Source organism: Sebastes fasciatus, chromosome 5, assembly GCF_043250625.1.
Source record: "Sebastes fasciatus isolate fSebFas1 chromosome 5, fSebFas1.pri, whole genome shotgun sequence".
Lineage (NCBI taxonomy): Eukaryota > Metazoa > Chordata > Actinopteri > Perciformes > Sebastidae > Sebastes > Sebastes fasciatus.
The window spans coordinates 13318761-13390849 of record NC_133799.1 but is presented as its reverse complement, the minus strand read 5'-3'; the positions used below and the strand labels follow the sequence as shown (position 1 = coordinate 13390849).

At 40.8% G+C, this 72089-nt stretch overlaps 2 protein-coding genes across 2 annotated transcripts; both read right to left on the bottom strand.

Annotated features, from left to right (window-relative positions):
• Window positions 1-20945: 20945 nt before the first annotated feature.
• LOC141767638 (regulator of G-protein signaling 8-like) lies at window positions 20946-45612 on the bottom strand. Its single transcript, XM_074635133.1, has 5 exons — window positions 45302-45612; window positions 31838-31948; window positions 29961-30022; window positions 24815-24981; window positions 20946-23110 (listed from the first exon to the last, which is right to left on the bottom strand). The coding sequence occupies exons 2-5, from the start codon at window positions 31936-31938 to the stop codon at window positions 22916-22918; spliced, it is 525 nt and encodes a 174-aa protein (XP_074491234.1). The 5' UTR covers window positions 31939-31948; window positions 45302-45612; the 3' UTR covers window positions 20946-22915.
• Window positions 45613-54605: 8993 nt separating this feature from the next.
• On the bottom strand, window positions 54606-67741 carry LOC141767637 (thiamine transporter 1-like). Its single transcript, XM_074635132.1, has 5 exons — window positions 67546-67741; window positions 62776-63517; window positions 57140-57332; window positions 56368-56509; window positions 54606-56055 (listed from the first exon to the last, which is right to left on the bottom strand). The coding sequence occupies exons 1-5, from the start codon at window positions 67732-67734 to the stop codon at window positions 55921-55923; spliced, it is 1401 nt and encodes a 466-aa protein (XP_074491233.1). The 5' UTR covers window positions 67735-67741; the 3' UTR covers window positions 54606-55920.
• Between the last annotated feature and the right edge of the window lie 4348 nt (window positions 67742-72089).

Here is a 72089-nt window from a genome sequence, read left to right as displayed (position 1 = left end):
GTAAAAGGCTACAGGGAAAGCTAACAACTGGGCCTCAAACTCAAACTCTGATTGTGGGTGATGCTGCTGTTAAAGATGTGAAAAGCATGTGGAGTAAAGACATCAAAGTACTCTGTTTTCCCAAAGATATGGTCTCTGATCTGGCAGAAAGAATCCTGGATATTGTGACTGCACACCCAAATGTGAAAAATGTGGTATTGCACATTGGGTCGAATGATGTTGTGAAGCAACAGTCTGAAGTGCTGAAACGGGACTTTACTGGTCTGCTAAACACGGTCAGCTCTGTGAATGCTCAGGTGTTTATCAGTGGACCCCTGCCGCCAATCAGAAGAGGAGTCGAGAGATTCAGCAGGTTGCTGGGACTGAACACATGGCTTTCAACAGCATGCAAATCCCACTCAGTGCATTTTATTGACAATTTTAACTTTTTTTGGGACCGCAGACATCTCTTCAGGGCAGATGGACTCTGCCTAAACAAGTCAGGAGTAAAATTGTTCAACTCCAACCTATTCTACTTCCTGCGTCATTCATCTGTTCCCTCTGCCAAGGACGCGAGACAAGAGGAATCACCACTGGAGGAAGACACAACACAATGTGCCAGGGGACCTCAAGGAGAATCATTTCACCCCACACCACAAGCCAGCCCTGGGATACAGCAGAGACAAGAGGAGGCGTCCTCATCCTCGCTTATCACCCTTTCTCCCTCCTCCCCCCTCTTGGAGTTCACTGACCACATGAAGGAGCTGGTCAATGCTGGAACTAAACTTACTCCCCGCCCTACACCCATTTTCTCTCCCATGATCCCCCCACGAGGTCGACCTCGAACAACTTTGGCACTATCTCCACAAGCACGACACCCACCACCTCCATCCCCTCCACAATGGAATCAGCCTCTGTCTCCGCAGTCTGATAAGGATGTTCCTTTACAAAATGTTGCAAGCACAGATTGATATGTGCTGGGTCCAGGCTTCAAGGCTAATGATACACGTGACTGTTTCCAGGATAAGCTGGGGCCCTGTGTGATGAGAGCTTCTTCTATCTCAGTTCTAATAAGTAGTAGAAAAAGAATGGTGAATCTGCAAAGAAACAGGAAGATTTTTACTGATTGTGCTAATTTATCAAATTTAGCATTGATTCCTTGCCAGCCAAACCATGTCCCAAAAAATAATAATAATGCTTCTAGCACATTAAAGCTAGCCCTGTTAAACGTCAGGTCTTTGGCAGGAAAAAGTTTTTTAATCAATGATTTTATTATTGAGCACAAGCTTGATTTTATGTTTTTAACTGAAACTTGGTTAGACCAAAATAACAGTGCAGCTGTTCTTATCGAGTCAACTCCTCCCAACTTTAGTTTTATGAGCGAAGCTAGAATGCATAAGAAAGGAGGTGGAGTTGCCTTATTGTTTAATGATTCTCTCCAATGCAAACAGATATCTTATGGACATTTTGCTTCTTTTGAATATGTCGCTCTTCAGCTGAACTCCTCTTCTCGAGCTTTGTTTCTCAATATCTACAGGCCACCTAAATACTGTGCAAACTTTTTTGATGATTTTACTGAACTGCTGTCTGTAATTTGTGTTGACTTTGACTGTGTAGTCATTGTTGGTGATTTTAACATCCATGTTGACAACCAACAGGACAGAGGGGCCAAAGAACTGTGTCAGGTTCTTGATAACTATGGAATGAGTCAGCATGTGACAGAGCCCACACACAATAGGGGACACACTTTGGACTTAATCATATCAAAGGGCCTGAACATTTCCAAGGTTGTAGTGATGGATGTTGCTCTGTCTGATCATTCATGTGTATTCTTTGAGAGTACTCTTCCTGTGCACAGAAATGATAAGACAGGTAATCACAAAAAGGTATATCACTGAAAATACCTCTGTCTGACCTCTGTCAATGAGCTTGTAGATAATTTCAATTCTAAAATGACAAATGTTATTGATACCATTGCACCCAAAACGGTGAAGATTGTCTCTAGTAAGAAAAAATCTCCATGGAGAAATACCATGTTGGTAAGAAATGGAAAAAGAGAGTGTCGAAAAGCTGAACGCCAGTGGTGGAAAACAAATCTACAAGTTCATTATGACATATATAAAGAGAGACTTTGCATTTATAACTCAGAACTGAAAAATGCAAGGCGGTCCTTCTTCTCTGACATCATCACCAAAAACAATAACAATGCACGTGCCCTGTTTGCTACTGTCGACAGGCTAACAAACCCTCCTGTGTCAGTAGCCTCTGAACTTTTATCCACCAGGGCCTGCAATGAATTTGCTTCCTTTTTCACAGAAAAAATTCACAAAATCAGACAAGCAGTCACTTCCTCCATAGCAGGTACAGGATGTTTGTTTCCCCTGCGTCCACTTAAACCTGGCGCAAATACCATGACACAGTTTTATCCAATAAATCAGACATACCTGGAGGAAATCATACAACATCTAAAATCCTCCTCATGCTGCCTTGACATTCTGCCAACAGGCCTTTTCAAAAAAGTATCAGATTGTATGGTCTCAGAGCTTTTACAGATTGTTAATGCATCTCTTGTTTCAGGAGTCTTCCCACAGGCCCTGAAAACTGCTGTCATCAAACCACTCCTCAAAAAGAACAATCTGGACTCATCAGTAGTAAATAATTACAGACCGATATCAAATCTTCCATTCTTGTCTAAAATAATTGAAAAAACAGTTTTTCAAAAATTAAATAGCTTTCTGGCACTAAACAACTCTTTTGATGTCTTCCAGTCAGGTTTTCGACGAAACCACAGCACTGAGACTGCTCTTGTTAAGGTCTTCAATGACATCCGATTGAACACAGACAGTGGTAGAACTACGGTTTTAGTTTTACTGGATCTCAGTGCTGCATTCGACACGGTTGACCATAATATATTACTAGACCGACTGGAAAACTGGGTGGGTATTTCTGGCATAGCACTCAGCTGGTTTAAATCCTACCTAAAAGACAGGGACTTCTTTGTGTCTATAGGTAATTGCAAATCTGAGCTGAACAAAATCACATGCAGAGTTCCCCAAGGCTCCATCTTGGGGCCTCTTTTGTTTAACATCTACATGCTCCCATCTACATGCTCAGATTTTTGAGAACAACAAAATAAATTACCATAACTATGCAGACGACACACAGATTTACATAACTCTATCACCAGGAGACTACAGTCCAATACAAGCACTGAGTGAGTGCATTGAACAAGTCAATAATTGGATGTGCCAGAATTTTCTTCAGCTGAACAAAGACAAACCTAAGGTCGTAGTTTTTGGAGCCAAAAAAGAAAGATTAAAGGTTAGTGCTCACCTACAATCTGTGATGTTAAAAAGCTCGGACCAAGCCAGAAACCTTGGTATAGTCATGGACTCAGACCTGAGCTTTAACAGCCATATTAAGACAATTACAAAGACAGCCTTCTATCACCTGAAGAATATAAGAAGAATTAGAGGACTGATGTCTCAGCAGGATTTGGAAAAACTAGTCCATGCATTTATCTTCAGCCGACTTGACTACTGTAACGGCGTCTTTACCGGTCTTCCTAAAAAATCGATCAGACAGCTGCAGCTGATTCAGAACGCTGCTGCTAGAGTCCTCACTAAGACCAAGAAAGTGGATCACATCAGTCCAGTTCTGAGGTCTCTACACTGGCTGCCTGTCTCTCAGAGAATTGATTTCAAAATACTGCTGCTGGTTTACAAAGCACTAAATGGTATAGGGCCAAAATACATTTCTGATTTCTCCTTCTGAGTTACGTGACAAATAAATCAACATTGAATTCTGGTTTCATACAAGACACGAACAGCGGCCTCCTGGGCGGAAGTCCGGTGTTTTTGGACCCAGTTATTCACCCCGACCTCCTACATACACAGTGTTTATTTCTCTTTATACTCCCTCGTTCACAATAATGTGGATTACATATGAATTGATTTTGTGGGATATATACAAATTACAGTGCATTTACTTTTCCGAGGTATAGCTACAAACTGTGTATGAGAACAGCCTGAACAAACACAGGACTGTCAACCAGGAAACTGGTGATTGTACCCCAAAGTGTTGTCGAGTCATTTTGAAATGACTTTAGTGAAGATTGTGACGTGTTTTCCGTACTTATGTTACATTGTTTACATATGTATTTTACTTAGCTTACACACTTATTTTCAGTCCAACCATGATGTTTTTCCTAAACATAACTAAGTGGTTTTGTTTGCATAAACCTAACTGCATTTGTTACCATAATTTTGTTGCATAAACATAACCACGACCCTTCTGGCGGTCCCATGAGACATATGTGATCAGGTGAGATAAAGCTGTGAGAGAGGGCTTTAACAATTCTATTTCTCAGAAAAACTCTTCTGGTGAAATCTCTATCAAAGATCTAAGCAACAGAGAGTTTCATTGTTTGATCAATCATCGTCTAGTGATGCTGGTTGTTGCCCTTCGGCTGTCATGCATCCCTTTACACTGACGTTCCACAAATGACGTGGTATTCCTTGATAGGGTTTAATTTATCTATTGATTAATCGGTCATCGCGAGCAGACTGTCTGATGAACTCTGATGCTCTCAGTATTGAGGTTGTTTTGAGGCTTTTCTTTGAATGCTATGGAGCGTCTTTACCTAGTTTTCAGTCCTAGAAAGAGTACTCTACCACCAAATTTAGCTAATTTAACTTGACATCTTGTGATGCGCAAGCTCAACTCAATTGTTTCACATATGCAAACTGAGACTGACCCATTTGAACATTTATTGACACGTCACTTTGAGTTTCAATCTTATTATTTGAATCCTTCATGTCTTTGTCACTGCTCCCAACGTGGATGCCTCCTTTTTCTCTTTGTCTGTGCAGTCACTGGTTACCTGTTTGCTTTTCGGTTGAATGACTGGTCTCTGTCCAGGTATCCAGAAAGACGGTTACAGATGATGGGAAGATCTGGCCTGACTAAATCTTCATTCACAAACAGCTACTCAATGGGCGACAGCGATGATGGCAGCGTCTTGTTTTTTCATATTTCGAACACGAGATGCTGGTCATGTTGTGAGGAGGCTCCTGGCATGTTTTCCCTCGTAACAACAACACACTCTGGATCAACAGATAAAGAGGCCTCATATATTAGAAGCAAGTCTTGAATGACGACTTTGTTGCCAGAGATGTGACTCTCTTTCTTGTAGTAATGGTGGAGGTAAAGAAAAGAAGAAAAAATATTTTTTTGTGTAAAAAAAAATCTTTGATTATTGATTTTCTATTCTTTTACAGTTATTTGCTGTACAGTATATGAGTTGAGAACGCGTTTATCTTGAATGTGTCACATTAGAATATTGAATAACACCGAGGAAATGCATCACCAGGCAATCCTGATAAACCAGAAGTGACATTTACCTGTATGAGTGAGTTTCAAATGAAAGGTCACGGCTCACTTTGAGCTCGCTCCATCACAACTGGGACAGAATCAAGGCTGAGGCCACTTCAGGACACTTACGTCTCAGGGCCCTACTTTACCTCGACCAACCTCTATTCATATTATTTACACAAAGACTTTTTACCTCACGCTACCTGAAATTGGAAGTCCTTTTTCATCTCAGTTCGATTTCAACCTTTCAGTTTCATCTGGGCTCCGCTGTGATGGAGGGAAAGCTCATCTTCAGCTCAGCGTGTTCCTTTTGCAGTTCACCTCCATCTGGGTTCAGTTGCTGAGATGAGAAAGCAGGTTCAGGATCATCCTCTCTTTGTGGGATGCTGTTATGCCACCCTCCGAGATGTAAAGAGAAAATTACAAATGAATCAGATGAGGTCCCTGATACCTTACTTTCACTTCCTTGTTGGCAACTGAGCAGCCAGAAATAAAGAACATGGAATAATAATTATTTGATTGTAAATTACACCCTGATTGCAACACGTATTGTGTGCAAAAACTGCAATTGCTGCTCAAAACTAGCTTGCATGCATCTGGCTAACACCATCTGTTTGTTGCTAACTAGCCCAGTCAGCTGTTTACATTTGTCTTCTGTCACCAGCAGCTACAAACTAGTGATTTAGGAAGTTTCTAGCATGGATGTTTTAATACTTTTTTTCGCAGTGACATTGGGTCATGGTTGAAAGCCATTATAGTACACAAACTCATAGCCACCATTCAAACCTTCAGGTTAAAGTAGTAATTTGTATTCTGATGGTACATAGACTGTATATGTAGATGGATGACGTGTTTCCCCTTCCTCCCACTGTACAAAAGGAAGCCAAAATGTCACGGATACGGTAGCTGCCATTTTCAGATTTTGATCTCATTTGGAGCCCGAGTCTGTGCAGTAAGTGATCGGGGAACTGGAGCCACGGTATCGAGGTCCCACCCGAGCCAATCACAAGCCAAGCATGGCCGCAGCTTGCCTCCTATCAAATTGACTCTATTACACAGACTGATAACGGTTATGAAAAGTTAAAGTTACATCTCCTCTCTCGTACAATTCCCAAGCCAGCGGCTCCACGACTCCTTCACTCAGAGCAGCTGTCGATTCACAGCTGTCAATCATGACGTCTCACCCCCTTTTTATAGAATCAAATAACTAATTAAAACCAAATGAACACTTGAACATACAGGTACATCAGTGTGATAAGAACTACCTAAAATGACAGAAACCATCTTTAGGAAAAATGTATTTGACGTGAACTTTGAGTTTTTAGTTTGGCCTATGTCCCATCCGCTAACATGGAGGGGGCAGGGTTTATGACCTATACTGCAGCCAGCCACCAGGGGGCGATCAAGATGTTTTGGCTTCACTTTTGGGAAGCTGTCATGTCGTCCATCTTTATATACAGTCTACACTCAGTTGTCAGTTTATTAAGTACACTTCACTAAAATTATGGCCAGACCATCTGTATCAATAAGACAACATATTAGAAACACCTCCCAATGCAACACAATTCAAATGTACCACAAAATACAGCCTCCAAAATGACCATTAAATTGAATCAGCATATCTGTAAAACATTTCCAAAACAAGCTGGCAACTGGGTGAATTTTTAACTGTGAAGCAATCAGTCACATCTTCCATTAACAGATATAAAAAGAATACTGAATGGGTCAAAATTAGGTTTGCTGTTGAACAGAACAGAACATCTTGTGCTCCTTGTGTTTCTATTGATGATGACTACACAGCTAAAAAAAACTATTGTGCTCTGGAGAACAATTCAACTCTCCACATGAAGGAGGCTACACTCCTTTTGTTTCCACATCAAGCATTAAACAGGTGCTAAATTAGCTTTGCTTTGTGATGCCGATCGCAAATCACTTCCACAATACAGAATGTACACATTAAGGCTGCAGAACAAACACACGGAGCAGATGCTCTGATGACACACTCCAAGTAAACTGAACAAGTTGTCTCCACGTGTGAACTTCCAGTTGACTGCCAGACTACTGATGCACCACGTACATGTGCCAGCAACAAAACTTAATGGAGACAAACTTCCCAGCAGACATGGTGTGACTTTATGCCCGAGGAAGTGTTGAAGGCACAGCAGAAGCAATCATATTAGAATAAAAGCCCTGTGTTTGTGTTCATTGCCTGTATGTGTTGGAGAAGAGGAGGTGAAATGGGAAAAACCCAGCATCCTAGCCTCAGGTCAATGCCACAGGATGTGCCTGTAATGTTTCCCGGCATTACACAGGCTTCTTTGTTTGTTTGTTTTTCTCTGAAGGTCTCTCACAGCGGTGACTCAGTAAAGAGCGGAGGGGGGAAACGGCTGAAAGCACTTTTTAAATGAATAAGTGAATGGAAACATTCAAAGATGAATTGCTGGGAAATACCTGTCAATAGAACTGCACAGTGTTAGAAATGTTCCACTCAAACAGGATGGATGATTTTGGTGCTGATGTTTTGTTGATTTTGTTGTTGAGTATTATGAGTGAAGCATTTATCACATCAGTATATCAATCTGGAAATATAACATTTCAAACTTATCAAAAGATGAGTTCCATGTTTACGACCTTGAACATTACAAGGATAGCGTCATTGTCACATTGATATCCAAAATCAATCTTATTGATAATTCTAGATTCTAACATTCTTTAAATGTTTCATGGTAATTTAGTACTTGATATAAAGCGCGTGCTTAGAAACTTGAAGGCTTTCAAAGCCATCCCACAATGTTTGCACTTTGCTCAATGTTTTCATGCATGGATGAATTGGTTTAAGACGGATATTCCTTGAATCTACAAACAGTTTGTCACCAAATGATTTAAAGGAATAGTTAGATTTTTTGAGAAATATGCAAATTCGGGGAAAACACATACTATGGCTCTATTCAAAAGGTAACAAAACCCCAAACTTCTTGTTTATACACCTACTGTATTTTTCAACAGATTGAACAAACAAGATAATATATTAATTATAAGGCTGCCAAAGTTAACGCGATAGTAACGCAGGAAAAACTGACACGGCCATTTTCAAAGGGGTCCATTGACCTCTGACCTCAAGATATGTGAATGAAAATGGGTTCTATGGGTACCCACGAGTCTCCCCTTTACAGACATGCCCACTTTATGATAATCACATGCAGTTTTGGGCAAGTCATATTAGGTCAGCACACTGACAGCTGTTGTTGCCTTTTGGGCTTGAGTTTGCCATGTTATGTTTTGAGCATATTTTTTTATGCTAAATGCAGTAACTGTGAGGGTTTCTGAACAATATGTGTCATTGTTTTGTGCTGTTCATTGATTTTCCAGTAATAAAAACTGTGTATATATACATTTGCATAAAGCAAGCATATTTGCCAACCCCCATGTTGATAAGAGTATTAAATACTTGACAAATATCCTTTTAAGGTAAATTTGGAACAGATAAACTTTGTGAATAATTTGGGATTATTTGTGATTAACTATTGACAATCATGCGATTAAATATTTGAATTGATTGACAGCCTTAATTAATAAGTGAGCTGTAGAGTTGCTGTAAGGAGGGTTTTGTTACTATTGGACAGAGCCAGGCTAACCATTTTCAATCTTTTTGCTAAGATTGGTATACATTTTTTTCCGTGCATGCATAGTCCTTTAAATGAAAAATAGGTCATGCAGTTCCATAAGCATGCCATTTTAGTGAACACAGATGACAGATCACGTTACTTAACTGCCGCCAATGCTGGGAACGTGACATGTCCTTACACAGCAACACCTTTAAATGAGGCCAAGTCCATGTTTGCCAGGACTGTTAATGGAGCTCAAATTTAACGTGTTTTCAACACACACATGTGCACGTTGTTGGCAAACCGATCGCGGGGGTCTGTTTTATGAAACATGTGTATGTGAGGGGAGGAGGCTTCATGACTGGACTGGAATTTATAATCTTTTTCAAGAAATAAAATGTTTTTGGGTCTCAACCACTTGGCATTCCTCTGAAATAAAGTTTAACAAAATATTATATGGGGTTCAAATATTTTTAAAAGATATAAAAATACATGGTTTGGGATACTAAATATTTGATTATTTTTGAACTGTGATCCACCTAGATAGAACCTTATATACACAATTTGATCAAAAAGTGTTAGGATTTTTGCTTGGACAGTTGTCTTTTCCCCAAGCCTCTCAATATTTGTGAAGTGGTCCTGTTTGGTCTCTGTGGGAGTGCATCGTCTGGCAGCGTGCACGCAAGAGCCTCAGGTTGCTCATCTGTCTGATCATCCTCTGGGGAGGAGAGGAGCATGCCTGCCGCAGGCCCGGCCAGATGCTCACTGTGGCTGTTAAACAATAACCACTGGAGTGTGCTCCATGATCCGCAACTACTCTCAGGGGACAATTTAGACAGAGGTCAACCGAGCCTACAATATGCAAACTGTCCTGAGATTTAAAGTGATAATCTGTGATATAATGTATGTGTTTTTCCATTACCACGCTGTTTTTGCACTACTTAATATCAGAAATCACTTTGTGTTCAAACATCGTGTCTTGAGCATTGTGTCTATCAGCTTTTCACTTTTGGTGTTCTTTTTCGAGTTTGCACTCCATTCTTTGTCTGTTTAGTTATGCAAGATGTGTGTGTTCACACCACCTACTTTACTTCTCAAGTTTCAACAATTGAAACTGTGAATGGAAGCAGTGCAGTGTGCACCATCAGTGCAGACTGCAGTTATACCTCAGGCAGTACAGAGGAAGTCACACAAGCATAAGTCGGCTGGATGCTTCCCATTCAGTACCAGGTGGCAGCTGTGATGTCTGTTGACATAACTGCTTTCAACTAAATACTCACATTAGCATGCTATCATGCTCACGTTGACAAACTTGGCCTTAGATGTGAGCTAGGGCTGGGCAATAATTCAAATGTAAGGGATAATGTACAGCGAGCCGGTCATTGTTGTGAAACAAACTCCGACAGGTCGATGCGTCCCGCTTATTACACGGCTACTTAAGAAATCAATAATTTGACACAAAAATGGTCGGCCAGAAACCGACATCAAAACTGCGCCCATAGCAACGGTCTGTTATACATAGCAATGCTGTGATTGACCAATCAGAATCGAGTATTCAACAAAGCCGTGTAATAAGATAATTTATCGTCTCTCAATGGAATCATATTGTGATTAAATCATACATGGAGATAACATGATACACAATTACGTTGATGATAACAACCACGTACTAACTCAAATTTCTCAGAAAATCTGATTAAACTCAGTTAAAGCAAACTATTGTCTTAATCTGATTACTCAGTATTTGTGTGCATGCATGTAAACAGTGCATAGCTGTAAATAATTTTTTCTATATATTTTCACTTTAAATTGTTATGTTTATGTCGCACTAAAGTTTTTAATAAAATAAAACAAACTTTTCATTTGTCAACTATTTAATTCACACAGAAGTATACAAAATAGTCTTTACCATGTGGTTATTTCATATAGACTATGTATTTATTGAATTATCGGAAAACAGGCTGAATCGTGATATATATTGTTATTGAGATATGAAATGACCTATATAGTGATAGAATATTTTGGCAATATCGCCCAATCCTAGTGTAAGCATGCTAACATTTGCTAATTAGCACTACACAGTTGACACTGATTTTGCAGGTATTTGGTCACAAACAAAAGTATGGGCAAATTGAATATGGATGATGGCACTTAATGAAAAGTTAGGACATCACCAAAGTGATTATGATTCATTATCTCAGAACAATGTTTGTTTTTAGCAGTTGTTCTTCCATAAAGAAGATGATATTTCTCTACAAAAGTGCTATTTTGACCTGCTGGTGGTTTTTGATTAAAGTCATGTGAGGAACATGAATGGCTGTACCAAATGTCATCGCAGTCCATCTAATATTTGAGATATTTTATTCAAAACCAAAAATGGTGGTGCTGTTCAGAGGATGAGCGAATACATTAGGAATTCATCCTCAGGGGATCGAATCTGTGTCCTAAACCCATATGTACCAATGTATTGTCAACAGGATGCACACACACAAGGTCTGATGTCCGAGTCTGACGATGACCCAAAAAACTGGACCTTTACTATAAATCATTAATCAACTCTCTGATATCATCTCTGAATAACAATGTGACTCTTCAAGGAAGGGAGGCACTACTTACAGCTGCAATATCTTGGAAAACAAAACAAAAATGTGTATAGACATTTTCCTCTCTCTTTGTGGATTTTTTTACACAGTTTGATTGACATTGAACAGCACACAAATTGTATAATTTCCTGTTAGTACAAAACAGTGAAGTATGTTGATGTATACTAACTGTATTAAAAAATATAGGTCACACACGTAGACTGTATATGAGAAGAGGATATAGTCAATGTGACGTCATGCACTGGTTTGTGGACTGCCTTTTTGAAGCTTCGAGTTCAGCATTTTGGCCGTCACCATCTTGTTTTTTTGCAACCAGAAGTGACAGGAGAGGGTGGAGCTAAGTACAACCAAACACTGATTAAGACATTTTTAGGCGACCAAAATTATATAATTTACTTTCATGAACTAAATCTAGTGAGAAGTAGGGCCATTTCCTCATAGACTTCTATACAATCTGACTTATTTTCGCAACCAGAGGAGTCGCCCCCTGCTGGCTGTTAGAAAGAATCCAAGTTTAAGGCACTTCCACATTGGCTTCACTTTTCAGATCCCAGAGTCAACCACTGGTCACATGATAAAAGGATTAGTATGTAGTGTATACGATTAGTATGCACTTGGGTCACAACACTCAAATGTACAAATATATATCATATTTGTTGAGTCATTATACAGTACAACCGGCAACACTGTGCTGCCACAGTGCTTTTGTGTTAATCCGATAGATTGTCTGTTTTAGCAGATTTAGCATCACGTGTGGCAATCCATTGTCATCATACAAATCCCAGAGTTCCTTTCAAATTGAACTACAGTAAAACCATGAAAGTGGCCTTGCGATATTTATCTTGACTGACATGCAAAACCATATTCTCCACTGCCAAAAACAAAAATGTTTTATGAATGATCAAGTGTTATCTTTGAATGATAACCCAGTGATAGAAAACGTGTTAGTTCCTTGTTTCCTCTAGACAGATGAGACAGTAGCATATTGCTATGACTATATATTGCTGCGTACGTGGAGAGGAGGTGGAGAGGGTGGACTGCTTCACGTACCTCGGAGTCCACATTTCGTCAGACCTCACCTGGTCCAAAAACATCTCATCAGGTGGGGAAGGCCCAGCAGAGACTCTACTTCCTCCGGAAGCTGAAACAGGCTCACCTTCCTCAACACCTGCTGATCAATTTCTATCGGGCAACCATTGAGAGCCTCCTGACCTACTGCTGCACTGTGTGGTTTGCTAGCTGCACAGTGGAGAACAGGAGGGACCTGCAGCGGGTGGTGAGGATGGCGGAAAAAGTGATTGGGACCACATTACCCCCCCTCAGTGACCTATACACTGGTCGGCTCTGTAAGAAAGCCAGCTGTATCTCCAAAGACCCCACCCACCCTGGACATGTACTGTTTGCTCCCCTTCCCTCCGGAAGGAGATACAGGACAATTAAAACACACACCAACAGACTACGAAACAGCTTTTACCCACAGGCTGTCAAGTGTGTAGAACCACCCCCCCCAAAGGCTGAGGACACTAGCTGCTGAACCATAATTTGCACTTTATGATGATGATCCACTTATTTATTGTTCTGTGACTGAATGTTTTAATGTTTGTTTTTCACTGCAAAGAGCTGCTAAACTGTTTTTCGTTGTTTTCAATGACAATGACAATAAAGTATCTATCTATCTATCTATCTATCTATGAGCTGACTTCCTGGTTATCGTCACCTCATCTTTTTAACATTATGACGTTTGTGCATTCATCATCTCCTGTGTATATATTTACATACAGTATTTGGTGGAGCCTGCCAACAAGGCTGGTAACTACGAACGCTTTACTTTTTTTTTATTTCTTTTTTTTACAAATACTATTGGGAAAAAGCATCAAACATTGTACTTTTTTAAATGATAATTTAATTAACAGGTGCCGTCTTCAAAGTCAGTCCACAGCAAGCACATGTGCCACAGCACGTGTCCCCGTCTGTGAATGTTGAACGCTCTCCAAGAGTTTCAGTTATGACATCAGAGGAGGGCCATTTCTAATTTAACAAGGGCACTTTTTTTTCAGTGATGCGCCACGTGCTATAAAGAATATTGTTTTTGGGAACAAATCCTGGCAAACTGCCTCGGAAATCATTTGTGTTGTGTGAGTCTGTGCTGTAACATCATTTTGTCCTCAAAGACCATTGGACCCATCATAGCAGTGTGTGTGTGTGTGTTGTGAGGTGTTTATTGGAGAGAGGTGGAGTGTAATGAGAGAGGAGCTGGGTTATATGGCGGAGCTGAAACAGATTTCGCAGTCATGAATAAAATATGACCGTGATGTTCCCTCCAACAAAGCCACCTCCAGCCGTTAAACGACTCAGATTTGTAGGTGGTCCTTTTACCAGTATAGAGCTTGCGCTGGAGAAATCACAGATAATGATTAACTGGACGCTGAATGGCTCTTGTTTTTTTCTGCTGTGTCCCAGTGGTGGGGTTTTTGCGAAACATCAGTCTCAGACAACAACAGGACTGATATTTGACTCTTGTCAACATCACATACACACAGTATGAATGTACCTGCTGCCTTGGAGATCATAACAAACAATCAGCAATGTCAATACCAGGGAGGCAGCAGGTACTGTTATTCCCAGAGAGACTGTTGTTTGTGACTAAAAATAAGAGGTGACACACAAGTGGATGATCCAGTCCTATGGGAATTTAGTTTAATAAGGCCCTGAGGGTACAGTATAAAGAGAGATATTTGGAGATATTATGTTAAAAATGGTGCATGTTGAAACAGCCTGAAATAATACTGAATTGCAATGAAAATATTTTTTTCTTGCATTGTATTTGGAGTTGACCAAGTCCTCATTTTTTGTATTTTGAGTGCCAGATTACCACCTCCACCTAAACAATTATAAAGAGTAGGATAAAACACATCCAGGAATGTGAACTATGGAATTTTTTGGTTATTTAATATCATATTTTTGCAAAGCTACGCAACGCTTTATTACAATACAGTAGTGATGCATTGCTTTTTTGCTTGAATTTGCACATATACTTCATAATAAATCATGTCTGCCAAAAAAAAAGGTTTTTTTTTTAATTCCAAGCAGTCTGTATTACAATGAACAGTTACTATATTAGTTGTTTTTCATATGATATATTTAGCTAATCGCAAAAAGCTAGGACAGAAAGGACAGACCAAACACTGGCTCTAGATAGGGCCATACGCATTTTCACGTTTTTGTTTTGTGTTGGCCACCGTAGTTCTCTTAAGGACACAGGAGTTTCAGTTTGTTACAATCTGCAACCTCACCGCTAGATGCCGTCAAATCATACACATTGCGCCTTTAACAAAAAGGCTATTGTGTGATGTTTTTATTTCGTGGAACTTTAGCTAATAAGCATTGATGAATGTTTAGACTTAAGCTATTCTGCAAATTCCTGACCTATGGTGCAGTGATTTCTATAGCAATTATGGATACACAGAAATGTAAAAGCTGATTGATTTGGCCTTTGGGGGCAAAATAACTCAACAATGAGCTGATAGATGCAGAGGCCACATTTAGGCGACATTTAGTACCTTATTCGTCTCAGATAACTTGTGTTGGTAATCCGTTGCTTATTTGCACATCCAGCAAACACAGAGAAACAATAGCTTTACTTTCAAGTTTTGCCTCTGGCCATCATTTGGTCTCCACCAACTCCTATGAAAAACAATTTTAATCTTCAGCTTCTAGATTTTCCGCTGTGATAGTCAGTGTTAGCTAATTGCTAACTCTTGTCTGCCATTTGTTGCTGGGCAGGGAGTGTACAGTGAAGTAGGTTATCGGAGGTTGTTTGCTGCAGTTAGAGACAGTTTTGATGAGAGTGCTGAGACTACAGTAAATGTGCTGTAAAACCAAAACAATAAACACGGCTAAAATGCTCCATAGAGCTACAGAATTGGTTGATGATTCTCTGTGGGTGTATCACTGCATGCAATCCCTTATCCATCACAGTCATTTAATTCAGCGTTGAAAACATATTGATCTTATGTCATCGCAGTCACGTGAGACTGGTGTAGCCTCTGATGAAATACACAAATAAACAATTGTTTTTACATGGAAAATCAAATTAGTTTTGTTGTTTTTCCCGCACTGCGTCTGTTGTTTGTCTCAGAGCCGAACAGGACGAGTAATCAACTGTCCTGCACATCCTCCCCGTGATCTATAGTCATGGCAGCACTGCAACATGGGTATTGTGTTTACTATTGATTAAGAGACCAGAGAGATACAGAGTTACAGAGAGAAGAGAGATACTGTAGAGCAGTAAGAGAGGGAGATAAACAAAAGGTAGAATGATGAAGAGATTGAGCGATATACTGATCTCATTACCACTGTTTTCCCATTAGTTGCTGTCAATTGAATAACACATGCAATCTTTGTGTATTTGAAGTCAGTTGAAGGAAGAAGGTTGAGTTTGTGAAACGGCTGTGGTTAAAGTTTCAGTAGACATAATGTTTCTGGCATCATTGGGCAAAAATTCCATAAAAACCTTCCAGCATATTGTAATTCAAGTGTTCAGAGAGATAACTAGACTTCTGCACCTCCTCATGGCTCTGTTGTCAGGCTTTAAAAAAATTTAGCCCGTGACGGGAGACGTTGGCCAATCACAGGTCATTTCAGAGAGAGAGCATTCTTATTGGCTGTGCTCCGGCTGGTGGGCAGTGCTTGGTATTTCCTCAACAGATCTCAACATGGCTGCCGGGTCACAAACTTTCTCATTTTACAGCTAAACAGTACACTACAAGATGTTTCTGAAAACATTTGAGGCGAGAAATAGGCATTACAGTAACAGAATATCGATTCATATTTGATCAGCGCTGCCTAGTTTGACCGTTTGATCGTAGTTTGCGAGTGATTGACAGCCGGCTCTCGTAGACGTCAGCTGGACGGCAGTTTCCAGCTTGGCTCTGATTGGTTGTTTTCCTCCAGTCTGTGAAATCTCGCAGATGCCATTAGGAGCATCGGAGGACACAGAGGCACAGGATTTTTTTTTCAGATTACCTGTCTCATGCACTAGTGTTTTATAAAAATACCTTTTTTTAAATCATATTTGCTCCATTTCTACCCACTGCAGCTTTAAACTCAACAACGGCATTGTGGTCAAGAGGAAAATAAGCCACCCTTACGTTTTAATATTATTATGGAAATACTGAGTTTGCACAGGAAGGCATGTTGTTTTGCCTTCCAGCTGCATATACCATCCATCTTCAACCGCTTATCCGGGATCGGGTCGCGGGGGCAACAGCTCCAGCAGGGGACCCCAAACTTCCCTTTCCCGGGCCACATTAACCAGCTCTGACTGGGGGATCCCGAGGCGTTCCCAGGCCAGAGTAGAGATATAATCTCTCCATCTAGTCCTGGGTCTTCCCCGTGGTCTCCTCCCAGCTGGTCGTGCCTGGAACACCTCCCAAGGGAGGCGCCCAGGAGGCATCCGTGCTAGATGCCCGAACCACCTCAACTGGCTCCTTTCGACGCAAAGGAGCAAGGACTCTACTCCGAGTCCCTCACGGATGACTGAGCTTCTTACCCTATCTCTAAGGGAGACGCCAGCCACCCTCCTGAGGAAACCCATTTCGGCCGCTTGCACCCGCGACCTCGTTCTTTCGGTCATGACCCAACCCTCATGACCATAGGTGAGAGTAGGAACGAAGATTGAACGGTAGATCGAGAGCTTTGCCTTCCGGCTCAGCTCTCTTTTCGTCACAACGGTGCGGTAAAGCAAATGCAATACCGCCCCTGCTGCTCCGATTCTCCGACCAATCTCACGTTCCATCGTCCCCTCACTCGCGAACAAGACCCCGAGATACTTAAACTCCTTCACTTGGGGTAAGGACTCATTCCCTACCCGGAGTAGGCAAACCACCGGTTTCCTGCTGAGAACCATGGCCTCAGATTTAGAGGTGCTGATTCTCATCCCGACTGCGTCACACTCGGCTGCGAACCGATCCAGTGAGTGCTGGAGGTCGCAGACCGATGATGCCAACAGGACCACATCATCTGCAAAAAGCAGCGATGAGATCCTCAGCACACCGATCTGCAAACCCTCCTCCACCCGACTACGCCTCGATATCCTGTCCATGAATATCACGAACAGGATTGGTGACAAAGCGCAGCCCTGGCGGAGGCCAACCCCCACCGGAAACGAGTCCGACTTATTGCCGAGGATCCGAACACAGCTCTCGCTTTGGGCGTACAGGGATTGGATGGCCCTGAGAAGTGCCCCCCTCACCCCATACTCCCGCAGCACCCCCCACAGTATCTCCCGGGGGACCCGGTCATATGCCTTCTCCAAGTCCACAAAACACATGTAGACTGGATGGGCATACTCCCAGGCCCCCTCCAGGATCCTTGCGAGAGTGAAAAGCTGGTCCGTTGTTCCACGGCCAGGACGGAATCCGCATTGTTCCTCTTCGATCTGAGGTTCGACTATCGGCCGAACCCTCCTTTCCAGCACCTTGGAGTAGACTTTACCAGGGAGGCTGAGCAGTGTGATACCCCTGTAATTGGCACACACTCTCTGGTCCCCCTTTTTGAAAAGGGGAACCACCACCCCGGTCTGCCACTCCTTAGGCACTGTCACCGACTTCCACGCGGTGTTGAAGAGACGTGTCATCCAAGACAGCCCCTCCCCACCCAGAGCCTTCAGCATTTCTGGGCGGATCTCATCAACCCCCGGGGCTTTGCCACTGTGGAGTTGTTTGACTACCTCAGTGACTTCCACCAGGGTAATTGATGATGGTCCCCCATCAGCTTCCAGCTCTGCCTCTACCATAGAGGGCGTATTGGTCGGATTCAGAAGTTCCTCAAAGTGCTCCTTCCACCGCCCGATTACCTCCTCAGTTGAGGTCAACAGTGTCCCATCCTTACTGTACACAGCTTGGATGGTTCCCCGTTTCCCCCTCCTAAGGTGCCGGATGGTTTTCCAGAAGCACTTTGGTGCCGACCGAAAGTCCTTCTCCATGGCTGCTCCGAACTCCTCCCACACCCGCTGCTTTGCCTCCGTCACGGCAGTGGCTGCTGCTCTTCGGGCCCGTCGGTACCCTGCAACTGCCTCCGGAGACCTCCGAGATAACATATCCCGGAAGGCCTCCTTCTTCAGTCGGACGGCTTCCCTGACCACCGGTGTCCACCACGGTGTTCGAGGGTTGCCGCCCCTTGAGGCACCTAAGACCTTAAAACCACAGCTCACCGCCGCAGCTTCAGCAATGGAAGCTTTGAACATCGTCCACTCGGGTTCAATGCCCCCAACCTCCACAGGGATGCCAGAAAAGCTCCGCCGGAGGTGTGAGTTGAAGATCTCTCGGACAGGGGCCTCCTCCAGACGTTCCCAGTTCACCCTCACTACGCGTTTGGGCTTACCAGGTCTGTCCAGAGTCTTCCCCCACCCTCTGACCCAACTCACCACCAGATGGTGATCAGTTGACAGCTCCGCCCCTCTCTTCACCCGAGTGTCCAAAACATGCGGCCTCAGATCAGATGATACGATTACAAAATCGATCATCGACCTTCGGCCTAGGGTGCTCTGGTACCACGTACACTTATGAGCATCCTTATGTTCGAACATGGTGTTCGTTATGGACAATCCATGACTAGCACAGAAGTCCAACAACAAACGACCACTCGGGTTTAGATCAGGGAGGCCGTTCCTCCCAATCACGCCACTCCAGGTGTCTCCATCGTTGCCCACGTGCGCGTTGAAGTCTCCCAGGAGAACTATGGAGTCCCCTACTGGAGCCCCATACAGGACTCCATTCAGGGTCTCCAAGAAGGCCGAATACTCCGAACTGCTGTTTGGTGCATACGCACAAACAACAGTCAGAGTTTTCCCCCCCATAACCCGAAGGCGTAGGGAGGCGACCCTCTCGTCCACCGGGGTAAACTCCAACGTAGCGGCACTCAGCCGGGGATTTGTGAGTATCCCCACACCCGCCCGGCGCCTCACACCATGGGCAACTCCAGAGAAGAATAGAGTCCAACCCCTATCCAAGAGTACGGTTCCAGAACCGAGGCTGTGCGTAGAGGTAAGCCCTACCAGATCCAACTGGTAGCGCTCCACCTCCCGCACAAGCTCCGGCTCCTTCCCCCACAGAGAGGTGACGTTCCACGTCCCCAGAGCCAGCCTCTGCCGCCCGGGTCCAGTCCGTCGAGGTCCCTGGCCTTCACTGCCACCCGTGTGGCAGCGCACCCGACCCAAGCGGTTCTTCCCGCAGGTGGTGAGCCCACAGGATGGAGAGGAGGGGGGTGCCACGTTCCTTTTTCGGGGTATCCCCGGCCGGGCTCCGTGGCAAGCCCGGCCACCAGACGCTCGTTGACGGGCCCTCCGTCTGGGCCTGGCTCCAGACGTGGGCCCCGGGCTTCCTCCGGGCCGGGTAACTCCTCCTCTGCCTCGTGTCGTCATTGGGTTTTTTGTGAACCATTCTTAGTCCGGCCCCTCACCTAAGACCAATTTGCCATGGGAGACCCTACCAGGAGCACGAGGCTCCAGACAACACAGCCCTCAGGGTCATAGGGACACACAAACCTCTCCACCACGTTAAGGTGATGGTTCCCGGAGAGGAGCTGCATATACCCATTATGTTAAAGACCACCAAGACAGCATCAGCATTGAGAACTGATTCCATCAAAAAAGGCAACAGCACCTATACACAAGGCTTTCTCCCTCACTGATCTCTAATGACATTACAGTAATTTTTACACTCTTGTATCCACGAATAAGTTGGACCGCTCATCATTTCGTGCCGAGTTGATGCTCGGCCTGTAATCACTTCCACAGTCGAGACGTTTGTCGGCAGCGGTCTACTGGCCCAGATATGCTCGTGTAGTGTCAAGCATGGTGCTGTCCCACATTTTACCCTGCTCTTCATTCCCTGAGTGACTAACACACATTACCAACAACAGTGAATTTAATGGACGTGTATGTCAGAGTGGGCGACTCCATCCTACCAGCGGTAGAATAATGAGCGGTGCAATAGACAGAAATAGCCATGAATGTTTGATTATTGACTCATCGCAGCTACAACATCTGACACAGAATGTGACGAAACAAAGTTTTAAATGTTAAGCGAATTCCATTTCCATAGCAATTAACTGACTTTGTTACTCAGCCAGATATTTTATTTACATTACATTTCTTGCCTGCTAATTATTCTGATAGAATAGACATCCTAAATCTCTTCTCCAACAATGAAATAGAGTGATGAATCACCCCAGATTGAGTTTTTCTTCTTCTCTGGTTTCATTGCCGTTATAAAATGGCATGGGAATCAAGGTCAATCCGTCTGTCTGATCAGTGGATGAATGCTTTTTCATAGCTCTAATACCTTTTTGGCATTATGAGAATGAGGTCACGCAGTGCACAAAATATAGATGCAGATTCATTTTTAATCACAAAATATAAGGGAGGAGGTTACATTCATGTGGAACACAGTAACATACCATATAGAGCGATATGTTGTTTAGCCAGTTTTGTTGTATTTCCAACAGTTGGGCCTTTACGGTGCACATGCAATAAAGAAAAATATTTGTCTCCCCTGAAATATTTTCAAATCATCTTATTTAATTAAAAAAGGAGTGCAAATGCTGAGGGAGCACATTTCAAACACATTGTCATTGCTTACATTTTTTTGCAGTCATGTTCATAACATACTGTACAAGTTAAAGAATATCTAAGTAGTTATTCTGAGTATTGCATCATGCTGAAAATTACACATTTTTCATCTCCTAACAGATTATTCTATGGGGGTCGGGGCTGTCGCTTTCAATTCACCACTAGCAGGAGCATAGTGTTCAATTTTCAGTTTAATAAAACACTGTAAACAGATTATTAGCAAATTAGTTATGTAATAAACTTCAATTTCCATTTTAATAAGGTATAATTACTTTTTAGTCAGCACTTCCTAATTTTGTGTAAATATTAAGTTAGTTTTACATTGATCAGTAGTCCAAAGATATTTTAGTCCAATAACATGGCTTAAATCAAATCAAAAATATATGAATGATAATAAACTACGACAGAATCAAAATGATTGGTCCAATGGGATGCACTGTATACCATAAAGAGCAAGTTCAACAAAACTGATAGCACATTTCTACTTCCTGGACAGGAGTGAATTGAGAGCAAAAGATTAACCCAACCCTTCATTATACTCCACATTTAGTGTCACATAGAATACCTGCAAGAGTTTACAATACACAGGATTAAGTAGCTATATCAATATTTAAGTGCAATATCTAGTTTGGCACAGTTTCAGCTATTAAGTGCTCTCTCACTTCATTGTTCGTCGTAAACACACAAACTACCACAACAGGTCTATAGTTACCTGCGTATGACGGTGTCTATTTCACAAAGAACTGAAGATAAGTTGGGTTAGTGCTGGGCAATAAAACAATAGTGATATCTCAATATATATTTCTTTCTTGATGTTGGAATAAAACCAACTCGATACATTTGGTCAAGGTGTCGAACCCCAACAAGTCAATCTGAATGCTTGTACTTGTGTGGTATGGTAAATTATGGAGAGGTGCGAATAAACTGCACGTCAGACAATGGCGTTATTTCATTTATTTTATGTCTGACCAAAAGGAATGGATATCTGTGGTAAAAGGTCTAAACATTTTGGTCATGCCGAAGCAAAGACCTTTCTTTGACAAACAGGGCAATAAAGTGCTCCAAAATAAATACTAAGGACCCGCTGTAGTTATTGAAGTCAAGGTATTGAATTTATTATCCATTGTGTTTCATATATCTTGGGATTAAGATTAAACTGAAACAATCCTCAAAGTTTATACTCAAGCTTATAGTTAGATCTTTCAGATGCATCTCATGGTCTTCATTTTTTAACAGCTGTAACTAAAAAATGTATATTTTGAGTTACAGAAAATTATTTTACATTAATCAAGAATTGGTTGTAGCATTTCAATCGCTGCTTGCTCTATTTAGTAGTTGTGGTTAGTATAATTTCAAATGTTTTTTTGTTCTACCAGTATACTTTTTAGGACATATTATATGTCTGATATCTTCTAAAATAGCGTATATTGTGATAAATATTGTTATCGTATGATATGGTTATTTTTTTGCCCAGCACTAAGTGGAGGTAAAACGATAAGCTCATTCACATCAAATCCCCTCCTCCGTACTGTACAGCAGTCCACCAAGATATGTCTTTTCTAGAGGGATTGCATGCATGGAGCTGGTGTAGACAAAGGAAACAGTCAAGCATGTCGCCCCATCCTTGCAGATTCACAGTATTCAGAGATGATGTCAAAAGGGTTTACGAGTGATTTACAGTGTAGGTCCAGTTTTATGTCGTCTGTGGTCTCCATCAGATTCGGTCAAACAGACCTCCGCTGGGCTTGTGCATGCGCCCTGTTTGCTATTTCCTGGTACATCTTGGACCTGAGGAATCGTGGGTAGGAGTCTTTCTCCATGAGGCTGTAGACTTTAGCTTGGACTTCATTGAGGCTGGTTGGGGACGGATCCTCCAGGCTCCGCTTGGTCTTTTCTCTGGTGCGGAAGTCAATGTTTACCTGCCAGGATAAGGAGGGCAAAGGCAGAGGTCACTCATGTGAAGTCATATCATCATTGTCACATACGCCAACGTTTGTTCTGCGCGCCCTACACTACTTGACCATGATCGTCCCTTAACCAACTAGTTTTGGCTGCCTAAACCTAACCAAACCTTAACCATAACGTTAACAGTGGCAGATCAGAAAACACTCATTTGGGAAGGCAATGACAAAAGACCTATTTTGGGGTTTAGTTCAGGGGAGTTGTTGCTGAGAGCTGGTCAGTAAACGAAAACAGGAAATAGGCTAACGAACAAGCTGGAGGTGGGTTCATCACGTTAGCCAATCAGTGTGCTATGATCAAGCAGTTCTGACCAATAGGGGTCCACCGTTTCCGGGACTGCCAATTGTTCTGACAGCCCATTGTTCCGAAAGCTCATTGCTCCGACTCTCCGTGCAACAAACAGATGCCCATGACTACTTATTATGCAGAACGACATCATCGCACCTTCCTGTCTCTTTGCCTTGAATGCCTTCGTTGGTTGGTACAGCACATAGACTGCATACAGTATAAGAAGTGGACGTCGTCACCATGACGTCATGCATTGGTTTCTGGACTGCCTTTTTGAAGCCTCGAGTTTGGCATTATGGCCATCGCCATCTTGGTTTTTGGCCATCGCCATCTTGTTTTTTTGCAACCAGAAGTGACACGAGAGAGTAAAGCTAAGTACCACAGAATGCTGAATAAGACATTTGTAGGCGACTAAACGTTACAATTAACTTTCATGAACTGAAAACACACTGTGAAATGGTTAAAGGTGTAACATGAAAACACAGACAATTCTCAGACTTCGGTAGCGACATGTCAATCACAAGGTAGCCACGCCCTAAAGCATACCCTGCTTCATTGCCTATTTGACTCTAAATGTGACCAAAATGTCCTAAATGAACATCATGCTGTATAAGAAGACTTGAAACTAGCAATTGAGACTATAAACTCACGTTTACAATGTTTACTGAGGTAATAAATCAAGTGAGAAGTAGGGTCCTTTTCTCATATACTTCTATATAATCGGACTTCTTTATGCACCCAGATTAGTCGCCCCCTGCTGGCTATTAGAAAGAACGCAAGTTTAAGGCACTTCTGCATTGGCTTCACTTTTCAGACCAAGAGGTTACCCACTGGGCATGAGGAGTGAGATTAGTTAGGTTTAGGGTAAGAATATCAGGGTAAGCCAACCAGAGGCAGAGTAGGACAGGTCATGCCTTAGTCATAGTAGAAAAAAAATAATATTGCGACTGGTTAGGTCCGATGACGTCATTTTGCATAATAATAAGCTCTGTGCTTCTGTTCGGGATAACGGGCTGTCGGGACATTTTTCCGATTATTGGGGTTTTGGAATAATGGGCCGTCGGAACAATGGCATGGCGGCACGGTTTCACAACAATCAATGCTAGAAGTAACTGAAAGAACTTCATAAAAAGGTCACATTTGATTTTAATAGAGCAAAAAATACCTAAACCCTGTTACTCTTTTAAAGAAAAAAAACCAATCATATGAGTCCTTTGTAAACAAATGGAGTCTTAAACCTTGATCCAACCTTGGTCTCTGTCATGGTCAGTATATGATTATATCAATATATCACAATTATATTGATGTTGAAAAAAGGCTTTTCTCAAGCATCATTAAGTAAAAAGAAGGACACATTAACACCGGTCACACACCTCTCTGGGTGCCTGAATATCAATGAACTCATGAAAGATCTTGTTTGCTTTTGACACAAGCTTGGTTGAGCTTTTGATCTTTTTGTACTCCTCGCAGGCCATCCAAAACTCGATATTCTCGTCACTGAACTCGGTCTTGAGAAATGTCCGGAAGGCAGCCAGGCCATCTGGAAAGGACAAAATGAATCAGACTGGTAAGGGGAGGAGGTAAAAACAACTAAAAGCACGTCAAAAACATGATTGATATTGCAGTGTACCACCTATTCCTGTACAGCAGGATGTTTTTTTTTTTCTTCTTCAACGTAGAGTAGCTTGATCATGTGATAATACCCTTCACCCTGTGTTGACATTTTTCCAGTGCGTACACACTCTTGTTCCCTGGAGCGGGAAACAGCTCTCATGATTAGAACACAAACAAATCGGAACAAAATACTCCCACAAAGAGGGTTTTTTTGTGCTGTCTTCATTAGTCAAGATAAGTGATCAATTAATGTGCTCCCCACTGATGATAACACAGAGGAAGGGCATGTTTTTCTTTGGGCCCAATGTCACATTGACATGTTATTTCCACCCTTCTCATTTCTGCTGTTTACCTAATAAAACTGGGGATGGTCCATCTGTGCATATTCAACAACATTACTCACACAGAAACACACATAATCTCATGAGTGTACACAACAACAACAGGCAGGTTTACATGGGCACGGGGCTACACACAAACACACACACTGTTGTTTGAAGAAGTCCCCAAATAACCGTGGTAACAAGTGGGAAGCAGACGTCACAGGCAACAGGGAGTCTTCAAGCTTTTATAGTGTTCCCTGCTATAAAGCTCCATAAAGCTGAGGGGAGCTGCTGATTAAGGTGATAATTCTCTCCAGGTTCATCACTACAAGCCACCTCTTTCACATAGTTTCACATTGTTAGCAAAAAAAATATTGGTCATTGGACACTTTAAAGTCTAACAAGTGTGATTACATTTCCATCCTCATAAAACATTCGCAAAGCCTGTTTTGTAAATATTTTCAATTGTGCAATGTCCACATGCAAGAATGCATGCATACCATGGATGTATAAAGAGAACTGGATACAGCGTTGGAGGCAGGCTCCTGTTCATTCATATGAGAGTTGCTCAGTGGCGCATGAAGCCAAAATGGCTCGACTGACGAGTGATAAAGTACCCGGATCATCCGGTGATCTTCCTCATCCATTGGAACCCATAGAGCAGGCGCAGCAGCGTTTTCTTTAACTCCGCTTCCCAGCCGCTCGGCCCAGCCTCGGACCCGGGCTCATTCATATTAACGGAGGAAGGAAAACGACTGTGGATTCGAGTATTAGAGCATTTTACAACTTTATTTACAAGTTTTAGGACCTAATGATTTAAATAAGGGCTATTCAAGTGTTCTTTCTGGGAAGTTAATTTACCCCCAAAAAAAAAAAAAAAATCATCCTCTGATTTACTGACATCTCTTTCCCAATGTAAGTCTATGGGATAAAGTATTTTTGGACATGGAAGTTGTAGTACCGCCGTTTGGCCACTACGAAAATTTGCTTCAAAGCCTGGCTCGCTTCCTGAGGGCATACATGTTTTCATGCTCGTAGTCTTCTTCACTGCCTTTGTTGGTGCATTGCTATTTTTTTCGGCACATTACCACCAACAACTGTTAATGAGCAGAATAGCACAACACCAACAGCAAGATGTGAATTATGCCATCCATGTGCTCACACCACAAACTATAAACAAAACAGAGACCTATACTCATAAAAACAATGCCCAATAGTGGTAAAAACAAAAAAAAGCAGGGTAGACCCAAAAGTAGACACAAGACAAAGGCTGGTGAAGTATTTAAGGTAGCTTTCATTTGGAAAGAAGAGGGGCTAAAGGTCTGTTACTTGGTAGGTGGTTGAGGAGGTTAGACTGAGGCAGTGTTTTGCTGAGAGCAAGGCTGACTGAGGGAGAAGGAAGAGGGCATACAAAGTGAAGGTTAAGACTGAGTTGAGGCAAAAATCTATTGCAGGTTATAGGCAAATTAACATGAACTTAAGCATGAACTCTAGCTGAGATGTCAGTGCAGCAAGTGCACTTGATGAAATGACAAGAGGCGGTCCAGAAACTCAGCTTAAATGCACCAGAGCAATTAGAAGCAGCTGGGAGTCATTAGGACAATGCACTGCAGCTGGGACTGAGACAATCGCAGGAGACTCATGTGGCACACTGGGACCAGCCAAGTCAAAAAATACATTGTTGCTCAGTTTAAAACACTCCTGCTATTCTCAGTACTTGAAATGCTGACCTTTTTTTTTTTTTTTGAAAAGCTGTCATTTTGTTGTCACCCTGGATAATAACCTTGCCTAAAATGCAAACTGTAACCCTGACACAATAAGCTTGAAAGGCTATGCTGCATGTCAACCTCGCACAATGTTCTTGTACTAACAAGACATATAATAGCAGACAGTGTGCACAGGTCAGGCCCCCAGCCAACACATAATCAGCTTTACACTCTGGAGAATGACACAATATGCAGTCAGGTCCAATTGTAGTACACTATCCCTTCTTTTAAATTAAATTAATGCCTAGGTGAATGTAATAACCTGTCGAGGGAACATTCTGTACTGTGTTCCTATTGCTTTGACATTACTCATGTAATGAACATGTTTGTGTGTGTTCAATCTGCACGTTGTAGTTCATCTCACTAAAGCTTGGTCAAATTGAAACAGGATACGCAGGTGTATCACGCTCCCTCCGCCATGGAGACGGCTCTATTCTTGGCTGTGTGACAAGTTTTATGTTTTCCGCGGGTAATATTAGCGCTCCATTAGTTATGTGTCAAACAAAGGTGTTATGTCACAACCTCGATCAGGACAAAACAGACAATGTTCATGTGATTGCAGGCTGTTTACAGCTCCCTCTCAGTCTAGGCCGGCTGTCTCTGATCCCTTTGTTAGCACAGTGGTGCATCCTAGTTTTGCAAACTCAGACCAAAGCTTTGAAACGTAACTACGATTGCAACCCTGTCTCCTACAAAATTACGTTCCCGTACAACTACAACTGCATCCTCAATTTCGTTTCAAATTTTTCAATTACAGTTTATTTTCTCCCGGATTACGGTCGTGTTTTAAACGGTTTAAACGTGTGGTTAATTTGTAAATCAAAACAAAACGAAACAACGCAACAATACTGTTTCATTACTAGGCTTAAGCAGTAAAACTACTTGGTTAGGTTTAGTAAAACAAACATAATGTTTTGGTTTAAATTGTAGGATGGCGTGTTAGTTCCATTGTACGTTAAAAAACATAATAATTACGGAGCCAGGGGGAGGGGTGTAATATTTAGAGAAAACACTTCCGAAATTAAAGTTGTAAATTCACGAGAAAAAAACTCACAAATTTGCAAGATTATAAAGTCATAAATTTAAGAGAAAAAAGTGGTGCAAACCCGTGGTCACGCCAGCCACCGTCTGAATTTCGTTTTGCCTAAAGTAGTATTATTATGATAAGGATGGCCTGTGAGCAAGGCGAAGGTCCTGAAAGATACATATACACGTTTTCTTTCATTTATTCTTTCTTTCGCTGTTCTTTTATGAACATAAGTAAATACTAATATTGTAGAAGCTACAGGAAAGTAGAGACAAACAACTCCTATCTTTGAACTACACGACAGGTGTGTCTTTTATTTCAGCACAGCGAACACTAAAAACCAACCGTTTAGTAGTAGACGTTACTATGAACACACTGTGTTACCATAGTTACACACTGACAGTTTTTTTTTTTTCGAGTAGGGTTGTTTGAGATACTTATCCACATCTACCTACAATAGATGATTGTCGGTGCGCCCCCAGCTTGGGGAAACAGACAGGAGTAACCACCAAAGCGAAAGCGATGTACTGCTGTGGACGGTTCCGGCAGCAAAATGTATTTTAGCCACAATCAATATCCGTTGATGTGTCAGTAGACAATTGATTAAAATCCTGAAAAAAACCCTGTGGAGCTTCCTTTTTGATTAGTCAATTAAAAAATATATATAACTGACTAAAACTAGGGCATTCATGAAGCAAAGATGCCAAATATCCACTGGTTCCAGCTACTCTAATGTGAACATTTGCTGCTTTTCTCTGGTTTATATCATTGTAAATTTTATATATTTGAATTGTAGACTGTTGGTTAGACAAAGCAAGACACCTAAAGTTGTAACATTGGGCTTTAGGAATGTATTCGGGGCATTTTTCACTATTTTACAGCCAAAATAATTACGTCAATTAATTGAGAAAATAATAGGCAGATTGTGAATGTGTTTCTTCTTCATAAAACATTTGCTGGTGGTCATTTTCTGCCCTGCCTTTGCTAGCGCACTACTACACGTAGGGGCACATTACCACCATCAACACTTTGTGTTTGCATTAACGCCCTTTACATTCACCAAGAATGTGTGTAGTGTCAACTACTGTATATGCTTGATGCACGTAAATGTGCACATAGCCTACTAATACAGCAAAAGCAGACTGGTCTCCTAAAAATGACATCTCATTTTACGAAACTGCATTGTCCAGTACGTTTTGAGGGAAGATATTTTCTAATGGATTACATTTCTTTTGGACAAATCACATATCCGTTTCTAATCAAAGTCCACGTAAGTCTGTTTAGGGAGGAGGACGGCGTGGATGGGTGGGTTAACGCAGGACAGGAGACCGAGAAAGACTAGTTATATCAGTCAAAGAGGAGCAAGAGTGTGTGCTGAGTGTTTCCGGTGATGAAGAAATCTCACAAAGTGGACAAGCTCTGAATCCACTTTTCTGTCAGCTGGATGAACTCGATGCCACCGATGCTACGTCACAAAGCTTGTTAGCAGTTCGAAAATAAACACAAGACCTGTTTGTGCAGATGGATGTGTGTGACCGAGTCTGTGCCCGTGTGTGTTTCGTCCATTGGGAAGGTCACAGACAAGTATGTGACTCATTATGCGGGAAAGGAGTCCACACAACACAGAGATGAGACCCTTACATAAGATGTGCTTGGAGGGGGGAAATGGACTTGCACTGAGTGAAAAATAGAAACTATTAAAGCAACAGGAAAGGACTATTTTATCGCTATATTAAAGTGGCTTTAATGCAGTGTGCAGAGTGTTGAAAAATAGAACACGTGCACTTACATTTGTGAGACAGGAGATGATCAAACGATTCTGACCATCGGACAACCTCATCCGTTGATACTCTGATGGAGAGAAAGACAAAGGAGACTGCCTGAGTGAGATGCTAACCAACCAAGGTACTTTCATGCATTTTTAACACAAGATGGTGCTGTATGTATTATTTAAAGGGCAGTCGAGTTTGATGTCTGATTTGTCCCCTGCTCACAGCGCTGCTTCTGCTCAAGGCCGTAAAGTAATTGTAATATCTGGTTCCATTTACAGAATGATGACAGGAAGGACGAGAGGAGACCTTTTTTGCAAATTTTAATGGAACATTAGACTATTTATGAAACACATTGTCGTGAACATAAAAGTTCAATAACAACATAACTTAAACATTTTAAACCTGCTACCGTTTTCTCTATGAAGTTTATGATAGGATATTTTGTTCGAGCATCGATTAATTTGCATAGAAATGGATGCAAACATTTTCTTGGAAGTATTTTAAACTTCATGAGGCTTTAATATACCATCCATGTTATGAAATATTTGCAATTTAAAGGTGCTGAATGCAAGATTGGGAGCCTTTCTATTGCCTCTGCATGGCTGTCAACATGGTGACGGCTGAGCCGGTGGCTCTCAGCTCATGGTGCTAAGAGTGGAAACAACGGCAACACTGCTGACAGAGCTAACCAGAGAGTGGGTGCTACGCTTCCGCGACGGCGCCATCAGTCGGGATGGCATTATCAGCTGTAACCACCTATATGAGGGCAGTGCAGAGCGGTGGCAGTGAGCTAGCCAATGGGGCACGCTCACATGCACGGCTATGTCAACAAAGCAAAAAGCTTGGATTACAACATACCATCCCATTCTCACAGGAAGGCGAATAAATAGCACGACATTACAAAGACATTATGTGTGCCATGCGAACGCTTTTTAAGTTCTTCGCAGGTCATTTGTACGCCACGCATCAAAACTATTCTAACGACCGCAATTAGGTTTAACCAACACTTAGTTAGGTTTAGGAAAATCGCTCTGGTTGAGCTTAAACTAAACTAAACCTAAGTAAAATACGTACGGTAACAACGTAACATGAGTACGGAGAACACGTCACAAAGGTCACTAAAAAACGGCACTAACCTAACTTGCAAAACAAAACACCAGTCTTGAACACCGGTTTCCTGGTTGAAAGTCCTGTGTTTGTTGGACCCATCCACCGGCACATCTGCCAACCATAAGCCGTCATTCTTGCTTTTTATTCCACATCACTAGCTCTAAGTGTAGTATATTTACGCAGAGTATATTGCACGCTAAATGCCTGGTGAGCAACTTCATTCTCTGCTAATGTAGACATTACTCTACTATATCTCTCATAGCAAATAGCGGTTTGATGGTATATTAATGCTCTCGATATCATAAAGAGCCCCTTTAAGGCATTATGAAGCCTAATGACTGACCTCATTTCCACTAATGGTTGTGCTTAATATATCATATTGATTATGGCAGGGTAGCTTAAGTTTAAACCAATCTAATCACACAGAGAATTTTTCTCTATTGGCATTCATTTGCAATGGCCTTTGCAATAGGCTAAAATTGTATCATGCAACTATTTGGTATATTGAACAACAGAGAGTTAAACTGCCAATCTATGTTGCCGGCATGTTCGCTGACAGGAGTACAATATATTACATTAAAAATCCCACTAAAATACTAAAAACTAATAAATGTCTTAAAGAAGACAGCTTTTACTTCAAGAGTTTTAAATATGTTTCATAACATGTCCAAGGCCAAGTGTGGCATCTAGAGAGTTATTTAACACAACAGACGCTTGGGTTTTAATTTGTTCAAAGTTTGGTAGTCCCACAGAAGTAGGCAGAGGATTTTTTTGGCATACTCACTTCAGACATCTGGCAGTGGTTTCGTGGAGAGGAGGCAGGAACTCGGAGAAGTCGCTGTAGGAGTCCGATTTGTTGGACAGGCAGCCTAATCTGGTCTTCATGGTGCTGATCCTGCTGAACAAAACACACAATGTTTAATGTTTTCTCCTCACTGTATATCTCCGCTAAAATCAAAAAGAAAACATACCTTCCATGTGTGCAGTGTATGCAGATTAAAATGTCCGTGCATGGGTATGTTTGTCGCTACAAATAAATCTTTTATTCCATTCCACTGAGAAGTTGTGACCTTAGCCTACCTAGGCCTTAGTTGTAGGTTAAAACAACAACCAGCTCCAAAAATATTGATGTGGAAAGTGCAACCAAAACAAGCACATAAAATCACAAATAACTTTATAATGCATTTTAACTATAAGCTCAGCACCATCAAGAACACTGCCGTCCCATTTGAACTGTTGCTAAGGTGGCTAATCGTATGTTTTAGCTTCATGTAGTTGGTCTGTCCCTTTAGATATTTAGCCTATGTATGTGTTTAAATGTTGTTGGGAGTCCTGATGAATAAACTGATTGTAAGAAATAAGATGCAGAGAGATAAGGCCAACTGACTGGACTGGATGTAGACGACAGGTGCGACTCCATATGCAAAAAGCTGATTCAGTATGGCTGTGCCTCATTCAGCAGGGAGCTATCAGTACCCCTGATACCAAATTTCACATCCTCATAAGGTTTCTTGTTTGAGTGTAGATTGCAGAGTTTAAGAAAACCTCCTATGCAACAATTTAGCTATTCATCAAAGTTATCATTGTAAGAGGACAGTGCCCGCCAACAGCTAGAATTATCAAACAGAATAAATAATAAAAACAATTTGAGACTTGGGTTTATTTATTTGTTGGCTATGGAAAATAGACAATTAAATTTTTAGTGGTTGCAGGAAAAGGCGTAGGAATGACACGATAATGTGCAAGGCATTTTGCGTGCAATATAATATATATAATGGCTTTCTTGTTTTTCGCATGTCATTTATATGCCATGTAGTCTGCACTGACTGCAATGGAACCGCGCCGTGTAAATACGCTACGCTAAGAGCTAGTGACGTAGAATAAAAAGCGAAAAAGACCGGTCCAACAAACACAGGACTTTAAACCAAGAGACTGGTGTTCGAGACTGGTGTTTTGTTTTGCCAGTTACTTTAATGACGTTTGTCTCGTCTTTTTTAGTGACGTTTGTGACATGTTTTCCAAGCTTATGTTACCATACATTTTTAACTTTGTTTACTTACTTATTTTAAGCCCAACCATGATGTTTTTTCTAAACCTAACTGAGTGGTTTTGTTGCCTAAACCTAACTGTGGACGTTACCGTAGTTTTGTTGCGTGGCGTACAAAAAAGCCTAAAATGCATCCTCATCACACGTGGAATATCGTTGTAATGTTGTTTTTATACACCTTCCCATGAGTTTGGGTTGCAGTGATAGTCTGAACCATATTCCCATCTCTCATCACAATTTGTCCCATCTTATTTGCACACTGCTGCTGTCATGTACTATTTGTCAATGTTCTCCCTCCGGGACACTTAGGTCGCTCCAGATGGGGCACGATTGAAAAGATGCTCCACTAAAGGCCCTAAAATTTGGGTAAAAGTAGGTCTATTTCACAGGAAACATTGATGAAAACCATCAGGTGGACAGACAGATCAGTCTTAATCCATTCAGGTGAAATTCTCCAAGCTTCACTCTTGAAAGTTAAGGGTCAAACAATAACAAATAAACAATAAATTCACCATTCAAAGGGAGTTCTGTGCCGGGCTATATTCTTGCCTTTTTTTTATTAAAGTTAAACAAACAAGATATAAAGAGTTAAACAGCAATACATTTATGAACCACTCAGTCTTCTCATTTAACCCTCCTCCAAATAGCCAATAATGATAAGAAAGCGGTTTCCTGTTATTCCTGTGATAGAGTTTATTTATTCTGTCAAACCTCAAAGAAGGTACCTCAAGAGGAGGCTTTATTTGTGTTTTACCTTGATAAGAGAACCCTACAACCTGGAAATCTCTGCTTACTTTGTAGCAATGCTACATTTACATGATGGTTGGCTTTTGCATATACAGTATATATTGAGATCAAGATCTCTTTTGAGAGACCTGAGTACAGCAGAGAGAGAGAAAAACAAGCATAGCTAGACAAAACAAAAAGACAAATGCATACAACAAAAGAACATAACATACAAAGAACACAAGCAGACATAACAAAAAAGCATTTACAGCGTCAGCAACAATCCACCTAAATAGATTTGAAATTAAACGTTTAAAATCAGCCAGTGGGATGAGACATTTAAGTTTTATTTTAAATTGTTTTTATTCCATTTATATGATGCAAAGTAGTGGAAGGCAGTCTTCCCATGATCAGTATTTACCTGAGGGGTAACTCGAGTCTGACAGTCCTGAGATCTGTTCTGGTGAGCAACAGTTTTAAATGTGAAAAGAGAAGTAATAAACTGAGGACCTGCATTGATAAAAACGATAGAATGTAGTTCTCGTCGCTACTTTTTCATATAGTACGGCGTGATGAGGCAACACGTTCTCATCCCAACTTGTCACATATTCTTGGCGTCACGTACCTTTGGCGCAACTACTATGTTTTTAAAGTGAAAATGACACTGATTGTTGTGAAAACGGGACATGAACGAACAGCTAATTGAAACGTGAAAGGGAAACTTGGTTTCTTAGGTGAAAGCCTTGTGTTTGTTGGTAGTAAAACAGCATGTATCTGTTTTCATTCATCCATCCTTCCATTGAGTATTTGTCCATTCACCTTAAAAAAGACCCTATTTCATAAGTATTCCTCTTTCGTATTCCCGTCTCGTCGTATTGTTTTGATGCTTGGACCTTGAATTGGGAACATTGCATGAAATGTGCTGTTCATTAGCCACCTGAAAGCCATTTTCTGGAATTAATAGACTTGATCCCCGACATGAATGCCAAGGCTCTTTAAAATTTCACTTTGTGTCCTCCATCTACCTCTGACAGGTTGTTTTCAGGTATTGTGTGTATTTGTGTGAGAGACAGCATGTGCATTTGTGTGTTGGTTGGACTAATATATCACTTTTCTGATATGATATATAGTGTGAACACCAGAGGGGTAACTATATGAGTTGTTGCATAGAGTACACAAGAAAAAATACAAGCATAATCTCAATGAAACCTGCTTCACTCTCCAGTGAGGAGCATTTGTTTGGGTTTTAGTGGCGAGTTAATGGCGTACATGCTCTTTCAGAAGCTTTTCTTACCAACCAAGAATAAATCAAAACACTGAAGAGCTTATTTTCGAAGGCACTGTAGATATGATGCCGTCTGCCCCAGAAACGCCATGTTATGTATCAGATGTTATATATAAAACAGATGCACTGGACTGGAAAGGTATTGCGTGTCATCTCTGTGAGTCATAATCTCAAGGTGCACTTCATTTATTAATGTGGAGTTATTTTCAGAGAGGGTTGAAAATATAATGGAGCACACTAAGTATAGACCATGAATATAAGTTGTTTTCTCCATAGACTTGTGGAAGGTTATAAAAGAGTGTTGGTGGGTTGACTTTTTCACACAATGACGGACGGCAGTAATGCCAACACATTGAACACTTTTTCCACACTAATTCAGGATACGTCGCTGTTATTAAAACCTCTACAGCCAGGGAGGTTAAAAAAATGTAAAGTTAATGATAAAATGCACACAAAAGCTAATAGAGCCGCACAATTCTAATGGGTTATTCTTCTGAAGAGCATGAATATGCTCATAAAATGGACCTGGCACCCATAACAAAACATACTGTGTAAAGGTCCCATTTTTGTTGGAGAAAAGATAAGCGGATCACTAAAATGAAAAGAATACATCCTCTGAGGAACGTGATTTTCCTCATCAAATTTCATGGCATTCCGGTCATTATTCAGTTTATGTACAAAGTTAATAGATTGTCTTTAGGGGGGAGCAAAATACATAGTAGTCAAAATTGGATTTGTTTTATCAAAAATCAGCATTTTACTCTTTTTAAACTTGTGTTTTTCATCTTCTCTTAATGCCTTTTCATATCTTACGTAAACCACTTTCAATTGCCTTGTTGCTGAAAAAGTGCAGTACAAATAAACTTGGCCTGCCTTGCCCTTGCTGATGGCTTCATCTCAGTCAAATTCCACCACCGAGTTACGCTTTCCAAGCTGCTCTTCCTTCAAACTGTGCCATTGTGTGGGCGCCCCCATTCATGGATTGGATAATTAGACAGAGCGATAATAAGTGAAAATTAGAGGTTATTTCACACAGATTGTATATGCATCAACACGCTGTCAGACTGCAATTAGTGCTTTGAATTTCATGTAAAACACATCTGGCTCTGAATTTTTTATGTGGCACGAACACAAGGGAATTCAATGAATAAATATTGGAACATTGGACAGCAGCTTTGATACAATAATATTGGAAGTGGACACTTCAACAATTTATTATGGTCAAATTTGTATGTGTGTCAGCATGTGTCTTTTTCAGCAGACAAAGGTCATCCAGTGAAGTTGATGAGGAGAGACGTGGACATATTGATGAGTCTGTTTGGCGTGAGCCAAACCGTCAATAACATGATAACAGACCTCCTCCCTCCTCCTGTTATGCTCGACTCTCTAGACAAATCGGTATCTCTCTGACTGATGTGAGCAGTGCATTCTTCGTCGGCAGCGTGGTGCGGACACGTGCTGCCGCTGAGCTATTTATAAAAATCCCTGACAAATCCATGTAGTCAGGAGGAAGCAGTGCATGTTGTATTCAGCCATGCAGCGAGGCCGGCTCCTGGAGGAAAGAGGCTAAAAACAGCAACGGCACTTTCACGTCCCAGATATACACAAATACACGCCTCGTGAATCTAACAGTACAAGCAACATCCGCTAGACCAGATGCCTGTTGGGCTTGGTGGATTAAGAAGGGAAAATCTGGATCATGGGAGTTGTGTCTTTCTGTGTGTGTATGAGCATCTTCTTTGATGTTACCTAACTTGGTGCAATGCAGGCTTTCAGATTTCCCTCCATTTCCTCATTTCTGCATGCTGACAAGACATCCAGCAGGTGTAGTATTAGCTGACACGCTGCAAAGTGATTATGAAACAGGGTTTGTTAATAATGATGAGATTGGATTCATCTAAAAATTGCAGAAAATGTGCTTAATGCCAATGGGTGGACAGAATTGTATAATACTACATATATAACCAGCATGGTAACAAATGCATGGATGCTCACGGTGCACATATCCGCACTGACGTTAGCATTGACGTTGAAGGCCATGTGTGTCTCATGCCGTCTCTCAGGTTCAAAGAAGAACATCAAAAGGACAGGTCGCATCCCTGCTCTCGTTCCTTCTGAGTGCGAGTTAAAAATAGCAACCTGTCGAGCTGAATTCTTGGACACTTCGTTGCGCCCAATCATAGCAGATCACGTTTTTGTCTTAAATCTGGGACAATCCTCCGACATGCGTCACCCTGTTTTTATATAGCACTGTATTCTGTTTGAGGTGCAGTGTGTTGGATCTGGCGGCATCTAGCGGTGAGGTTGCACATTGTAATCAACTGAAACTTCTCCCGTGTGCCTAGCCTAGCGTAGTATATGAGAACTACGGTGGCCGTCGCAAAAACGCAAATGGCCCTCTCTAGAAAACAAGATTCTTATTCACAGGTGATTATACACTAAAGAAAACATACTTATTAATATTATATTCTGTTTCTGCCAATAGATCCCCCAAAATGTTACACATTTTTCCTTTAATGTAATGCTGATAACATCCTATCCACAATTACCAAATTTAGTCCAATAGAGATCATTTAATTTTACATTTGTAATACAGTACACACTGTTACTACTAGTACAAGTAGGCCTACACTATCACCAAATAAAACAATAGCAATAATAAAAAGAAACATTAAAAAATCTATTAGCAGTAATTCAAAGTACACACAATATCTGGTAAATGGTTTCATATTTACCATACAGACATGATAGTGGTATTAATCGTCTCATCTAACTCTGCAAATAAGTGCAAATAAGTGTATCTCTCAAAATGTCAAACTATTCCTTTAGGTTTCATACAACAGTTCACAAATGTTCTGTTCATTCAGTTTTACAGCATGTTAGAATGTGTTGATTTTAAGTTTTGCTTTCACTTTTACAACGTAGTAGGCGTAGCAGGCCCCTAATAACCCACATCTATGGTGCTTATAGCGAACAATAATGCCTACTTACAGTTTATGTCCACTCCAGTCCTTTACAATATCACTTGGGCTTGTCCGGCTTTCTCACAACCTCACTAATTAGAAGCTGTCTCTCACTTATCCATTAATTAATTCTAATTCATGAACTTGTTCATTAATTCACTCAGTCACTGTCAGCCACACTGCCCCCTCCACTTCTTCACACACATTAAAACAGGATCATTCGCTTGTCTTCTCTCTGCAGAGCCACTGAGCTGTGTCGGATTGTTTTGCTTCTTTGACACTGTTTGGCCTAGAGAACACAGGGTCTAAAACACTCAACCAAATGCTACCAAAGGAATGAAGTTCCTCGAGGTTAATCAAATGCATTTTAAAAAATGTTGGCAGAGGCAGAAAATTGCATAATTTGCCAATACACATGTCTATGAGTAAGTCAGTGCTACAGTAAATAAAATAAAAATGTATAGGTTGAATTTCTATTGTGCTACATAGGGAGAAGATAGCAAGAGAAAAGCATTTTCTTATCAAATGCAAAAGATTATTACAGTTGAGGTAAATGCTGAACAAGCGGGGATGTTTAAATCCCAAAGGACGCCTCTCAAATTCTGCTGTAATCCATCCCAAATGTTTCAAGATGTAAACACATTAATCATCTCGTTCTCACTCTCTATTCATTCCAAGACACCGATTTAGCTGTTTTCAGGCTAATTAAGATGCACTGTGACTCAGACGACAAGATATCCAGGGTGACTGGACAGCAATTCAGTCTTGGCAAGTCCAGGCTTGTCCCTTTCCTCTCTGCAGCTATAGCTGTCAGATTTGGGAATTGAGTCACAAGAGCACAACTGTGGTCTTGCACTTGTGTGTTTGCATGCGTGTATTTGTGTGTGTGCACACTGCCCCGTTAGCGGAAGCCCGATGTGTCAGACCATCTGATGCGTTGCCACCGTTAGAAGCGACAGAAGGAGGAATCATGTCTGATATTGGGGTTTATTTCTGACTTGGCAGATGTCTGTTGCGCTCGGCCATGCTGCAGGTAGATTTCAGGACAGGACACAATCTGCCGCTATACTGCTACTCTGATCCAGAAACACCCGCAGCTACAAACACCATTGCTTCTCTCTGACTCGTCTCCTTGTGCCCATGTGTTGCTGGAAAAGCACACAAGGGTGAAACGTGATAGGGAACGTTGGTAAAAGTGAAAATGATGAGCCCTTTCTGACACAACAGATCGTTTTAAAGGGAGTCGATTGGTTTAAAATAGATTTGACATGTGTGAGGACACTGGTCACCACAGTTTACAGTAAACAAGAGTCCTGTTGTGTCAAGGCCAGCTCAGAAAATGCTTCCGGGAATACACAGTGTAGAGAAAATATGTATTTCCCACACATCAACTGATGTTCATAATAGAATAAAACCGTGTCAGTTATTTTTTTTTTATTTTGCAGTCTACACAACAATTTATAAAATGTAAGCAAAGACATATTTAAAAAAAACAATAACACGATTAATTACTTTTTTGTGTTCAATTTGATCATTCTTTTTGTTTACATGGAGGTATCCTTTTATTACATTATGTGATTGTTCTTGTCCTTTGTGAAGCATTTTCTAACATCTATTTCGATAACAGTGCTTTAAACTGAATCATTGATTTCTTTTTCATGTTTAATATGAATGATTGAGTTGTCACCACCGATGGCTCACAGGTACTTGTGATGAATTAATAAACAGGTGCTATATATAGCCACAGCTGTGAGTAATAGTCACACATACAGCTGGTCTGACACCCGCCAACGTGGCACAGTTGGTAAAAAACACTTCTCTGCTCTTCTTTTCATTGACAGGTAGAAGATGCACAAATAGCATAACATAAGGATGTTTCGCCTATCATGTGAACGCATTTTAGCCTTTTAGCGTGTCATTTGTACGCCTCTTTCTGCGTGTCATTTTCCCGCTACGCAACAAAACTATTGTAACGGCCGCAGTAAGGTTTAGTCAACAAAACCACTTTGTTAGGTTTAGGAAAAATATCATGGTTAGGCTACAAATAAGTACGTAAACTAAGTAAAATACATACGGAAACAACATAACATAAGTATAGAAAACTCGTCACAAAGTCACTACAGTAACGATACTTGAATATAACAACATTTTGGGACACGAACACATGTCTTTTGGTTCAGAGTGTTTGTTTGACCTATCCACCTCCCTTCCCGCCCACCATAACCATTCTCACTTTTTTATTCTACATCACTAGCTCTGAGCGTAGCATATTTACGCGGATGCAGTTACATTGCTGACAAGACAAACCACATGGTGTACAAATGACACGCCTATAGCAAGAACGGCGTTCTAATAGCACGCAAAATGACTTGCAAATTACCGTGTCATTCATACGCTGAACACACAGTAGAGTTATTGATATGCAAACAGGTAATAAGAGCTTGCCTGCATTCATCTATTCCTAAAGATATATATATATATATATAAATAACGTGCATGCTTACAGTATTTCTGTCTGTGTTTTTTGTCAGTAACTGATTTCACTCTGAATTTTCCACAATTGTTCTTTTTCCTTTTAGTATTTATTAGTTTTGTTATAATCAAAATAATTTAGTTTGTATTTTAAAAACTAGTTTTGAAAATAAAAAAAACAAAAGCAATGAGCTCTTGTTATGTGCAGAAATGCACAATGTCATCGTTGGGGACATAATATTAGAAAACAATAAGTCATTGACGAAAACATTGGACAATAATCATGTTCCTTACTATGCTATGTTCCATAAAACTCTGTGGCCCCTCGCTCCTCTGAGGGCCTCCTGTGATGACACCTGAGCACATTGCTCACTTCCAACAGTCTCATGGGTCAACCTGGGATAAAGCTTCCCAGGGGCTTTTCAGCACGCAACGCCCCGATACTATTTTCATCTATTTTCTACTCAGAAAGGTACACTCATGTACGGTTAGATTAATGTCACTACCCTGCCGAGCAGGCTCTCCTCTATCTATTTATTATGTATCGGCTTAATCTGTGTCCAGTTCACAAGCTTCAGCAGCGAATTTAATCTCCAGAAGAATAGAAATGCACTGTGCAAGCCTTACAGGGACATGGCACATTATATATCTCTGCAGCTTATTCGGCAACCTGAAAAAAGATTGCCCATCTGCTCTACAAATATTACTATGTTAATAATTTTATCCTCATGTACCATCATGTTCATCTGGATTAATGTTACTCTCCTGCCTGCAGGTGTTCTGCTGTTGCCACTTTTTTGTGTCAGACTTGAACTGACAAACAAGTAAAAGCTTTTATCAACATTGCTACATTTTTTAACTTAGTATTGTAATTCACTTAATATGAAATATTATCAGACATAGCCACACAATCATTTGAACCATTGTTAAAGGAACTGTTTGTATTTTCTTACACGTATAAATCATTGCGGGTCGGTGACCCAATGCTCGTTCATGTCTATGTAGAGCGAGCACAAGCGCGAGCAACAGGACTCTGACTTTCGTTGACTTAACGGTCACAGGTGTCGCTGTTAACAAGCAATTTCTGATTCTTACAAAGTCCCTTTAATAAAATAATTAGAAAAAAATTAATTAGTGCAGCTTTAACTTTAAGAGTATTAACTAAAATCAACCACAATCAATTCGCAAAATTATCAGCTTTCATCCCGCACAGTGTGTTTAGAAACCCAATCAGCTCTTCACAGCTACTGCCATGATATGGTATGCCTCTTGAAATCTTTATATTCTGTATAAAAAACTGTTATGCATATTTGCTTTCGCCTCAGGCAAATTTAAAAACTGACTGTGCTTGAAGCTCTTCTCACTCACGTTAGAGGCAAAGGGAGGGGAAAAAAAAAACTTCCCAATCTTTGGCCGAGTATCTGACTCAGAGCTATGTCAGATTACACTCAAGTTAATCTGCCTGTCACTGGGCTGGACAGGACTATTAAAAGCACATGCATGCCAGGGGTGTTCAGGATGATAAGGGCGCACCACTGACTTGCATTTGCTTCCGCAGAACATTTTGATCGGTGATAAAATTAGAGCTTGTCTGTACTGTAGGCTACAGCCAAACATGATGTGATGTGACTGCACTGAATGGGCTTTTGCGTGCTCCTGCTGAGGTTCTTGTTTGGGGTAGTGTTAGGATAAGGAGAATAATCAACGGTTTACAGATTATTAGTTGGGTTTTGCTAACAAGCTATAACCATCCAGTGCAGTCGGGAGGAGAAATACAAACAGTCAACTTTTAATGTTGCGTCGAGTTAACAGAACAGTGATGGAGCCTGGAAGTTAATAGTCAACTCAGTGGTTGACTCAAGAAAAGCAAAATGGCATTCATGTTTGCGATATTTGCGATGGATTAGCGCATCCATCCAGTCACCCATGCCACCACGTGTAATAAACCCAGGTGTACAGTATTAAATTATTTTTTTTTTTAGTTGGACATGTGCTTTGATCCTTTCAGCTTTAACTGCTCAGTGCTACAGACTGAGCGCATGTCTCTAACCACTCATCCTGCCTTCAACCACTTACGTAATCAGTTTGTTCCAGGTATTAATTTTGCATCGCAGATCCTGAAAGCATTTCTCTTGAGTAGGATTTAAAACAGTGCTGTCATACAGTATGCAGTAGCAAGCACACGCTGACAATTGAATCACCACATGTGGTGACAATTCTGCTGCACACTGTGACAGTAGACCTAGAATCAATTAAACAGATTACAACTGATTTTATCATGCAGATCTTTTTTTTATATAAATTTATATCTGAGATTTCTGCTGTCACCTGAAAACAATGGCTGGGATTTTGTTTATGGTGCTCACAGCAAAAAAAATTACATTTAAAAAAAATCAACAGCAAATTGTCTTTCCAGAATCAGTGTTCTGGTTACTCTGGATAATCCACAGACCTGATTGACAACAGTTCATTGGATCTACTCTACCAAACAAAAGATCCCAGTGTTCATACAGTAGAGTAACAAAATTACATTTACCTTCATTGCATTTGCATAAAGACTATAACCTGACAAGCCATGATGATATGATAAGCTGTCATTGGAAACTGTTTGGAAAAGGGCACGCACTTTCAAAAAATACTTGACAGGCGATTGGATGAACCATCCGTCAATCAAGCTCTTGCCGAAGCCAGTCGGGAGAAGAGCGAAAACATCTTTTCCTTCGAGAAAAGCCTTCAGTGCCGTTCTTTGCTCTTCTTTCACTGAAGAAAACTCTGCGGTCCTGATATAACTGATGCTATTGCAGCATCTACGCTAACCTCTTCAGGAGCCAACACTGTTGTTTAGAACAAACATTTGCCTCTCAGTGTCGCCTCACACACCTAAACCATGCCCGTAGCTGCCAGTAGCTCCCCACAGGATGCTGAATGGCCTGAACAGAAATGCATTACTCGAAGCCTGACGAGAAGGATTTTCGTGCAATCTTGTGAGAATCCAGCTGCATGGCAAGGAAATAAAAGCTCGGCCTATACCTCAAAATCTGGGAACCTAATAATTACCTTCATATACAACTACTCTGCATCACCAAATAACATTTGTGGGAAATGTTTGCCATCGGATTATGCTTTCTTTTTTAGAGTTATATTTGGAATAGGCAGAAAACATCGGGAGAGAGCAGGGGGGCTGACATGCAAAAAAGGTCCCTAGCCTGAATAGAATTCCAGCACAGCAACGTCACTTGGTTACCATTTATCAATTAAACAATGCAACATTTATATTAAACATGTCTGCAAACTACTTACTACCAACACAACATGTTTATATTGAACACGTGTGCATAACGTTCACTGTAAGTATTTTATCTGCTTTCCCTAAAATATCTGCTCCTGGAAACTCGTGCTAATTAACATTATGTTGTTATGTTTTGGGAAATCAAAGCAATTGGTTAAAGAAATATAAGAAGACATTTTGGGGGGAAAAACCTTATTTGCTGATCTGAACACGTTCTCTTCCCAGTTCGTCACATTCCGCCGCTTTGTCACGCCCCTTCCTTGGTGTCACGCCCCTTGGCGTCACTTTATTTCCGCCATCAAAACCACTATACTTTCCCTTGGCGTCACTTTAGAATTAGGCAACAAAACCACAACAGTTAGGTTAAGGAAATAACTACTACGTTTTTACATTAAAAATGACACAGAACGTTGTGAACATGGGACACGAACGAACAGCTGATTGTAACGTGGATTGTACGGGACACGAACAGCGGTCTACTGGGTGAAAGCCCTGTGTTTGTTGTATCCATCCACCTCCCCTCCCGCCGGCCCAGTGTGTCTCTTTTCCTTCTTTAAACGACGTCACCCCACTCCCGGCACACTTTCTCGGAGTGTTTACTGTTGCTGTGGATGGCTTCACATTATAGTTAATAGAACGCCCGGTGCGTCGCATACCGATGGCTGTGACAAAGCCTTGGTATTTGACGCACTGGGAATGCGAATGAGCTGCACTCTTATGTTTGTACAGTACATAAGAAACAAGTAGCCGCCTAGCTTAGCACAAAGAATGGAAGCAGGGTTCAACAGCTAGCTTGGCACTGTCCAAAGGTAATACAATCCTGCTCACTAATTAACCCTTTACAAGATATAACAAGTATCATGGTCAAGGGTAGGGTAAGTAGGAGTAGAGGGGTTCAAAAGTGAAACATCTGGATGTTATGGAAGGGTTTAGAATACACCTTATCTTGAGGTGGCACTTGTGTGGGCTTCAAAGCCCTACTCCATCTTTGATAGCTCTGATGAGTGACATTTACTGGACTGGAAAGCCCTTAGAGCTTTCAGCATCAAGGGAGGGAAGGTGGGAGGGTGTGAACTGATTTTCAAATAGTGCTCACAGGAAATGGTACTAAAAGCATTCGTGAATAAGAAATCACTTAGGTAGAAATATGGACATGCAGCCAAACAGAGTTTACAAAAACACCCACAAAATCAGCTGGATAATAGGCAATATTGAGAACACTCCTGTATGCAGCTTGTGTTCCTCTCTTCCAATAGTTTGATTACAGTTTCCAATGCATAGACGTCAAATCACTTCATCAACAATGTTTTCACTGATGTAACAATAAGCTATTCAAAGCGGCAAGATAATAATAAGCCCAGCGAACCATTTAGAAGGACAAAGACCCACATAATGCCCAGAGCTCTGTGTCCACAGCAGAATTACATAACACTTTGTCACCCAATAAATGAATATGGATCTTTTACCTTGAGTCTGCTGTGTGCGAGAGATGCTGGACTCTTTCTCCCCTTCTTATTTATCACTGCCTATCCCCAAACGTATGTTTTGGCAGAACGCAGCCTCCGTCTAGCCAATGCTGGTGTGTATTTGCATGAATCTGTACAGCTCGGGAACTGAAGATATCTAGTGTTTCTGATGCCAGCGAGTGGGAGCTACACGCGGCATGCTCATTGGTGTGAAATCGTGGGGGGAGAGAGCAGCAGAGACGGATAGAGGGAGAGGCAGAGGGGGTGGAATCAGAGAGAGATCGAGGGGGGAAGAGAGCTTTGTTCGCACAGGGAAATCTCCAAAGACAAACCGAGCACATCTGTGAGGTGGAGGAGTGCTGTTCAGTGATGTGGTGTGTTGAAGAGATGGAGACGTTAATGGGTGGTGCAGGAGGGGAGCTGGGGGTGGATGTGGAGGTCTGGAATAAGGCTGTTGAAGGTTTGAGCTCTGGAGAGAGACTCTACCTCAAAACGTCAACAGGGAACTAAAAAGAATAGAAACACATTTGTGCTGAAAGAACTATCGTGTGACTTTCTTTTTTGTCAATTTTAAAAATGACAGATGTCATCTATCAAGAAAAAATGCAAAACAGTTGCTGGTTCCAGCTTCTCATATATGATGATTTTTTTGCATTTTTTCCCTAAAAAAAAGTATTTTCAAATTTAGTATGTTTCAACTCTTAAGTGGACAAAACAAGCTATTTGAAGATGTTTACTTATGATGGCAATTTTCCACTGTTTTCTGATATTTTATAAACTAAAAAACTCTTGATGTGAAAGTTAATTGACACTTTATTTGACATATTAGATCATGGAAATAATTGTTTGAAGTTGTGGCAGAAAAAAGAAAGGGAAGAAGGAAGAGTGGATGAAGACTAGAAAGCAGAGTTCATCAAGACTAAGTATTCCACAGATAATTCCATGTGTGCATCTGTGCACAGAGATGTTACATAACACAGCATCTACAGTGTGCACATGCAAACTAGCACTCAAAGGTACCATGAACATAATACAAACATTATCTCATCCGTCATAATGGTAGGTGATTAAATAAATATTGCATATGCACAAATACAAAGCACACAGGAATTGCTAATGCGCTGTTATTTATATAACAACATATGGAAAATGATATGCGACAAGAATTAAAGCGCATACTGTAGAATGAAGAGAGAGTGCAGAACATTAATCTTATTGCAATCTGAAGAGGAAGATATGATCTGCAAGGAGCTGAGAGTGTGGAGGAGGCGGCCTGGCAGAGGACAGATAATTCTTGCCACTGAATAGACAACCAAGTGTTACATAAAATCACTCACACACGCACACCAACACACACAATGGTGCAAACGCACTGCCTACACACACAAGTTCTAAATCTCTGTCCTTCTGTCTCTCTGTCTCTCTCTCCCCCTCAGTTTCAGACATGCACATTTACAGAGTGGGGTGCTAGTGTAAAATGATTTTACAGTTTGAGCAATTAACACCATCATTTTATCGGTAAAGTAAATCAAAGAACGAAATCGGAGCAAAATCTAAGGAAATTAATTAATCAAAGACAAGTTCCAAAATGTGCGTATATACAGTCTTTTAATCAGCTGTAGTAATAACAAGAATGGCCCTTGATCAATGCCATTACATGATGTACTTCTATCCACAGTCCCTATACTGGATATGCATTGGCATGCATATTTGTGCATGCAGGTCCAAAGTAGTTTTTATCTCCATCTCTGCACAGCTGGATAATTGCAACGTGTTCTCATACAGTGGTTCGTATCAAATCTTATGAAAGTTATGTTATTTTTTTGTGCGTTTTCCTACGAATGTCCAGCAACAATTTTACACTTAAATTCAGGCTGGACAATCACTGAGATGTACATAATACATCAAAGAAAAAACATTGTAACATCACAGCAGATTAGATAACACATACCCACAGTAGTTGTGGGGCAGTTAATGAAAGCAAATACCATCTGAAGAAGAGAGTGAAAAAAAGCAACAAATGATTTGGTGCAATTCTGATCAGGAGTAACACAGTTAAAGCCTGAGTTCTTAATTCTCCTACTCCAGTCGCACCTGGCAATAATGACAAGTGTAACCGCTGAATCACCCATTACGGCGACGTCATGAAAACGAAACTTCACAGCTGAGAAAGGAAATTGTACAGTTTGCACGATTCTCTTTTTTTCTGTCATCCAGTCGTCAGTGAGCAGAAACTCAAACTATGTGTAATTCAAAGCCCTTTTCAAACATGAGGTAGAAAGCCACAAAGGGAGAATGATGAAAAATGTTCGCCCACATAGTTGACCGGGGATGTGTGACCTTCATGACGCCGCAGCTGCTTGTATCAGAGCTTTCCCAGTCACACGCCGTCTTTGTCTCTCTCAGTCTCTCTGGGTGACTAATCAGAAATCCACCGGAAGCAAAAATTTCACACGTCCTCACTTCATCTAGTAATTAGTCTCTCACATTTCTCCCAGTTCTGTTTGGCATTTCACACATTTCAAATGCCACTTCTTAAGATCTGCAGATTAGACCTATAAGAAGGAACATCTTATAATTTCTTGCTTCCTGTTGATCAACCCTTCCACAACTTTAATAAATGTTAGCCATGCTAGCAGCATGTCTATCTGTTGGTCGGTCCACCACTTTGGACCAGACTGAAGTCACTTAACAACTATTGGATGGATTGCCATGAAAATTTTGTACCGACATTCATGGTTTCCAGAGAATGAGCCACCATCAGGTCAAACTTTTAATTTGTCCAATACCTTGGTTCATGACCAAACACCTGTAAAACTAATGACATTCCATGTGCCATATATTAAAATAACCTAATGACATATTTCAAATATTGCCATTTTTGTGTCCCTACACCATTTTCCCAAAAACGATAGTTCAGTATTTCATTTTATCATATCTTAAACACAGGTAGGCATGGCAAGGTATGTGTTTTGCTAAATTGCCTTTAGGTGTATTGACCAGATTTTGGAATTAAGTGTTGAAATGACAAATGAACACCACATGTAATGAAATGTGTTATAAAGAGTTTTCTTATTTTCTAGATTTTTATTTATGAAATAACTTCATTCCATTGGGGAGAAATGTTTCCACTGTAAAGGTCACAACTCTGTCTCCCACAAAATTGCAGTCCCATACAACTAAACTGCATTGTCTATTACATTTCGAGGGAAAGGTATGGTGTATGGTTGTTTAACATTGTAAATTGAAACAAAATAAAACAAAATGCACAACAACCCTACTTGGTTAGGTTTAGGCAACAAAACTACTGAGTTAGGTTCAGTAAAAAAAACATAATTTTGGCTTAAAATGACTTCGTCTCACACGGGACACAAACAGCGGTCTTCTGGTAGGAAAATCCTGTGTTTGTTGGACCCATCCACCACCCGCCCACCAGTAGTGGACTTTCTCACTTTTTATACTCGTTCTTATACTGCGTAGCTTTCAATAACGTTGTCATTCCACGTAACTGTCATTAACAGTCGCTCGATTTAGTACTTCACTTGCTGTGTCTGTTCGCAGACTTACAAAGGTTGTGTCTAGAAGGCAACACGCAAATTGCGAAACTTTCTCAAGATGGTTAAGGTTAGGCATTGACCTTGATGAGTTAAGGTTGGGATAGGTCGTCGGGCAGCGAGCCTCGTGACAGTTTTTGAAAGTTTTTGCAATTTGAGGGTTACCTTCTTGACACAACCACTTACAAACCTATTTGTGATACGTCAAAGACAAACGTAATCTGCAACAAAATAGGTTTCCTTCCAATGGTAATTGAAAATGTAGTTTACTTGTATGGGAATGCACTTTTTGGGAGACAGGGCTGAACAGGGAGAGCACACATAATCATTAATGTGATGTAACTGTTCCATATTTTCATCTGCAAATCCTACGCAAACCTATTTTGTTTGGAACAGCTTGGAACGATTAGAAATGTCAGTGAAAGGTTATTTTACCTCATGACTTCCAAAATTATTATATGGTTTCTTTTGACAACATCAACTTTCCACCGTCACACCCAGGGTCCTGTCTGGTAGATTTATTGGATACTAATTTTGGTGTCGAATCCCCTGCAACTATGTTCCAGCGTTTCCCATTCTGATCCCTCATCTTCATTATTATGGCTTAGACAACTAAGCCATCATGGCTTACACAAGGAGGAGGCTTACTGCTCAAATAGGTTCAGGGAAGTAATAATACCCCTTGTACACGCTGGACATTCCAAAATTATTGTCCCCATGTTTAAATATATTCACCCTGTTAGTTAGTCATTGTTGTTGCGTCTGCCTCCGTGATTATCTCAGGCTGTCAGATTGAATTGTACGGCTTCTACATTAATCTTTTTTCCCTTCACTCACATTGTGTTTTGCACGGATGGCCTTCATTTAAACCACATGTGTACACAAGTGTACCACATAATTTAAAGAAACTCAAAAAGTCTTTAAATCATGATGTAAAATGATAACTATTGCTATTTTTGGGACATAGAAGATACAATTCGCTTGGCCTGGCAAACATCTGCACACAGGTATATGATGTTATCTGATCAAAGAGGTTAAACCATTTTGATATTTACAAAATGCAGCCTCAAGCTGTTTTGGCTATTTACTCTTTTGGGTCCGGGGGACTAACAGACTGCACGGAAACTGTGGGTTTTGAGGGGGATGTTGGCTACTCACAGTGCATAATGAAACAGATGGGACAAACACCATCCATGCCCTCCTCCAGAGAGTAAAGGCAGACTTTAGAGGGCAGAGGGTGCAAGAGGAAGAGATGGCCAAGTGTTGGACATCCTGACATATTTGCGACTTGGTTGGATGGAGGACTAGCCTAGATGGATCATAATATATGTTAACAGAAACACCAGTGTCACAGGTCCCTTCCTTCTGCTGCTCACATGTAGCCTACCAATGAACCACGTGCCTGACATGTGATATTGATAAATAACCTCTCCAATCAGTCTGGCCTATCTGGCATGGAAGACTGTGTAACAGCAACCTAGATTAAGGGCATTCTGTGTTAGTAGGGCCTAGTGATGTACGGGTCAGGGTTTTATATTACCTGCAACCACCCGACTGTGTGTATGTGTGTGTGTGTATGTGTATGTATTTGAGAAAAAGAGACAGAGAGGGGAAGGGAAGGTGGACTATTGTACGCATGTTTCTGTAAGTTATTAATAACTTACTTAGAACGCTGCTTTGTCCCTTTTTGACCCGCCAAAACCTGTTATATTTTCTAGTAACCTAAGCTTGGACGAAACCCACTTGACCCATGCATCACTAGTGGGGACCCAATGTCATGACATGGTGGAAGAACCACATGTCAAAGTGATGCATAAAACATTGCTTGAGTAATGCAAGTGAGTGTGCCCACAAAGTGTTTGATCACTGTTGGATCAAGACGGGAGGGGGCTTCCCTTACAAAACCAGCAGGTCGTCAGCATAATAATCCTCTGGTACCAGGCATGCATGGTTACTCAAGTTTTACTCAATGTTTTATTAATATCTTTGCAATAGTATAGCGCCGAAAAGTTCAAATGCTGTCGGAATCTGCAGACTCTCCAGTTCCGAGTCCTTATTCTTCCGAGATCATACGTGACTCACACGGCAAGCTAGGATACTGAGAAGAGAGCTCGACACACACGTCATCTGCCTCTCACCGTGAGTAATTGGTGAATCCATGTGTCTTTCTATATTTTGTGTAAACCCAATGGACACTCAGGAAGTTTACAGTTGCCGACGTTCTAGCAGCGATTGTGCAAAGCAGCGACAAGGATGAGGGAGTTTCAGAGCCTGAGGGGTTTGATTCCTCCAATTAAGAGGAATATCAAAATAATATGGATACATTTGAAGACAGGTAAGTGTAGGCCATTTCTTTAAAAAAAAAATGTTTTTCAATATTGCAGTAATAGTCCGCTTAGTCCGTAAATGTGACCATCTTGTGGTCCTGTGCCCCCCAAGCACAAGCACCTCCCCCACAGCCACAGTCTACATGAATACATGCAAAGGTGGCCTCGTCACTCCCTGCAAAGATGCACCAAATTCAGCACAGCAGAGATTGGTAACTGATGATAATAAAAGCCAAGTGGAGCTTTCTGGCTCAACTTAACCTACTTCTAAAGGTCAATGCGAGAAGGGAAAAGTCTGAAGAGTTCTTCAGGATGACTCTTCAGCGGGTTGTCCTCTAATTGCACGTTTGACAGTTTTATCACCACTTCCTGCTGTCCACATGTCACAGTGTCCTTGAGCGAGACATGTAAACCCAAATCTCTCCCGGCGGTTTGATCATACCCTGGCATAGCTTGCTGCCATCGCTGTGTGAGTCAGCCATTATGATTTTAAGTGACATAGTTCTTGAAATTAAAGACAAGATTGAAAAAAAATGGTTATGAAAGACATTTTGGACCAAGTAGAAAGCCAGTTGAGTGGTTGATGTAATATGTTATCTTCACAGGGTGCTCAGTGGGAATGACTTGCAAAGAGCTTCAACTATGAAATCATAAATAAGAACCACACCTGTAGAGTTACAGTAATATTGACTCTTAGCTACATTAAGGGAAATGTCCTGGCTGTCATTACTGACCATAACTGTTAATAGATAGAAAAGAAAGTTGAACAACAATGAAAAAAACTGGGGCAGACTTGCATGGCAGTAGCACCAATGAACAGTTGGGAAATGAAGATAATTATTGTCTGTTATTTCAAATATTAAATAGCTGAATAAAATGAAATACCTCCACTAGCATCTAACAAGTGTGAAAAAGAGGCAATGTAGCAGCAAACATGTGGGCTGTATAACAGGTTTGTGTGGGAGGTACAATAGAGATTTCTACAAACTGATTTCTCCTACATGACTATAACTAGAAACCAGTGATCACACGGTCACCGAACTGAACAGTCTTCCGATTATAAAACATTTGGCAATTTCTTTTGGTGATATAATTTATCAAAGTGAAAGCCATAAAGTAAAACTCACTTAAATGAAAGGGAATTTTTGATGCCTGCTAACACTCAATGTAGTGATAGTGAGTCAACTCAAGTATTTTCATGCATTCAAAAAATGTATAATGTGACCATTTATTTCCTTCTAATTACTTTGAAGGACTTATGCTGCGTTCACACCAAACTTTTTGTGAATTTTTGCCTTGCGTTACTCTTTACACTAAGATTTTATTTTGTGTACATATACTAACCATTATCACATATACACTGTGTTATGTGGTCCATGAGGATTGTAATATGCAATAAACCCGTGCGTCAGCCAAAGTATTAAGAAGCTCATTAATTTGAGTCTATCTTTAGTGCTTCTGCCTCTCATTCAATAAATCCATCCCAAGTGAACTGCAGGTTGTTTTCTTTTCTGTCAGGGTTGAGGGCATGATGACTGTATGACTGTATGACCTCAGCAAACTGCAATAAGGTGTGTAGCGGCTTATTTGCTGAGCAGCTGATAGTGTGATACGACGCGGATGATTGTATGAACCCACATCCTTGTTTCCTCTTACAACATTGTATAGACAGTGTTTTTTTTTAACCCGACAAATCTGTTCCAGGAATTGATTCTCACAGGGAGACGCATTATCCCAATAGGCCTTATTTCACAGAAGACATTTTGACCTTTCACAGCAGGAAAAGCACAAGTGTGAATAATGAAGTTAATCATGGCTGAATTTCCTTTAGCTGCTGTAATTTTGGGGTCCTGGTGTTGGGCATGCTGGCTCAGTGTCACACTGTCATGGCTCACTGTGACATTTATATAGAAGAGACAGACACGTCAAGATGTCTGCTGCTTCCCTCATGTCAAATGTGTTAAAAGGGCCAGTTCACCCCAACTAACAATTTTATCACTTAAAACTGGTGGTATTAAAAAAATAATAATTTAAAAACACAAGCAAAAATTGTGTGTTTCCAAAAATACATATAATTCTAAATACATATAAAGCTGCACAACTCCGGTAGTTCATGATGAAGTATGATTTTTGTGACAGGAGAGACTTCAGAGAGCAGGTCCAAAGCACATTGGTGCACACAGATACAATTTTCCCCATCCTTTTTTAGCATATTAGCATGCTATCACTTGCTGTTTAGCACTAAACACAACGTACAGGTGAGTGCAAAACAAAGTATTCGGTAAATTGGAATTGACTGACATTGCCGTCCCTATAGCCATGCTGCTAGCATTGCTAAAAATGAAACCCCACAACAAGACACCACCAACCAACCCTACTGCTACACACCAGGGACTGATATATTCAATCAGTCTCACCTGAACATGGAACCTACCATCTGTTCAGGTAAGAACGGGGGTGAGCTAAACAGGCACTGTCATACAAAGAAAACAATACACATTAAGAAACAAAATAGATACTTAGATAGAGATATTTGTGCTTATTATTGTTGATACCAACATTTTGCATTGGGCGCACACAAGTGCACACATAAATGCATCAACTTTAGGACAGTGTCACCTGCTTTAGAACTAATTGACCCTTCCTTCAACCAGATGCACACCTGTTGTCACTTTCATGAGCAGATGAGCTGCAACAACACAGCAGAAAAGACAAATCAATGTATTTGTTAACTGATATATTTACTGACTACATAAAACCAAACTACTTATTTAACCTGATAATGTTGCAATTAGATACTCTTAATTTTCCAGCTCTAGTTTTGAGTGGCAAAGAAGCTCTTCACTATAGATTTAATACAAGTCTTAATGACAGCACCAGACAAAACCAAGGGACATGTCGTCATCAAGATATGATCAATTAGCATGCAATATGCCAGCTAATTCTGGCTAATAGCTACCCCCGTCATCCATCTTGGAACCTTAATTATTTCACTGTTTTAATTATGAATTATAGGTCAGACGTGACTACACATTCATCATCTTACCACTTGTGGAGCGTCATTTCCGTTTGTTTCCCCTGTCTTCCCGACTGCTAAGGTGTCCACGAATGAGGACAGACATTGCTTATAGACTAATATAAACATGCAGAACTGGAGCATCGGGTTTATGCACCACCTGCTAAGAATCGCAGCACTGAACCTGAATCATAACAAGGTCACTTTCCAAGGAGGACGATGATTACAGCACATGTTTAGTCCTACTTCATCGATTTACTTCCTGGAAATAAACATTTATGCAAAGCATGCCCGTATACACCTATTCAATAAAAGCGTTTATAGAAACACACCAGAAGCCACAGCAGATTGAATCAGACCTTTTTTAACACAGCCTCAAAAACAAATGGGTTTGTTACCTGGCAACGACATGTTGCTATATGCTCCCTATTGCACCTAATGGTGCCTCTAACTCACCTAATTTACCCCTAGCTTATTCTTAATTAAGTGTCAAAACATCAACAGCAAGCTGAGAGGCACTTAGAGGGATCTGGGAAGCTATATTAAAACCAGGAAGTATGTCTTTAAGTAGCAGTAGAGAAAGTGTTTGAATGATATTCACCAGAAATATACAGCCTGTTGTCATTCCCATGGCGTTAAATACCGAAGCTTTGTCACAGCCGTCGGTACACACACGGCACCCTTTAGCGCCGGTATGAAGCGCACTGGGCGTTCCATTAACTACAATATAAACCCATCCATGGCAACATAAAACGCTAACGAGAAAGTGCACTGGGAGTGTGGTGACATAGTTTAAAGAGGGAAAGAGTCGCACAGTGGGCAGGACGGGAGGTGGACGGGTCCAACAAACACAGGGCTGTTATCCAGGATACCGCCGTTCGTGTCCCATGTGCCATGTTAATCAGATGTTCCTTTATGTCCTGTGTACACAAGGTTCAGCGCCATTTTCACTGTACAAACGTAGTAGATTTAAGCCAAACCATGTAGTTATTTCCTTAACTATAGTTTTTTTTTTGCCTAATCCTAAAGTGACGCCAAGGTTAACTATAGTGGCTTTGATGCCGAAAATAGAGTGACCCCAAGGGGCGGGACGAGTTGGGATGAGAACGTGTTGGGATATAATGAGAGCAGGCTGTTTGTGCTGGGGAGGCTGTGCAGTATTTGTAACAGAGCCTAAATACATTATCCTGCCAGCCTGATAAGTAATTTCAGTCAGTCAGTTAAGTTTATTAGACTGGTTGTAGAGGCATTAGTTACACATAAGTGAACACACAACGATACATGCAAAGAAATATTGGAAACAAAATAGATTTCGTCAGCATCTTGGAAAGACTTCTAAGACACATTGCTGTCCAAAACATGTCACGGTTCACTTATTTATACTAGTTATATTTGCTTTAAAACCATACATTACATAGATAGTCAAACATTTCTGTGTTCAGATTAAACCACCACAGAGCTGCTTTGTGGTGTTATTCTTTATATTGTGCAGGTAGTGTCCTCTAGTGGACACATTTAGAGATTACACTTTCACTATTTCAGCCACAGCACGTCTGTAGAATCGATGAGTTAAATCCTGCTGATGACAGACTGATAAATAACTCAACCACAGTCACTTTTTGATTGATTGAATATCTTGATGTACATGTTGCTGCTGCTGCTGTAATAATTGATGACAAATATGTTAAAAATCCTCATTATTTTGGAGGGTCTTCACAGGCGTTAGGCATCTGGCAGGCTGGTGGCTCTCTCTGCCTGGTTGCCCCCAGCGGGACGCTTCATGTGGAGCACAGTATACACACCTCTGACTATGAACAGCAGGGAAATGGCAACAAAGTACGAAGCGTAGATCAGGAACTGAAAAGACATGAGAGGATTACTTGCACTGTGGATGATGATTTATAAAAATCATTCATTAATTGCCCTTCAAACAGCATCATTTTGTCCTGAGGCTTTTTTTTCAGTACTCTTAATTGTCTTTCACTTATTTATTCAAATGCAGTTTCTTCTCCATTGTATTGATAATATCCAATTTCCAAACTTGTTGTAAAAGCTCTTCATAACCCCAGTTATATTACTCAATCTTCTCCTTACAAAATATAAAGCATATATCTAATGTTAAGCTCAAAGCATCTCCTGAACTCAGTGTGTGATTTGTGAGAGCAGCACCTGCGAGGTGATGGTGAGCTGTAGAGACTTGGAGCTGATGACGATGACGGTGAGGACACTCTGGAGGATTGTGCCCAGAAAACTGTTCATGCCGAATACCAACGCATAGCGCTCCCTTTTCAGCGTCTTGGCTATCTGAAAACTGGGATAGACATACATGCTAATGAAAATACTTTAATATTGTACTTATATTAAAATGAAGGAGGACCTAAAACGAAGGACAAGCTAGCTAAAATAGTTTCACTGAAAGTTTTTCATTTAGTCCCACACTGTGTGGACAAGATAGATTTGAGAGTCACAATAATACAAATTAAGTAAAATAACCCAGGTTGGAAACAACCAGAACAATTCCTTTAACTGTTGGTGTTAGCGGTGGATGTAATTGATTTATGTCATGCTCAGGGTGGAAATCTTTACACAATCTGAGTACGAAGCATGGCTGGAGCCCAGATAACACAAGAAAGTGCCATTAAAAAGCTAGACTAACCTGCACAAAGGGTCAGTAAAGCGATTCTGTCGTTAAATGTGCTACAACAACATTAACTATGGTTAGGACGTGTTTGGAGGTTTAGAATACTCTCCACTCACCACAGAACCATAACAGCCCATAATGGCTCACAAGGCACATCTAGACTTGTTTAAAAAACACAAAACATCTTTGTGGGCATCATATACTGTATATTTGAAAATTCTATACTGATTCATGTGTTCATATTGGTACACAGTGTTTGTGGATTGATGCGCTGCTGACACATCCATATTGTATTCTTACGTGCAGATGGTGCTGAGCTGCATGTAAACTGATTTGAAGAGGAAGTAGAACGTGTAGCTGACCCAGATGTTGTCAGTCAGATCCATTAGGAATAAAGCCCCAGCGATCAGGAATGTGAAGCCCCCCAGGACCAGTTCCCCCCACACAGACCACTCCAGAGACACGTGTCCCACAGCGACAGTGGCTGCAGCTCCTAAAGGAGGACACAATCACTCTGAGTCAGTGCATCACTATGGGGGGACTAAGGAGAAGCTGATTTCTTTTTATGATTTAGGCACATTGCGGGGAACAAAAAAAAGAATACAAGCAGAGTCAAAAACAATATATCTCCGTGCTCCTTTTAATTCTATCAATTAGCAATTTCTTCTATTAAATAGCAATTTTGATAGGAACTCTGAATTCACCCCAATACTTCAAAATTAAAGAAAAGAAACCTGCCACACAAACACAGTCACCTGGATGGCAACATAACAATTCCATAAATAAAATAAATACATTAAAAAAACATGAATAAAGAACATTTTGTAAGGTATAAGATAATGGGGGCTTTTCTAACACCAAAGAGTTTAAAAAAATACTTTTTCAGAAATGTGCTGGCATGGCTGTGGTGAAGTTGGCACACAGGGTTTTGCCCTGATGTCAAAAGGTTCTAAAACAGACAACCTGAATGAACTGGAAATACAGAAAGCGACCGTTACATTATGGATAAGGGACTCAATATGGACTTGCAACGGGGAACGAGAAAGAGCTGCCGTATTGGACACAGACTATTATTTGATTTAGGAAGAAATATAAAAGACAAATGCCCCTCATATCATATGGTTGTTATAGTATATGTTTTTAGTGTATGATTGTGTGATGCATATTAATATATTAGGTTATGTGGCACATGTTATGTTTTGATTGCCTAGGAACCAAACAAATGTGTTTTATTTGCTCTAATTCTCATTAAGGTCTGGCGATGTCAGGCTAATGTTTTGCTGCTTACTGTCTACAATAAGTAACAAAAAAAAGCACTTCAATTCATTCATTCATAACTGAAATTCCCTTTTCTTTCCAATTTTGTTTCACAGTTCATCCCGCACAGCAATACAGTTACTGAGTAAGTAACTGTATCACATAGTCTCTATCTCTACATGATACTATAACAATCTTTAGTAGCAGGGAAACATATTATAGATAATATAATTCCTCTCTGATATTGACACTGAGCAGGTAACAGTCTCTTTTGGAAAGTGACATTTCTCATTTCAGCCACAGGGTGGCACAGTGACACATCACAAAGCCCCTCTCACCACATGTGAAGGAGCTATGAGACCTTTATCCCTGTGGATGGAGGTAAAGTTGGGGACTCCAGAGAGTGACTCTTTGAAGAATTGGATATTTTAAGACACTTGTATCCCCTTTTTCTTCCTCTTTTTATCCTTTGAAATTCTCGCCCGTTTCGTCCCTTCACTTTCCATCTCTTCACTTTCCATCTCTTCATCTCACATTACTTGTCAAACCTTTCTTGTAATTGCTGAAGATTGATTAAAAACTAAGCCTGAGTTGAGTTTAGTTTGTAAATAGGGAAAAACTCTGAGTCCCCAGAGACGTGGATCTATTCACACAGAGCTCTTTATCCACTAGGATATAAAGAACGTCTGGGTATAATTGCTTCACTCATTTAAATGTGTACATTTCCTTTGAGTCCATGTCCATTCGTGGTCAATCAGTGCTAATAGTCCAACACGGACACCACTCGGGCTTGTGTGTATTTAAGAAATACTTAATCAATCCCCTTGGCTCTGATTAGCACAGGGGGGTCAAATGGAGACTAAATAATTAGACCAGTTTCCACCAGCAGTGTCAATTGGAGGCTTAGCGGGGTCAGCAGGAGCCAGCTGTACAGCTTCATTCTGTAGAGAGGGATCAATAATGCAGCTGGGCTCTACAGTATGTTCAAACTGCAGGAGTTTAAGCTAAATACCAAATTGGTTCTCATATCTCAGTTTAATTGGATACTTGGTACTGATTTCTATAATGTAACCCATTTTATATGCAACAGCAAGCAGGCTGTTTTTATACACTATTCATAGCTATACCTACGAAAAGTAATAATTCGTAATTGTGAACAAGGAAATATAAAGAGCGGTGACCGCCCCGTAGGGATGGTTGGGTAGGTCAAAAAACATTGTCACGTAACTTGTGTACTTAAGTTATGCCACTTCTAGTGTTATTCTAAACCGAACCAAGATCTTCTTCGTCTTTAACCTAACTAAGTGTTTTTTGTCACAGAACTTCCGTACTTAAGGCACAGATACACCAACCTGACATCAAAGAACTAGCGGCGACAAAGGCCGCTTGTTGAGTCGCCTCCCGTCGCCTTCGTCGGAACACACCGCAAAGACGACAACTTTATTCTAACTTTTTGTAAGATATCATATGAACCGTTGCATGTGAAAATGTTGCAGGGAACTTAAAGAGATCTTGAAAGTTAGAGGATCACCAAAGTGATTAGGATTCATCCACTGGGAACCACACATACCAAATACCATAGCAATCCATTGTTGAGATATTTAAGTCCGGACCAAAGAAGTGGACAGACCGACCGACGTGGTCATCCATAGAGCCATGCCGCTAGTGTGGCTAAAAGAAGAATGGTCAGAATTGATGGTGAAGATATGACTTTTATTCCCTACGATGGTTCTATAGCTGCAAAAACACTGCATTTTATTTCCCAAGATGCAACTCCAGATTTGCCTCTACATGCCCACGTCTTTTGAACTCCATGACACCGGTTTGAAACATAGTCTTTCTGTTAAAAATGTGTAGTCTTCAAGCCCATAAGAGTTAACCCTGATGACATGATTGGTTTCACTGTGATTGTAGTTTTGAAGGTTCAAACCCAAGCTGCATGCAGGTCACACTGTTGATGAACCACTTTGTAATGTGTGTGGCATAGATGAGGAGAAAATATGTGACAACACGCTGTGTTTGGCTTTTCACGCTAATTAGATAACATCATACTGTATGTGTGTTGTATGTGGGGGAGTCAAATTTGAATTTGCACGCTTTGAGCTCCAGTGTGTGGCCTGAATGTAAACGGAAATATATTTAGCATGACCTTTCATGCCAAATTAAATGAAAAATCTTGGACATCCCTGACCTGGGGAGGGGAATGTCCTGACTGAAACTATGTCTTATATGGCATATAATTATCCATTGACTTAAAGGGGACATATCATGAAAAATTCACTTTATCTGGGTATCTGGAGTGCTTACCAACCCACAAACTGTGAAATAAGACAACCCAACAATAATATGTAAGATGTTATTATCATGGTTTGTGAGAAATGGCTCGCATTGTAGGTCATGCTGTTATAACTACGATAAGTGTTTGATGGCAGCTGTAGCTCAGTGGGTAGAGTTGATTGTACTTTAACTACAAGGTTGGCGAATCGATCCCCGGCTCCTACTGTCCGCATGTCGTGGACAAGTGTCCTTGTGCGAGACACTGGACCCCAAGTTGCACCCTGGGCGGTTTATAGCACCCCACTTCTCCAAAAAAAAAGGCTTAGGATGGGTAAAATGCAGAGATCAAATTTCATGTATGTACCTGTATGAATATGACAATTGTACTAAAGTTTAAGTGTAAGTTTAAGCGATGTGATAAATGTTTTCGTGATGGTGGCGGTAGGTAGGAATATGTGTTTCTACTGTATTTGAATGATAGAAATGTGTTGGATAACTGCTCTTTTTGCCAGGTATGTTTCTTACATTATGACATATGAATGATAACTATATGAGGATGCTATTTTTCCAATGAAATGTTATTAGTATATGTGAGGGATGGCCATACTTATTTAGATGCGAAGGCTAGCAATGTGATGTGTGCCCTATATGTCATTACTATTGGATATGTGAATAGCAGCTATATGTACTGTAATACTTGCCTTGGCTGCTGCTATCATTTTGATATAGGAGTGACAATTATACTTAACGTGTATTATTGTTATGGTAGTGCATGAGTGATAGCAAAATGTTGATGCCAATGCTTACCCTGTGAATGTTTGAAGTGTAAATGATAAGTAATTACTGCTTGAGACCATAGACAAATAGATGGGTTGTGGCGTCCTGTAACTCCTTCTCCTTGAAAATCATACTTTACAAAACAATACAACTGAACATAACTCAGTTTGTTCTGCATACGCATTGTTTTATCTTAATCCTAATGAGCTACTAAAAAATTTTGCTTTCAAGCTCCAGGACATACAGTACAGTTATTAATAAGCTGAATGTGAAAATAGTAAATTATGTTGTGCTTTTCTGCCGTATTTTATCATGCTGGTAATCCATATTCATATTCTCCCTATCGGTTTCCACCAGGTTTTTTCCTCAGGGATGTTTTTCTAAGAGTGGAACAGAGGAGAATACAACAGGAATCTTTGGGGAAATATCAGACATAGGGCCCTACAGCTTGACTGCATGTTGGGCAGAACCATTTACAAGTGAAAAGCATACAGCTGGATGTGGTTTACACAGAGTAATTGCCTTTGGCTTCTGGGGAATACAGGAATGTATCAGTACTATAATCAATAAAAGTGTACTGGCTGGATGGCAGCAGCTGCTATACCCATCTGGGGATGAGAGCAGGCAATTAAATAGTCTAATTAATGCTGCTCCTATTGTCTGCCATACTTTGGGGGTTGTGAAATACTGATAATAGAAAGGGATTGTGTTTTCTCTCTGCCTATTTATTCAATTATTATTTGTAGCGGAATGTGTACAACAGCCATAAGCTTTAATGAAAATGTTTAGAAAACAAAATCCGCCATCCAGCACCTCGAAAGCTCAATAATTAATACATTATGTCTCATTTGTTTAACCCGCACAAAATCGAAAAGTAAAAACGACAGGTTGCAGGTTTACAGAGAGTTACAGGATGTCCTGGGTTTGAAATAGTCACAGAATTTTATGTATTGATTCGTGTACATAGACAAGAATTTCACATTTTTTTCATGATGGTCAGCATGAAATCAATTTGTATGTAATCGAACGCCACGTAGGGAGGACTTTGGGGTGGATGGGCGGGGCAAAAAAACAGCCCAGGAAACCGGTGTTCGTGTCCTGTGTGAAACCACAATTCCAAGTTGATTTTTTATCATATAACTTCCGAAGTTAAAACACTTCCGTAGTTATTTCAACCCAAACTGCAATCTTTTTCTAAGCCTAACTAAGTAGTTTGTTGCCTAAGCCTAACCGAGTTGATCTATTCCTAAACCTAACTAAGTAGTTTTATTTTGAAAAGACTGGAGCGTAAATTGACACTTGCGTCACATGTTGCTGGACATTCGTAGGAAAACGCACAAAAAATACATTGTTGAAAGTCGTGCTGAGCGTTGTGAACGGAAAGGGATAAATTGATGTCTATGTATACACAAATCAAATAAATTATATTTCGTGACTATTTCACGAACTGCCGTGACACTGTGTTGGCCGGATATTTCTTTGCAAGGAGAAGTAACTTCCTGAAGTCTTGACATCACCGTCAGGTTGTCAGGCAGCCAGTGGAGATGATGCATTACCACCATAAAAGCTACATTTTAATGTCAAAACTGGTTGAAATGGTGCTAATAATGCTGCATTATAGTTACCTATTAATGTACTGATGCCATCTACCGCTCCGTTGTAGGCTGTGAAGTTGTGAGGCTGCATATCTGCCCAGAGGACCTGGACGTACCCCGCGACCTGGTAAAAGCCGCATTTCCCTGTAGCTGACCATATGCAGAAGAAGAGCACAGCCACGGAGGAATAACATTTCTTACAGTCCGACGCGAGCCTTCTGAACATCCTCCCAACATGCTTGGCGGCCGTCGCGCAAAAGTCTTGTCCTTCAGAGTCGTGACTGTCTTCGCCTGAGCTTCCCTGTTGTGCAGAATGTGTGCCCTTAAGAAATAAACTAGTTTTAGGCATGGGCAGGAAAAAGCTGGTTATCAGTGCCACAGAGACAGAGATGACAGTCACAACAGCTAAGCAATACAAGGACACCCCACCCACAGACACTAGCAGTTGGCCCAGCAGAGCACCCACAGCGTAGCCCAGCAGCATTGCACCTTTGACATAACTGGTCACTCTCTGATAGTAGCTAGGCTGCACCACGCTGTAAATGTAGGAGATATAGGCCACATCCGCTGCCATGGCAATGCTGTAGCTGAAGAAGGCCAACTGAGCCGAGTGGACCCCCGAGCCAACTAGTACCAGCAGAAATGCTGTGACATAGCTGAGCCCCTGGAGGATGAGTACAGGCTTGTACCTGAGGAAGTCTGTCACCAGGAGGATCGGGATGAGGAAAACCAGGCTGGAATAAGTCCACACAGGATAAACCTGTCTCGTCACCTGGATATGGAGGAAGCAAGAGACCTAATTACTTTTTTAGAAAATGAGTCGTAACTGCTGATTGCAAGAGTATCTGTTAAAACACGATGTCAGCAGCACACCAGATGCAGTTCCACCTCTGTTCATTATCAATGAAAAATGACTTCTGCATGCACATGATGGAACAGGAAGCAGCACGAATGAGGTTGATAATGTGACAAATTGAGAAATTCAAATATTAATCAAATAGACACAATGGCTGCAGCTTGAAAGGCAGGTACCTTAAATTGCTGTTCCCGTTAAGTTGTTTTTTATTGTGTTCCACTTGGGCCTTGACTGAAATAAGATTCAAAGATGGGTTTTATGGCAGTGGCACAATTTCAAATCTGCAACCTAAATCTCTATCAGCTGAAAAAAAACCAATATACGTTGATGACAGCAGCCATTTGTTGGTGTTCCAAATGTGTGCTATTACTTGAAGGACTCTTAAATATTTTATTTTCTGGATTAAGTTTAAAGTTACATTCCTTAAAGGTACAGTGTGCAGGATTTGGTGGCATCTATTGGTGTGGTTGCAGATTGCAACCAACTTAGTACCACTCCACTCACTCATCCCTTTCCAAGACTGTGGTAACGCAGTTCGCCTCACTCAGAGGCCATCCTTACCATAATTACACTACTTTAAGAGCAACAGAAGTCAGATGTTGGGCTGGCATTACCACAGTTTTGCACTCTGCAGCTCATGTTACCGCAGTTTCACAAGCATGTCGGAGAACAATGGTGGCCTTCAGGTAACGCAAAAACGCAAAAGGCTCTCTCTAGATCCAGTGTTTGGTTAGACCGTTCTGGGCTACTGTAGAAACATGGCAGAGCTTTATATTGGAATTGGTGGAGTACACCAATCTCATATAGTGTAATTTGAAATCGTAAGCAAATCTCAAGGTTTACAATTTCATATAATGGTTAGATATTGATTCATCTGTCCCCAGAGAATAAATCCCAATTATCTCCCCCCCCCCCCCCCTTCCTTAATTTGTCTTAGTGCAACCATGAGGTCAAACTATCCTCTTAACCAACACTTTGGTACAGCGGGTTGTGGGTGTTACTTTTTTCAGTTTTGCCTACCAATCAGCAGCTACAAATCAAAACTTTTTCACAATGACAAAAAGCAAATGCACATTGAAATAGATTTGTGTCCGTATTAGGAGAGAAACTGGAGAAAAAGAACAAAAAGAGACGGACTATTAGGTAAATCTGGATATCAGTAAGGATCTAACAGCTGCAACTAAAGTCTGTACAATGAAGACATTTCCTGCTTATGGTGAATAAACACGGACTGCAAACCCACTCCAGTAGTAATTCTGTGAAAAAAGCAAGTCACAAATCTTTATTGGAAAGTGTTCCTTCTAATTCACCTTGAGAGCTCCTTAAGTGAAAAGATCAACATATCAGGTTGGTAGTAATCTTTCCTGAAACAACTACAATATACTTTGAGCATATTTTAGTCACTCTTGTATCAAAATGTACTTTGTTGGTGTGGTTGGAACAGGAAATTGAATTTGCACTTTGTTCACAAACTTAGTTACAAGTTCATATGAAATCTCAAAAGCCACTCAGGACCACAAGTTGAAAAGGTAATTTGCATCATACATGGTTGAGCATGAAATGAGTACACCTTGAGTGAACCTGCCATAATTTGTGTGAACAAAGTGGCTCCCGTCCTGCATTGTGCATCGCAAAGTGATTGTCATTGCAGAGGTGTGAAGGACCCCATTTAGTTTTCTTCTTAATGCCACCATGTGAGGCGTGATACTGCAGAGGCTCTCCTGTTCCCCTCAGTCTGCACCAAAAAACCTTTGAATTCACTCATGTAGACAACAGCTCTGATGATGTTAGTCTAGTTTATGCTTACATCAGTTTGTGTCGACTCTACATTATTCTTTCATGTATGGAGGGAAAATAACATGTTGGTGAATAATGAAAAGAAGTAATAAATATTACAATAAGAATCGTTCCTCTAAGCTGAAATGTTAAATGATTAACACAACATTTGATTGCTTTACTTCAAACGGGTAGTCTTAACAACCCCAAGTATTTTACACATTTGCCCTTTGGGAGAGAAGAATGATGGTAGAGATGTTGGTTATTTCTTCTATTTGTTTGGTCCAGAGAAGGATAATATTTCTTAACAACAACTGGCCAGATATCAGTGGTTATAAGCCTCATAGATGTGAGTCAGAAGGGGCCTGCTACACCCACTAGTAGGTTTTATCATCGATTCACATGGGCGATCACCGAAAGAAGGAATAAAAAGAAGATGACAGCGACCTCTAGCGACCGTAGTAAATATGACAGCAGCAAAAGCGGAAGTCAGATAACTGTCAACTGATAACAGTCGAAACGGCTATTATTTTAGTGATCTTCTGAACCTTTTTTTTTAGTCAGGTCATAATGGTAATGGTAAAATTCAGCAATGAATGGCAATTCAGTTTGCCGTGGTTATATATAGTTCCCAGATAATGAGGCTATGGAATTTCTCCAAAGATACATGTAAACGCCTCCGTGGGTTAAGGGTGTGCTATGGGTAACCATGGAGCTGATGCACACACCTCCCAAATCGTGTCATTCATCAATCGTGAGCATCAAACAAGCTAATTGGTTGATACAACTCCTCTCAGGAAGCAGGTTAGAAACAAGCCTCCCAAATTTTACATATTGGCCAAATGGTGGTACTACAACTTCCGTGTCCGTCACATGGTGGCATTGGGCCCACAAATATTTTTTCCCATAGACTTACATTGGGATAGAATCTGTAAATCATACACAAGATAATACAGGATAAGATAAGATATTTTTGTTCTAGGTAAATCAGCTTCCCAAAACGAACACTTAAATAGCCATTATTTAAATCATTAGGTCCTTGAACGCTGTATCCAGTTCTCTTTATGCATCCTTGGTTCAAAACGGAAAAGAAAAAAACATATAAATGTCATATTGAAAATTGTTTAAGTATATAAGTATAAACAAAATAGTCAAGCGAATGTCTCTGAATGACCCCCATGCCCACACTTCCATGTAGCCCAGAGATGCTTGAAGTCTAAAAGGTTAGCCATGTTGTGGCATGAACACTACTGTCACTAGGGGCTGCTAATGGATCTTTAGACATTTGTTTAAAGTTGCTAAATGCAAGATTGAGAGCATTTATTTTGCCTGCACACGGCTCTCAACATGGTGACGGTTGAGCCGATGGCTCGCAGCTAACAATGCTAACAGCGCTAACAGTGAAAACAACGGAGACAGTGCTGACAGAGCTAACAAGCATGGCCAGCCCGGCCATGTCAACAAAACAAGTAGAAGCTCAGATTACAACACACATAGTGGGAGAGTGACTTCAGTCTCTGCTCAGGTAGAAATTACGCCTCTATATCTTTACATAGCAAATAGTTGTTTGCTGATATATTAATGCTCTGAATAGTATATAGCAGCATATAGAGAACTGTTAACTATTGTGCTTTTGATTGTTTCCCTTCACAGGTCAAAAGAAGAATAAAAGGAAAGCCAGAAAAGCCAATAACCATGACATAGTAGGGTACATGTAAAAAAATCTTACACGGTTTTTGGACTTTGTTATTCAAACATCATCTCCAATTTAAACTGACCATTTACTATATTATATTAGGGATAAACATAGCCACCTTAATGCCTTTGAAGTGATAAACAGAGTAGGAATATGCCATAATGGCATGGATAATGATATATAATTATATTGGCTTTTAATATTTATTTGCATATTAAATTTGTAACCAATAATTAGTTATTTGAAACACATTACAATAAAGCAGTTTCTATAGTTCTGAGTATACATGGACAAATGTACCTTGAAACCAAACATCCATTACCGTGATTCATACTTTATATTCATAACTCTGTTTACATGAATTTACATTATTCATATTATGTATATTAAAAACCGAGCAAATCTAATAACCTATAAGGCTTCCATCACTGTACAGCAGTCACATATCTCATTTCATAGCTCAGTGCCTCACCTGCTCGGTGGTGAGATTCTTGTACGTTCCTGTGAGAAACTCTGTCATGAAGGGCTCTATAGGCCTCATCATGGAGCAGAAACCATAGATGCAGAGCGGCACAGTGGGGCCCACCCAACCAGCATGGCAGGGCATATAATGGCCTGCCCGGCAACTGCCGCCACACTCCCCGCTCCAGCAAAAACCCATCGTTCCTCTCCGGCTCCCCGGGGACGTCTCGCTGTGTCCGGCGAGAGCACAGTCTAATTTAGGCAGTTTAATCTGTTAAGATATGGGAGCCCCAGATAAGGCCAAGGTGAGACTGATTGTGAACACCGAGTCACCTGCTTTGCCATTGTTGTTTCTCTCCTCTGAAGTTTTCTACGGCGAGACAGGAAAAAAAATGTGAGGCTGTGAGTGAAGATGCATTAAGATGAAATATGAGGTGGTGAGCCCCTGGGGCTCCAGCGGGTTATAATAAATACTGTCTCCTCCTCTGTCTTTATACAAAACACTCTCATTCCTGCAGATATTGAGGAAAGGGGTGGAAGTCAAGCAGAGGAATATGTATGAGTGTGTCTCAGTGCAGCTGTACACACCACCATGCTGCCCCACACACACACACACAGTATGTACAAACTGTGCCTGTTTAGCATCCGCCACCATTAGCCAGTGGAGTCCAAAACAATGTGAGTGATGCAAACAGTGTTTCAACACTGTTTTAATCAAATAAATAATAGATACTATAATTTTACAAAGTACTTAATGCACCTTCTTCAGGCTGTTAAATATAGAAAAAAACAAGAATTATTATAAACACTTGGACATGTCCACAAATATCACTCAGCTCTAAATTAAATTTGCCCAACTTTCAATTTTACAGAGTAGCTCATCTGATCAAATGATCTCAACTTTCAGCGTTTTGTCTTTGTGACCGCCGTAAATAACAAGTTCATAACTTTAAAGTCAGTTTTGGAGTTGGCTTGGCAGTGAATTCGTAATACTTAGGGAAAGAAATAAGCAAGGCAATCATTCCCCGAGATGAGAATTATTGTAGTCTGTAATTTAAAATATCCAACGGCGAATTATGACTCACCAGCGGGGTGTCAACAGAAAGCTCTGCCTCAGCTCAAGCTGTCAGACTGCCTCCATGACTTAATTCTCAACATCAAGGTCACCGGAAAGGAAAATATTATTCATATTCATATATTTGGCATTTCTGGTTTAATGTTGTCAGATTTACAGTGTGTGATGTTCAGTGACTGCGGCTGGAGGGAGCAGATAGAGAGAAACACAATTTGACCTTTACACTGTCAAAGTTGCACTGTAATGTAGTTTTGCTAACATTTTTGTTCTATTATCAGTCCGTGTTGTAGAACCAGTGATAGAAAAGGTCAGACAGTAATCCCTTTCATCTGCAACGCACCAGCATATCTGTGTTTTCATTCATGTGCTACTATATCAATGTTGCTGAGGTATTTATACCTAACATCTCAAACGTATCCTCATATAATGGTTTGTATATCTTACGGAGAGTTATTCCTCATTTTTTCGTGTGTTTTTCTAGGAATGTTATCCTATGAATGTGTTAATTGCCGCTTGTTACATACACACAGTCTTTTGAAAATTAACTTTGTGGTTTGGGTTAAAATAACTATGCTTGAAATACTTGGTTAGGTTAGGCAACAATACTACTTAGTTAGATTTAAGCAACAAAACTACTTAGTTAGATTTAGGTAATAAAGCTACTTAGTTAGGCTTAGCAAAATATCAACTTGGTTGGGATTAGGCAACAAAACTACTTAGTTTAGGCAACAAAACTACTTAGTTAGGTTTAGGAAAAGATTGTGGTTTGGGTTAAAATAACTACGGAAGTGGAATAACTTAAATTCGGAAGTTACGTGACAAATAAATCAATGTACATGAACACATGAAACTCCGATGTCTTTTGACCCACCCATCAACCCCGACCTCCTCACTACGTGGCATTTGTTGCTCTTTATACTTCCTGGTTGACCATTACATGGATTAGATTCAGATTGCTTTTGTTGGACATATACAAATTACAGTGCATTACTTTTTTGTAGGTATAGCTATGAATGGTGCATGAAAACAGCCTGAACATTTCAACATGAAGCTAATAAACATGACACCAGATCACAGGATAGGCAACCCCATGTCATCATAAATCAAAAATGATAACCGTAGTAGTTTTAGGTAGTATAAGTAGCTGCACTGGCAGTGGTAGCATCAGTTGCAGCATCTATTGTTCCTGCACTTCCTCCTTTTGGTCCCATATTGAAATAAGCTTAAGTAATATAGGTAAATAACAAAAACTCCAGACATAAAAATAAGATTAACACGGCACGGCTGCAAGATGCTGTGCCAAGATCACAGGATCTTACACCCTCATCCTACTCTCTGGACTCATTACGCTCTTAATCATCTCTGACCTGCAGTCCTATTCTTATTAATCTACTGCAGACAGAGATGGACCTCATTCTCATTTTGAGAAGCCAGACTAACTCATTTTCCTTTTTTCCTCTGTAATCTTCTCCAGTCTGTACTGGGACTGAAGTGATGATCAAAGGTATCTAACTTCCATTTCCCCTTCCCTTCCTTCCGTCTGTAAATTCATGGGTAAAGATAGTGTTAGACGGCCTCAAGATAGCTCGAACAGAGTGGAGACCGTGGGAGGCAATGGCAGGTAAATGTCTGAAATTGCCTGCTGTGCGCAGTAGGGCCAAATGGAGCTCAGCATGGTGAAGGACATCTAAAGGCTCATGGCACCATATTCCTGTGTCACCTGCACCGCCTCCGAAGAAAAAAAATCCTTAAAAGAAACCATTTGGAATTTGATTTTGGGGTGAACATGGGCTGAGGTCGACACTTTGTTGCGTAAGCTCTGAAATGCCCTGGTTGACCCCGCTGTGAACAAGGAGTTTATTCAGAGTTTAGCCCCACAAGTAACCCTTTCTAAAAAAGCTGCACCAGCACAGCGAAGATAGAAACACGGGAGCTTGCTCTACAAGAAATACTTCTCAAACTTAAAATCTCACCTTTGTCGAAGAGGAAATCTTTTAGATTCTGCTCTCAGCAGCATTGTACTTGGGTTATTTGATTTCCTGTTTATGCCCTCGCTTAATATTTCAATTAACCTTTTTATCCTTTTTTCGTCGTCATCTTCTGAATCGCAGGATCTGACATAGCGAGTGTTCAAAAGCAGCCTGTGTGCATTGATTCCTAACGCTTCACAGACCAAACCCATCTTCCCACAATCTCCTTTTTTTTTTCTTTTCCTCGCTGGCAAATCATATGAGGCTGCTGCAGTCAGGAGTCTGACTTTGAAACAAACAGTGAGTGTGTGTTGGGGGGTGGAGGGGTGGGGGGGTATATTGAGGTGTTTGTGAGGCTCAGATAAGCATATGTATGCAGTGGTTTGGCTGCAAAACAGAACTCCCACTGCGTCAAGCTGATAAGACGGGGAAGTTCAGTGTGTGTTTTTTTTCTTTCTTTTTTTTTCGTCACCCTCCATTATGGCTCTTGTTGATTTCGATATACGGATGGACCTTCGTTTGGTAAGCTAACATTACTAACAAGCAGTAGCAAAAATATATAGTGATGATATGGTATTAGCTGGCAAATGTTGCTAACGTTAAATCACATGATGCCGGTCAATCGCATTCAGTCTCGTGTGTGTCGCCTTGCTGTTTTGACCGATGCTCGCTCGCGTCTACGTAGTGCGAGCACAAGCGCGTGCAACAGGACGCTGACTGTCGTTGACTTAACGGCCACAGGTGTCACTGTGAACAAAAAAATTATGATTCTTATCTAGCCCCTTTAATTTGGACAATGCCATTTTGATATAGTTATCAACAAGACTCACTCAGTTAGGGGCTTATGAGGTAAAGAATTGCTGTTGGTCCCTTACGACATCTCCAGCAATTTATTCATGAATATCTACCAAGTAAGTGTAATATTAAGTAAAATACAATAATAAATGTGTCAAGATTAGAGTTTGATTAGGTAATAATACAGGACTCACTTTAGTTGATTTTGTACTTTAGTGTTGCAAATTCCCTGGTAAATTTATAATTACCAAAAGCCAAGTGATCTGTTGTGAACCTTGGGTTTTTGGGGCCCTGGGACTGTTACCCATGTTGCCTATAGCTCGTAATTCACCCTTTTTCCTATTATCTGCACACAACCATAGACCCAAACCTAAACTGAATTTCACCACGTTAAAATTAGGTCAAATACTGAATCACAGACTACATTTCACTGTGCTCTACCAAATAAAACACACTATAGCCGTGATATAGTAAGTTGCGTACCAGCACTAGACTGCCTTAATGAAGTGAGTCCTTATTTAAGAGGGCATTTCATTCCAATAAACTGGATTGAATTGGTAAACATCCAGATTTTTACTGCACAAACAGATTTCTTTTTGAGTGCAGTCTGGTGGTTAAGATTGAGTGTTGAAACATCACGCTGTAATCATCCATATGAAGTTTTTAAAGGAAGCCTATGGGCCAGAAGCACTAAAAGCATGATCATAATGAACA

Coding starts and splice junctions, on each gene's coding strand:
- LOC141767638 (XM_074635133.1), bottom strand. CDS start 31,938: ATGAAGACCAGATTAGGCTGCCTGTCCAACAAATCGGACTCCTACAGC. Junction 30,023..31,837: donor ACCACTGCCAGATGTCTGAA/GTGAGTATGCCA, acceptor TCTCTCCATCAG/AGTATCAACGGATGAGGTTG. Junction 24,982..29,960: donor TCATCTCCTGTCTCACAAAT/GTAAGTGCACGT, acceptor TGTCCTTTCCAG/ATGGCCTGGCTGCCTTCCGG.
- LOC141767637 (XM_074635132.1), bottom strand. CDS start 67,734: ATGGGTTTTTGCTGGAGCGGGGAGTGTGGCGGCAGTTGCCGGGCAGGC. Junction 63,518..67,545: donor AGAATCTCACCACCGAGCAG/GTGAGGCACTGA, acceptor CTCCATATCCAG/GTGACGAGACAGGTTTATCC. Junction 56,510..57,139: donor CAGCTCAGCACCATCTGCAC/GTAAGAATACAA, acceptor TGTCTATCCCAG/TTTTCAGATAGCCAAGACGC.